At 34.5% G+C, this 72,089-nt stretch overlaps 3 protein-coding genes across 3 annotated transcripts; 2 read left to right on the forward strand and 1 right to left on the reverse strand.

Moving 5' to 3' along the window:
• Positions 1-7,249: 7,249 nt before the first annotated feature.
• LOC133819766 (chalcone synthase H3) lies at positions 7,250-8,995 on the forward strand. Its single transcript, XM_062253101.1, has 2 exons — positions 7,250-7,568; positions 7,762-8,995. Exons 1-2 carry the CDS (start codon positions 7,391-7,393, stop codon positions 8,751-8,753), a joined length of 1,170 nt encoding a protein of 389 aa, XP_062109085.1. The 5' UTR covers positions 7,250-7,390; the 3' UTR covers positions 8,754-8,995.
• A 22,328-nt stretch (positions 8,996-31,323) lies between these two features.
• LOC133819767 (uncharacterized) lies at positions 31,324-35,852 on the forward strand. The gene is made up of 2 exons (XM_062253102.1): positions 31,324-34,070; positions 35,191-35,852. Exons 1-2 carry the CDS (start codon positions 32,448-32,450, stop codon positions 35,530-35,532), a joined length of 1,965 nt encoding a protein of 654 aa, XP_062109086.1. The 5' UTR covers positions 31,324-32,447; the 3' UTR covers positions 35,533-35,852.
• Positions 35,853-37,120: 1,268 nt separating this feature from the next.
• LOC133819768 (uncharacterized) lies at positions 37,121-49,532 on the reverse strand. Its single transcript, XM_062253103.1, has 15 exons — positions 49,198-49,532; positions 48,759-48,908; positions 48,161-48,331; positions 47,425-47,568; positions 47,064-47,169; positions 46,820-46,968; positions 46,565-46,690; positions 45,615-45,758; positions 44,988-45,075; positions 44,152-44,525; positions 42,920-43,240; positions 42,166-42,393; positions 38,720-41,822; positions 38,255-38,328; positions 37,121-37,290 (listed from the first exon to the last, which is right to left on the reverse strand). The coding sequence occupies exons 1-13, from the start codon at positions 49,432-49,434 to the stop codon at positions 41,688-41,690; spliced, it is 2,373 nt and encodes a 790-aa protein (XP_062109087.1). The 5' UTR covers positions 49,435-49,532; the 3' UTR covers positions 37,121-37,290; positions 38,255-38,328; positions 38,720-41,687.
• Positions 49,533-72,089: the final 22,557 nt, after the last annotated feature.

The following is a 72,089-nucleotide window of genomic DNA, read 5'->3' on the forward strand; positions in this document are numbered from 1 at the left end:
GACGTACCGGTGGGCCTGGTACAGGAGCTTCCTGGCCGCGGCCCGGTCGTTTGGAACTTCCCCTATGGATAAGAATCGGATCAGCGGTCCCATCCAGGAAGCGGAGTGGTCGACAGTGTGGACGGCGGGTGCCCTGATGCTCGGGACGGGGAGATGGTTGACGGGAACCAATCCGGCCAGCTCGGCCTCTGCGTCAGTCGCCAGCTTCGCTAATGTATCCGCGAAGACATTTTGCTCTCGGGGGATCTGGCGGATGGAATGCGCTGTGAACGTTTGGAGCATTTCCCTCGCTTGAGTCACGTATGCCGCCATTCTCTCTCCCTTGGTCTGATACTCCCCTGAAATTTGTCTGACGACCAGCTGGGAATCGTTGTAAATTTCCAGGTTAGCTGCCCCTACCTCTCGGGCCAGGCGTAACCCGGCGAGGACAGCTTCGTGCTCCGCCTCGTTGTTCGACGCTTTGAACTGGAAACGGAGGGCATTTTGTAGCTGGTGCCCCTGTGGTGACACCAGGATGATCCCGGCCCCGGCCCCATTCTCGTTCGAGGCTCCGTCCACGAAGACTTTCCATACGGGCGTCGCGGGGTTCTCAGGGATACTTTCTTCCGGGGAAATCCCGGAACATTCGACGATGAAATCGGCCAGGGCCTGTCCCTTGATGGACACCCGGGGCACGTAAGATATATCGAACTGGCTCAGCTCCATTGCCCACTTCAGGAGTCTTCCCGACGATTCGGGTTTCTGCAACACCTGCCGCAAGGGATGGTTGGTTAAGACCTTTATGGCATGAGCCTGGAAGTAAGGTCGAAGCTTCTGGGACGCAATCAATAGGCAGAAAGTCAGCTTTTCGATCAATGGGTATCGAGACTCGGCGTCTAGTAGCCCTTTGCTCACATAGTATACCGGGAGTTGCGTCCTTTCTTCTTCTCGCACCAGCGCGGCGCTGATCGCGTGCTCGGTCACGGCCAGGTATAGATACAGTGGCTCTCCTTCTACTGGTTTCGCCAGGATTGGGGCTTTGGCCAGGTGTTCTTTCAGCTTCCGGAAGGCCTCTTCGCATTCGGGCGACCACTCGAAACGCTGGCCCCCCCGAAGGACGTTGAAAAAAGGGACGCACTTGTCCGTGGCTTTAGAAACGAAACGGCTCAGGGCGGCCACTCGCCCCGTCAGGCTTTGCACGTCCTTGTGCTTCCGGGGAGAGGCCATGTCGATCAGGGCCTTGATCTTATCTGGATTGGCTTCTATTCCCCGGAAGCTCACTATGAAACCCAGGAACTTCCCGGAGGCCACGCCGGAGGTGCACTTTTTAGGATTCAGCTTCATCCTGTACTTCCGGATAACTGCGAAAGCCTCCGCCAAATCGTCTGAATGGTTCCAGGACGTCTTGGACTTGACCAGCATATCATCGATGTACACCTCCATGTTTCGCCCTAGCTGGGCCCGAAACATTCGATTGACGAGCCTTTGGTACGTTGCTCCGGCATTCTTGAGTCCGAAAGGCATGACTATGTAGCAGTAGATGCCCTTGTCGGTTTGGAAACTGGTATGCTCCTGATCCGCCACGTGCATGGAGATCTGGTTGTAACCGTAGTAAGCATCCATGAAACTCAGGATCTCGTAGCCAGACATGGCATCCACCATTTGGTCGATTCGGGGGAGCGGGAAACAGTTCTTCGGCACGCTTTATTGAGGTCCGTGAAGTCAATGCATGTTCTCCAGGTCCCGTTAGGTTTCGGTACCAAGACGGGATTGGCCAGCCACACGGGATATACAGCCTCGCGTATGAAGTTCATGGAAGACAACTTCTCCACCTCCAGCTTGAGGGCCTCAGCCCTCTCCGTCCCCAAAGGTCTGCGCTTCTGGCGGACCGGGGTCGCGTTGGGGTCAATACTTAACGCGTGGCAGATGATATTGCGGTCGATCCCGGTCATATCAGAGTGGGACCAGGCCAGAAGGTCCTGGTTTTCCTGGACTTGGGCGATAATGGCGGCCCGAATGTCTGCCGATAGGCTCTTCCCTACTTGGATGATCCTGGCCGGGTCGGTTTCGCTGATGCACACCTCTTCTATTTCGTCCATTGGTTCCTCGAAGCGATCGTCCCCTATCCGCGGGTCCAGATCATCCTCTTCTCGGACCACTCGCTCAGCAGGAGGGAGGGGAGCTTGTTCGACGCGCTCCTCCCGGACCATGTATATGGGTCGGGCGGAGACATGGTAACACTTCCGGACGCTCTTTTGGTCTCCCCGGACAGTTCCTACCCCTCCGTTGTCGCATGGGAACTTCATGCAAAGGTGGCGGATGGAGGTGATGGCCCCGAACTCGACCAGCGCGGGCCGGCCAAAGATGACGTTGTAAGCGGTGGGGCAATCCACCACAACAAAGGTGCAGAATTTGAACGAGTGCTGCAATTCACTCCCCAGCGTAACCGGCAGCTGGATCTTTCCCATGGGGAGAAGCGCATCTCCATTGAAGCCGTAAATTTGGGTCGGGCAGGACGCCAGATCTGCTTCCGTCAAGCCAATGGCGGCGAAGGCAGCTTTGAACAACAGGTTGACGGAGCTTCCGCCATCCACCAGCACGCGGGACACCAACTTGTTGGCGATTTGTGCATCTATGACCAGCGGGTCATGGTGCGGGAAATGGACGTTGCGGGCGTCGTCCTCCGTGAAGGTGATGGGGAGGTTCATCAGTTTAGGGCGCTGAGCCGGAGCCTGGACAAGGGCGCAAACTTCCTGGTCGTGGTCCAACTCGCTCAGGTGGCGCTTTTGGTCATTTCTCGAAGGTCCTCCTAGGTGAGGTCCGCCTGAGATGGTCGCCACGTGTCCGTCCACTCGAGGGGGCGCTGACCCGGAGGGATAGGGCATTCCGGGGCCTGGAGCCGGCGACGCGAGGGCTCCCTGAGGGGCCTGCGTTGGGGGTCGCTGTTCATACCCTCCCTGGGGTGGGAATGTTCGAGTCGTTATCAGGGCCGTAGATTGTCTGGGGCTTGCTGACATGCCCGGGACTCCCACGGGCACTCTTACCCACTGGTGGAGGTGCCCCAGCTTGATGAGATTTTCAATCTCATCTTTGAGCTGCCGACACTCGTCGGTGGTGTGGCTCACGTCTTTGTGATAGGCACACCTTTTGCTGGTGTCTCTCGGATTCCTTCCCCCCTTAAACATGGGGCTAGGCTTCCGGTAGTGGACCGCCCTTTCTGTCGCCAAATATATGTTTTCCCGGGTGTCCACCAAGTTGGTGTATTCCGAATATTGGGGCTCGTAGCCCCTCTTCCCCTTTTTGGCCTGCTCGGTACGGTTCTGGCCTTTGCCCGATCGCTTCCCGGATAGATTTACGCGATGGACTGAACACTTGGAAAGAGCGGGCCCGCAAGGAAAAAATCCTCCCTCGAGACGGGGACCTCAGGAACGATATCAACGACAGGAGGAACGAAAGAATCCCTCTGGAGGATAGCACGGCCAAGCTGCTCATGGAACAGATGGCCGCATTAAAAAAGGTCACTGATCGCCTAGTCCGCAAGCAGGAAGGCGCGGACACTGACTCCGACAAAGAGGATAAAGAGCCTTGCGCGAGGCACATCCTGGACGCCGTACTGCCCAAGGGGTTCAAGATGCCAAGCCTCACCGCCTATACTGGAAATACCGATCCTAGGGATCATCTGTCCCGGTACAACCGACTCATGACAGTGGCTCACGTCAGCGACGACGGCAAATGCCTCTGCTTCTCCATCACTTTGGGCGGTCCCGCCGAAGAGTGGTGGAAAAGGCTTAAACCAGGGTCCATTCAATCCTGGTACGGGCTGCAGTTAGCGTTTCGGAAGCAGTTCGTGGCCGCCATGAGGATGGACAAGCAAATCAGCGCCCTCGACAACATTAAGCAACTACCCGCGGAGACATTGAGAGCCTATATACAACGCTTTACTGAGGAAGCCTCCAAGACAAAAGTCGATGACAGACAGCGCCTGGTGGCACTGCAGTCCTCTCAATGAAAGCACCAAACTGTTAACCGAGATTTTCGGCAACTTTATTAATGAATAATATTTACTGATAATAATAATGAAAATAGAGGATCGACACGGGGTTTTTACGTGGTTGGGGCGTTAACTAGCCTTAGTCCACGAGTCTATATTATTAGAGCTAGAAAAAGCTTTTACAATGGAGTTTTCTATCAATATCTGAACAGAGTTTATGTCTTTTGCGTGAGATCGAGAGAGCGTTTACAGTGCTCAGCAGCTTATATTTATAAGCTGGTGGGAATACCGGATCTAGGCCGGACCAAACCCAGGCCCATCGGGGAGACGGATACAAGCGACCTCTGTAATGGAGGCCCAATACAAAAAGATATAAAATACACGAAACTCAAACCAGCTAAGGCCCAATAGGTTGATCTTAGAACTACGCCTCGCCCGACAAAACGGCGCTTTGGCTCTTACCACTCCGAGTCACGAGGCTGATTCAGGAGACAAGACCAGTCAGAGTACTTGGCTGCGCAGTCCTGACACATCAGTGTGCAATCCCGAGGTGACCCTTTCTGCAGGCGAAAAGTGGGGACAACGCCCACACGAAATGAGGCGGCTTCAGGGTCCTGGACGCTTGGCCCCTTCAACCGGGGATTAGGTGATCCAGGTCCGTTTACCGTTGGCCCGCTCCATTTACCATAAGCCCGGACCATATCAGGGTCCGGGACCAGGACGCGTAGGCCGTGATGGTCCGAGCGCTCTGGGCATCGCCCGGACCATCCTCGTCGAGGACGAACTCGGAGGGGCATCCCGGACCCTCCAATGGGCCCAGTCTCGAGTCCCCGGTCCATACCTGTCCCCTTGGGCACTCTCCATACCGAGAGACCTTGGGCCGGGCCCACGTGTCGAGCTTGCCCTCTGACAGCGGGCCAAGACGAAGGCCCAGAGCCCATGCAGGAAATGGGAATAACAAGCGTCATAATGTTGATTTGTCGATTGCAAAGACATCCTTGATACCATAAGGATGACTACTCAAGTACTAATCCAGCATGCCCATGACAAATATCACAATAGGGAATGAGTATACATGAGAAAACTCGAGGCTGCCTTCAACAAACATGTATGGAACAATCTCAAAATTGATCTCTCATCATTATCAATACACGTGGATGATAAGCGTATAAAATATACGCTTATTAATAACATTTTCATATTGATTTGGTTGGTTTTCTCAAGAGAAAGTTTCTATTTAATCTGTTTGGTGAACTTGTGCAGTTTGTCGTTATAATTCTGATTTGTTCGAGAATTTGGATAAATGTTGGTTTTAGTAGCCGAATATTGGCCAATATGTGGAAATGTTGTACAGGCGATATATCGCCTGTCTTGGGCGATATATCGGCATAAGAAGGAATTCCAAATTTTGTTTTTGCAGAAACGACATCAGAAACTCGCGTTTTCATCGAGAGAATTCGCCAGGCGATATATCGCCTGTCTTGGGCGATATATCGACACGAGGGCATTTTTGGAAATTTTCATGGAAATTCGTAGGTTTTTGGATTTTTGTAAAAAGAATAAAAAGAAGATCTGAAAGGAAAAGAAAAAAGGAGGCATTATGACGGCAAAGGGAAAGAAACAGAGAAGAATCCACGTTTATTTCGTTTGTGTTTATTTTTATGCTTTTGAATTTTAGATTGGATGATGAAGTTTAATATTATGAACTAAATTCGTATTTAGAGTATTTTAATGTAGTCACTGGATATTCTATTCGTCTTTAATGCAATTTCTATGAATCTTTGAATTTATGGTTATCTATTGTTCTTATGTTTAATGCTTGTAATTGATTGGCCATATGTTGCATGATTATTGGTTTTAATTCAATATCTGAAAAGTGAGAATTGGAATAGCTTTAGACAATAGACATAGATTTCAATTTAGAACGAAAGTATCAAATTGGTTTGTGTAGCAATTAGGTTTTTGTTCTTAATGCGGTTTATGTGTAGAATTTATCACAGACATGTAGAAAATTCGCAGGTAAACTGAATATTTTATATCTTGAGAGAGAATAGAATTGTCATTAGTAAACTTGCTATAACCATAGATCAAAGAAACATATTAGTTGTATTATTGATTGAATAGAATTGAAGGTTGATGAAATTAGAATACTCTAATCTTTCGCTTATATTAAATTTCGTTAATTAAATTGTGCTTTCTTAGTTTATTGTTCATTGTTAATTGTCATTAAAATCTCGTTAGTCAAATAGAAATAAAAGTTTGATATTGGTAATTATTAGATCAATTCCCTGACGGAACGATAATATATTTCCACTATTATTACTTGTTTATTCGATTGCGTATACTTGCGCAGTAGTAAAAAAATTCGCAACAGTGGACTTTAGGCCTTTCACAATACATCACACTTTAGACTATTCCAAAGTTCTTAATGAAATTGAAACATTACTCACATAAAAAGTTAGTCAACATAAACTATGAGGCAATTCAACTTTCTATTGATCTCATCATGAAGAATCTAAATACTTAGACCATGTAAGGCTTCTCTAAAATTCTTCATTCGACAGAGACTATCAAATAACGGTTTTACTTGTCTCCAGATTAGATCAGTATCATAAAATATCAGCAATGTACTATATCATGTAATAATATAAACATGTCATTGTTCCCATTGATCTCTCACATAATATTACTAACGATAATATTTCAAATTGTGCATTCTGAGAATAACAATAGTCATTGTCTTGATGCCTTTCCAAAACGAATTTAATCCAATGAATTCCGGTGTCCTTGTTAGTTGTTTCCTTCTCAAGGCTTGAATGAGCCAAAAGAAATTCTAAAAATAAGAATTTAGTTCTCACATCCTTATATATTGATTTCCAAATAGCCACCACTTTACCATCCAATAATAATGCATTTTGAATAGTTCATTCCATTATAATGGTAACTAGCTATAGGCTTTAATCAATCTTAATTTATTCCTCAAATAGTCTGCTCTCAACAAGAACTGACATCAAAAAAAAATCTCTCAGTTATTATGTGATTAAGCCTAAACTTCCATGTTTTATCATATCTTATAAATCTTGATACTAACATATCAGCTTTCCGAATAAAGATTAAGAACTGCTATTGACTTAAGGTAGTTGAAACGAGAGGCTTTAGCTCTTCATAACAAAAAAAATTGGCCAAGCACGTGACTTCTCAGCTACCCTTTTTCTTTTTTCTTTTTTTATTTCTTTCCCATACTTTGGCATTATCACACTATAAATAAGAGTCTGTCACATATTAAATTTCGTACCACTACAACATTTCATATCTTCTTCTCTACTACTACTACTACTATACTACTAGTTGTTGTAGAGTCCTATTACTAAAACTAAACAAATCCCTCTTAGGCAATTCTCATCCGAAACTAAAGGAAAAATGGTTACCGTCGAGGAAGTTCGCAAGGCTCAAAGGGCTGAGGGCCCCGCTACCATCTTGGCCATCGGCACGGCCACTCCGGCCAACTGTATCCTCCAGAGTGAGTACCCGGATTACTACTTCCGCATCACCAACAGCGAGCACAAAACTGAGCTCAAGGAAAAGTTCAAGCGCATGTGTAAGTATTATTTTCAGCATCTTTTTCTTTTCTATGTTGGTATATATCAATTGTTGTGTTGTGTTAGATTCCAGCAAAACAATTGGACGGTTTCGTTTTGTGATTAAGTTCTTGTCTTTTTTATAGCTTGGTCGACCTTAATGAGACGTATAGTTTTGGTAAAAAAATAACGAGTTTTTAACGTTTTGTTCAGGTGATAAATCCATGATTAGAAAGCGTTACATGCACTTAACTGAGGAGATCCTTAAGGAGAATCCAAATCTTTGTGCCTACGAGGCACCATCGTTGGATGCCAGACAAGACATGGTGGTGGTCGAGGTGCCTAAGTTGGGCAAAGAGGCTGCTACCAAGGCCATCAAGGAATGGGGTCAGCCCAAGTCGAAGATCACCCACGTGGTCTTTTGCACCACCAGTGGTGTCGACATGCCTGGAGCTGACTACCAGCTCACCAAGCTATTGGGGCTTCGACCCTCGGTCAAGCGTTTGATGATGTACCAACAAGGATGTTTCGCCGGTGGCACGGTCCTCAGAGTCGCCAAGGACTTGGCCGAGAACAACAAGGGTGCTCGTGTTTTGGTCGTCTGTTCTGAGATCACTGCCGTCACTTTCCGTGGTCCTAACGACACCCACCTCGACAGTCTCGTGGGCCAGGCCCTTTTCGGTGATGGTTCGGCTGCTCTCATCATTGGTGCTGACCCAATTCCAGAGATCGAAAAGCCCATTTTCGAGTTGGTCTCGGCGGCCCAAACAATCCTTCCTGATAGTGATGGTGCCATCGATGGGCATCTACGTGAAGTTGGGCTCACATTTCATCTCCTCAAGGATGTTCCTGGGCTTATTTCGAAGAACATTGAGAAGAGCTTAGTCGAGGCCTTTAAGCCTTTGGGTATCTCTGATTGGAACTCACTTTTCTGGATCGCACACCCTGGTGGCCCAGCTATTTTGGACCAAGTAGAGTCCAAATTGGCCCTCAAGCCCGAGAAACTACGAGCCACTAGACACGTGCTCGGTGAGTATGGTAACATGTCAAGTGCTTGTGTGTTGTTCATTTTGGATGAGATGAGAAGGAAGTGTGCTGAGGATGGGCTCAAGACCACTGGAGAAGGACTCGAATGGGGTGTGTTGTTTGGGTTTGGGCCTGGGCTTACTGTTGAGACCGTTGTGCTTCACAGTGTGGGTATTTAGATATCTAATGGGCTCGATGGGCCCATTGCTGTGCTTTCTTCTTTTCCACTTATTGTTTGTATGCCTGTATTGGTTCTTTTTGTGATTGTTGATTTTGATTCTGTGAGGGAAACCCCACAGTAGTCTTGTCTTCTTAATGGTCTTGTTGCTCACTGTACTTTCACAGCCTAAGGGATTTGTAGCAACTTATTATATAGTGAAGAATAATATGCTCCATTTTTTGGAGTAAAGTGTCAATTTCATTAATCTTGTTATTTAAATTAAAGTATTACATAACTACATTCCTCATATTTACTTTATACATTGATGCAATTTCTCCCTCATTTTATTGCATAAGTTTAATTATAAATATTAACATATTTTTAAATGGAATACCATTAGCTTTTTTATGTATATTTAAAAAAAAAAAAATTGTGCATGTGTTGTTATTATTTATGTTGTCTTTTCCAAAGTAGCCTTTTTCTTCAAGCAAAAAGTAGACTATTAAATAACACGCCCAACACAAATTCGTTTTCAATATAAGTTTTATCGCAAATTGATTTTTCAAAAAAAAAAAAATATTTATGTCAACTTTAATAAAATATAAGTAAAATATCTGGTACATTACCTGGGCATATCGATGCACTAATTTCGGTGGTAAAATTTTGTTACTGGATATTATAATTATTTAGAGTACTTGTAAATTTTTATAAAATTTTGAATAATTTATATTACTGAAAAATAATATTTAAATAGTATGTTGCACATATGATTGTTTTTTTAATGCGCATGAAAAATAATTTATTTAAACATTATTTTTAGCACTGTAAATTATTTAAAATTTCTTAAAAATTTACATAATACTCTGAATAACTACAATATACTCATTCATATAAAAAATTTGTGCAAAATACTTCCCGAGTCTACAACTACATGAGAAAAGTCCACCGATGTGTCTCTTTTTAAGAGGTGCACCAGCTACCTAGTACCTACCCATAAATAAATAAATGTATTCAATGACAACATAATGGCAGGAATGAGAAATAAATAAAAATCTAGCCGACGCATTAATTTTGTATTTTTTTTTTGTAGGCTTTAGGAGAAAAGATATCAAATTTAATTTACCTTGGTGCTATAACAGGTTGTGGACGATTTGTAACTAGAATTCAGAAGGTTAAATTAATGGGAAATTCACAAAAATATATTAATATTTTAAAAAAAATATGAAAAATATGATAGATTACAAAAATATTAAATTTTTATGAAAAACACGGAGGGGTAAATGTGTAAATACAAAGTAACAGTGGAATACAATTTTTTTTTTTGTTAACAGTTATTACAAATTCGTAAGCATGTGTTACAGATGCGTAAACCAATTACATAAAAATATTTTTGTAAACAACATTTACAAATATATATAACTAAGTTTTATAGATTTGTAAACAAGTTTTACATTTTTATAGACAATATTTACAAAATAATTCGTTGCTAAATTTTTTTATTTTTATAACAATGATTTACATAATTAATTTTATAACTAAAAAAATTTATATTTGTGACTAATATTTTTAAAAGTAAATTGTGAATTTAGTTAACATATTTGTAACAAAAATATATAAAACTAAGTTTGTAACTAAAAGATATAATTTTATTTTATAACTAGTATATACAAAAATGTTAAATTGCATTAAACAAGTAACATATATATATTTTTAAATTGTAACTACTAATATTTGATGTAAACATAAATATTTATAAGTAAAATAAATTTATTTGTAATTATTATTATTATTAGCATACCAAAAATATGTATGAACTAATTACTAAAGAAAAAAATACTAAAAAATAACTAAAGTGTAGAGAATAGAAAAAAAAAAAAAAAAAGTAAGATATTATTGTATATATATATATAAATATTTAATTTTCAGTTTAAAAATAACATGCCCAAAAGATTTAGAATTGTATAAATATATATTTACATATATATATAATATTAGTTTGAGGAACCGGTGAAGGAACTAGAGTTTATATCGTAAATTTGTAATTATTTTATATAATCGTATATTTATATTTTTTCTCTCAAACACAGTGTAGTTTGTAGTTTATAATTAACCCTAAATTAAAGTGTATAACCTTTCTTTTTCTTTAATTAGGTCCATGAAGGTTAGTGTCATGAAACTCTTATCCTTGTTTTGAGACCTTCCATAAGTTTTTATGTTTACCTTGCTATTCCTACTTTTTTTGTTTTTGGAGTTATTTTTATTTTTCCCGCAAAAGCCTAGCTCTTTTAATTGGTTTAAATTGGGCTTATACTTATTCAAACAGTTTGTTCAGACCCATTCTTCTTAGTGTTGGTTGTTAATAGCAAGATTTGTTATGTTAATAAGTTGAACGTTCTATTTACAGATAATTTAGCTTTTATTGTCTAAATTTTCAAAGGTAGTTTTGTCTTTTGGTCGCACTTTTAACAATGCAGCTTATGGTTTAGTTAAGCATGCCCTTAGGCTAGACAATGAATGTACTTAGTTAGACGAGGTTTCTTCACCGATTGCTGAAATCTTCGTAATGCATTTTGTTTGAAATGCTATCACTTGTCCAAAAATAAAAAACCACGAAAACTATGTTATTATTATCATTTTGATGGGCTAGATTTTATTTATGTGAATCTTTTAATTTCATATTTTTAAATAGTGCATATGTTATATAAATATATAAGAATTTTTTAAAATTGTCAACTAGTTTAGATAATTATAATATTTTTTAATGACTTTGAAGTTAGATTTTATTTTGGAAGAAAATAAATAATACTAAATTCCAAGCTTGTAGACTTTACTGTAAAATGCTAGTGTTAGGAAAATTGAAAATGACTATCAAATGCAAATTATTTGAAATATCATTATTTTAAAAAATTAAGGACCTAACTACAAAATGCATATTAGGTTGATTTTTTTTTTACAATTAAGCATTTTTTATTATATTAAATTTATACGAAAGCTACTGAATATAATTATGTATTCTTATAAAAATATATTTTCTATAATTATCATTTTATCCAAATAGTTTTCTCACCCCTTTTACAATGATGCAATTTGAGGTGTCACACTCACTTCTGATGGCCATTACAAAATAAGGTAATCAACTTTAATTATTTTATTATTGTCATTATTATTATAATTTCAAATCAACTCTTTATGTCTCTCTTTAGGAGTTTTAAGCTAATCAAATAATTAACATCCACACATTTGTACATAACCATCTAGTGTCAATGTCAGAATTGATATAACAAGCAATTAAAAAAAAATTAAAGGCTAAATTGTAACTGTAAATCCAACCTATGAGCTTGACAGGTTGGTACCTCTTTTATCTAGTTTTTTTTTTTTTTTCTTGTCAAGAGATTATTATTTATAGATGGCATATCATTTCAATACTTTATTGAAAAACAAAAAGGCATCAAATTAGCACATCTTGTGAAAGTTAATTGGATAAAACGACACTTTAGAAATTACTGAAAAAAGACACTTTATGCTAGTTGGGGAGGTTGGCTACCAAAGGATGACATATTCTTATTTGAGATATTTGCGGCGAAATTATTGAAGATATACAAAATATTACACTTAGGTATTCAAGTTATTTTTTTGACAATAAAAGTATCCAAGTTCAACTTTTAGTACACCGTTAGTACCCGCCGTTACCATCTAACGAAGGGTACTAACGGTGCAAGTAAAAGTTAAATTTTGGTACTTTTGCCATAAGGAAAAAATAAACGTGCGTACTTTCATCTCAAATATTATTTTTTTCAATAACTCTTATTATAAATTTATAAATTCATAATCTCAAAAAGAATAACAAACCATTAAAATCAAAATAAATATATCAATTTTTTTTATTTTATATCTAAAAGATATGATAAAAATTATTTTTATTTTATTTTGATTGTATTGAATTGATATTTTAAGATAAAAAAAATTGGTAAAATGAATCAATATGTCAAAATTTTAACTTTGTTTAAAAAAAATTGGTAAAAGTGAATCAATTTTTTAGGATAAATAAAATTAAAATTAAAATCTAACTTTGTTTTAAATCAAATTAAAAAAATTGGATATATTTTTTTATCTTTTTTTTTTTTAATGGTTTGTTATTCTTTTTTATATTATGAATTTATAAGTTTATAATAAAAATTAACGAAAAAATATTATTTGTGGTGAAAGTACTCAAGTTATCTGAATTTGTGACGAAAGTATCCATTTTTTTTTTACGACAAAAATACAAAAGTTTAACTTTTACTTGCACAATTAGTACTTGTCGTTAACTTTATCGTTAGATGGTAGCAGCAGGTACTAACAGTACAAGTAAAAGTTGAATTTTTGTATTTTTGCTATCAAAAAATTAATTTTGGTACTTAAGTATAATATTTTGTATAACTTAAGTACTTTCGTTATAAATATTCCTTCATATTTTGACATATTTTTTTTATACATAATTAATTATTATGTTTTGAGCATCGGATACCGAATTTGTCATATTGTACATTTAAGCTTATCTAATAATGAATGTGATAAAATATATGTCAAACTTATCACATACTAACTCTATGTTTGGTTTTGGAGAAAAGTGAAGAGAGGAAGAAAAATTGTTGGCTTAATTGGAAAGAAAAGAGTGGATGAGAAAAATAAGTGGAAAAAAAGTTAGTGAACCCTACCAATATCCCTAATGGTTCTAGGATGTTTAGAATGCTCAAATGATGATCTATTGATACATAGCACTCAAAACTAGTGGTTATTGATTGTTGAAAGACCATTTTTATTTTTTTATTTCCACAAAAGTAATACTATTTATTATGAAATCATTTTAAGACTTTTTAAAAACTTATTTTAGTTTAAAAATAATTTTTAACATATTTAATCATTTACACAAAAATATAATTTTGGTTATCTGAGTTACAAAAAATCGTGTTACCAAAATAGCTTTCATCATAAATAAATATATATATAGGGAACTTCTTAGTTAGAGTCATTACTTTTCCCTGCATTTTTTATTTTTAATACTTATATAAATTATAACCAATTTTTTATATGACAACATATATGATAATTATAGTAGACATCCCATCAATTTTCAAGAAATTCTTAATAATTTACCGTATCAAAATCAGAGTTCAAATAATATGTTTTCTACGAGTATAAAAAAAATAATTCACGCGTGCAACTGATTGTTTGAACTCTGATTTCGGCACAGTAAATTATTCAAAATTTCTCAAAAATGGGGTTATAATTTCTTCAAGTGCTGAAAAATGACTACGCCCATACACTAGGGGAAAAAGTGATGCTCCTACCTAAGAAAATTCAAATATATATTATGAAAACTTAAGTCATACTTGTAACGCCCTACTACTCAAGAAGCATTACACTGTGTATTTTAAATAGTGTTAAACTCGCTTAACGAGTCATTTAGCCATAATCGTGTAAAGACACAACCGTTTTACTAAAACATTTACTTCCATACCATGGGATCCCAAAATACATTTAAAAATGTTAATTACAGTAGAAAAGTTACAACCAACCGACCTAAGCGTCAAAATAGGGTCTGACCCTAGTTCTTTTGTCAAACCTCGGTCGTGGTGGTCAAGCAGCCACATATATACACATCGTCGCCTAAGCTCTCCAACTTAATGATAGTCCAGCTTTCTTTTCTCCTTACTTGCACCACAAAGCACCCATGGGCCAAGGCTCAGCAAGAAAACTTAAACATGCTCATAAGCAATTAATAACATGTTACCAAATCATAATAAGCATGTCTAGCAGTAATAACCATACTCATGCATGCATATCATCCATATAAATGACTACAACGCCATATGGGTCAATAGCCCAAGATAAATGATTAATGAATCATACTAGGGCCCAATGCCCAAAATACATAATTAATAAATCATATTGGGGTTTCGCGTCCTAGGATATGGGTAATAAGTCACCCCTGAGCCCTTTGCCCTATCCTCTGTATAGCCAGCCTTGGAGCTGTACCAGCGTACCTGGAACTTTAGTTTTCCACAACCATTGGATCGGACAAGCGTTTAATGCGCTCATGATTAGGTCTTACCATATCGACCAACACTCAGAGCACTATTTTCTGCCCTTGACTCATAAGTCAATGTTTTTCGACTAGCATTATTGTCGTCCTTGATTGATAAGTCAATGTTTTTCGACTAACGCTGATCGCTATTGCCGTCCTTGACTAATAAGTCAATATTTTTTTACCAGCGCTATTGCCGTCCTTGACTCATAAGTCAAGTCTTTCTCAATTTTATAATGCTAATTAGCATTCATCATATAGCAAATATCCAAAAACAGAGCACTCAACATGCTTAATCAATAATCACATGCACAATCATAATCATGCGCATTCTCAGGCATCCTTGCCCTATTCACATTCTTGTTTAACAATTTGGCTCAAGCCATAATCACATGTATCACATACCGAGTGCATTTTTCTTACCTTTGGTCCAAGTACAGGTTACGAATGAATGACCCTCGAGCATGATTCTGATCCCGAGCACCTAGCAATAGCCTAGTCACAACCAAGTATAGAATCCCGTCAAAAACGAGTAAATAAAGGCTTCCAGACCGAGTCCTAGCCTCCAAGACATCGAATCCTACTAAAGCGAGTAGTAGGATTGACCCTGAGCCTTTAGGTTTGAGTTCTCGTACTCAAAACCTCCCCAAGGCCCAAAATCCCTTAAGCGTCGTGGCCCGCTCAAGTCAGAAGCCCGAGCCTCTTCCATGCCTGCACTAGTGCCGCAGCACGCCCTAGCAGGCACCGCGACTCAAAAGCCCCACACCCACCTGCTTCTCCTTTGTTCAAGAGAGTCGTAGTGCCCCAAGAACAGGGTCGCAGCTCGACCTGCAATCTCTGTTTTTCACAATCCAAATCCCTCCATAAACCTATCCAAACATAGTCAAATCTCATAAACAAAGTTCCCAAACAACTCAGCAGACCACAACCATCAAAACATAAGTTACAATACAATCAAAAAATCATCAAACACACAAAAATCCAATCAAACTTAAGAAACTCAAAACTCAGGATTTAAAGCTTGGATTACTTCTGATTGAGTCGTTTTCCAATTAAATCATTCAGCTCTCAAGCTTCTAATCTTCCTTAGGATCGTTACGACTCTAACCTTGCTTGAATCCGAGCTCTAAAACTCAAGTTTCCTTCAAAAATGCAACGAGCAGTAAAAAGGAGAACGAGAGAGAGAGAGAGAGTTTAAACATATTTCTCTTTCTGTCGGTTACTTCGAGCTTAAGTAACCTTAAGTAAAACCCAAGGCTCGGGGTCCCAAAAACACTCCCGATGATAAAATAGTCAAAATTCTCATAATTCTCTCCTGATCTCACTAAGTTCAAATATATCCTTAAATATTTGTTCCTATTACTTAATATCCCGGTAATGAACTAAATACCCAATATACTCCTTGACTCCATTCGAGTCAAGTATTGGTCCCGTTGTGACTTTCCCACTCGCTTACTCCCTAGTATCGTCTCATGTCGAGTAACCAAAATATATTCACATAATGATGTGGTCCCACACATATATGCCAAATAAACTCATAACGAGCCAAATTACGAAAATTGTCATTTTAATTAGATTCGGGCCCACATGCATATTTAATACACCTAAGCATGCATATCAAGTAATATTATAATATAACTCACATAATTATACAATGATACACATATATATCACATAATCACATAATTTTCATAAACTATCATCCTAGCTTTACGAGGCCCTATGCCTTATTAGGTAATTTGTGATATTACAATACTTAGATCAAAAGTCATGCCATGCATCAAATCCAATTATGAGACTAATATAAATACATTTATTTGAATTTTAGTCTTGATTATTTGATGTACCCTTTAAGCACTAATCTTCGAGACCTTCATTTCTTTTTTTATGCAAACTTAAATCCAACTTTATCTCATTTTGCTTAAGAGCTTTATAATACACTTTCTACACAATTAAGTAAACTTGTTAAAATCATAAATCATTTGTTTGTTATCTTCAAAATAAAAGAAACTAATATTGAGAGTCAAATAGTCAACAAATTCTTAAACATCAATCTTGCATTACACAAGCAAGAACCACATTCGTTATAACTCAATCTCCTAATACTGGCAGAGCCAAGACTAAAATATAGAGGGAGCCAAACAAAATTAACAAAGATTATACTAATATATATCTACAAAATATATAAATATATAATTTTTTTTTTAAATTTAGAGGAGATCAATATGCATTTTACATATATTTATAATAAATTGTTTAAAAAATATATATAAAAAATTAGGAAGAGCCACCTTTTACAAACTATGTCTTGTGGATTATCATAGATAGTATCAAACATACTACTAATACACAAAAGGTGGAGACTTTAAGCTTTAGAGTTATGGTGAGGATGTTGAATAAGATTAAAAAAAGATGAGTGCGAAGGAAAATCTCGTTTGCACTCTTAGATTATTTCTTAGATTTTTGAAGGGAGTTAGTGACTACCCTAGAGAAGTTGTGGTTCTACTACTGTATAATCTCATATTAATTTTTTTAATTACAAAATTAAGACGAAATAATTTTTTTTACATTACATCATATATCAGTTTCTTTATTTCTTTTTTTTACATCATTTAAATATTATATCTTTAAACACTTTTATTAATTATAACAATAGAAAAGAATAAATTTGGAGAGAGAAATAAAGAAAATTGAATAATTCAATTTTCGTTCTTTCTCTCTCCAAATTTATTAGTTTTTATTTTTTTATTTATTATTTTCTATTATTTTAATTAATAAAAAATAATTAAAGATATAATATGCAAATGATGTAGTTAAAAAAAATAGAAAAACTGATATATTGTAAAATAAAATGATTTTATCTTAATTTTGTAATTAAAAAAATATTAATGTAGGATTATAGTGGTAGAACCACAACTTGTCTAGTATAGTCAATAGCCCCTTAAAAAATCTAAAAAATAATTTTTTAAATATGTTAATTATAGATATTTGATATTTTTTAACTATAGGGAAATTGGCGGCTAAAGTCCCGTTCTTTAAAAAATGAAGCATTTAAGTCTTTGATCTTTTTTTTTTGCAGCAATAGTCCCTAATATTTATGTTTAGTCCCTATGTTAATGGACATATAACGATTTGAGGAAGATGTGCATCAATTGTGTAAAGTCAGGGACTTTTGCCAGAAAAAAAAAAGATAAGAGACTTAAATGCTGCACTCTTGTAAAAAACCAAGCACTTTAGCCGCTAATTATCATTTGTATTGTCTATGCTTTGAGTTGTATTTTCTATATATCTATTATCTTCTCTTTCTATTTATTTGTACTATTTTGTATTGAGTTGTATCTATTGTTACACCCAGATTTCGAGCCTTGAGGATTGTGATCTCGAAAGCTGGATTCGTCAAGTGTGAGCTCGCAATATCTAGATACATGTTCGCAACCTAGGCGCCGAATCTTCATAGTTGGCGGCAACCTCGAAGATGGGTAACCTCGAAGTCCTTATAAGCTCGAAAGACAGACATCGGAAGGCGTCCATTTTCGGGTGACCTTGGATCAAGAGGTCCGAGCTTGACATGAGTGTGAGCTCGAAACAAGGTGTTCTCGATGATGTTTACCGACTCTGAGCTGGTCTTGGAGAAAATAATATAACTCGTAAGTTACTCAGGGACCTAGGCTGGCATGATGCTGATGATGCTAATTGCTGATCTCGAACAGCTTAATAAGTCACTTGAAGAGACGCAGTCTACATTTATTGTTGTAACTTCCCTACAATAAAGAGATATTTATTAGTCGGTTATACGCCCCCTGGTCTTCAAGGGACGTTTCCTGGTATATAGAAGTTACAGGCTTTAAAGTCATTAAATTTATTAATATACAGAATAACTTCCCGAAACGTGTGGGATATTATTCTGAGATTTCCTCTATAAATAGAGAGGTCATGTACCATTGTAAGAGATCGAAATTTAGTGATCTTGAGAAAATCTTTGGAAATTACGTGCTTTACATTTTAAGTTGACGAAAAGCGGCATCAACATCTATCTTTCCTCTTCTGCATCTTTCTATTTATTTGTACCTTTAGTAATTAAGTTGTAAGATATATTTAATAAATTATATTTCTTACATAGAGTTGTATTTGGTTTTTTACAATTTCCATTAAAGCAAAATATATCTCTCTAATAGAATAGTTATAATCTTTGAATTTAACAATATTTCAAGTATCAAAGGCCATATTAGTAAATTTTATTTCTTAATATTCTTTTATGTAATTATTTAATTTATATTAACACTATTATTATTAGGTTAACAATACCTTAACCGAATGGTATCCTCTTCAGTTAGAATAAGTAACCACTTAAATTATTATGTGAATACATACATATGTAACTTATTAAATCTCCTTTGATTTTCAGGTGGTTTATTGGTCTTTCAACCAATATTTTTTTCTTTATAAGAGGGACTTATCTAGGCACAAGTTCTTGTTCTTCTAGTTATTTCTTTAGAATAATTATATTTGCACTCAAATATTACATACAGTGACGTGACACTATTTTTTTAAAACAGTAAGTTCCAATTTAAATATATGTGATGTACAATGTTTAGGTGCGCATATCATTACTCATTTCTTTATTAATTGTAAAAAAAAATCGTTTAATTTTTCGATATCAGTTGATCTTCGATAAAACAACTACTAGATTAGTTTTTACGTCATTTGACTAAACAATAAACTATTTAGATGAAATTGATCCCTCCATTTTTCTGATTTCTCAATTTATTCTATAGTGTTTCAATTATCTTTTTTTTTAAAAAAACAATAATAAGAATCTCTTTTTCTACTCCTTTCCTCTTATAAAAAAATAAAAATAAATAATTAATGCCCTACCAGGCCCATCTATGGTTAAGTTGTCTTAGAAGAGTTGGCAGTGGGCCTCCATTACTTAGCAGATTTCATTTCGCATGGTATCTTAGCAGCCCCACATAAACATAATTGGTTCAAATTTGTTGTCAACACTTTTAATTAATATCAATATTTTAATAAACTATTTAAGATAATATATTATCATATCAATAAGTTTATCTGAAAATTAGAGATAATATATCTCAAACATTATCTTCACATATATTTTGTATGATCTATAATTTTAAAACTATTAAGTTAATTTTAAGATTGAAAAGTAAAAAAAAATTAATATTTCCTTGATTTGCGGTTGTAATTTGCTTAAACAAGCTCAAATACATTACACATTTAAGGGCTACATGACAAGTGGAATAAATAGATCTTGAAAGAGTAATACATAAAATCTCTATATTATTATAAAAAAATTTGATACCAATTGGGTTATTTATAAATAAAAATAACATCTAAAATATAATTAATTATACATTTTTTAAGTCATGCATTAAAAAAAAATATACTTTTATATAGTAATAATTATATATACAATTATGTTTAATTTATTATTCTAATAAGTGAGTTTAAATTTAATTAAATTTATAAAACGTATGATTTATTATTTTTAAATAATTATTATTGTAAAATATCTAAAAAATATCATATTTTAATTTGTTTAATTATTTATTATTTTTAAATAATAAGAGATTATATATTATATGTAAATTTTAAATTTAAGTTTCTTTTAAAAAACAATTTGTTGTTAATTGATAATAGATTATATTATATGTTTAATATGATATTATTCTAATAAGTGAGTTTAAGTTTAATTAAATTTTATTTAAGTTATAAAACGTATGATTTTATTATTTTTAAATAATTATCATTGTAAAATATCTAAAAAAATACCATATTTTAATTTGTTTAATTATTTATTATTTTTAAATAATAAGATATTATATATTATATGTTTAATGTAATATTATATATTATTTATGAATTTTAAATTTAGGTTTCTTGTTAGTTTTTTTTAAAAATAATTTATTGCTAATTGATAGTAGATTATATTATATGTTTAATATAATATTATTCTAATAAGTGAGTTTAAGTGTAATTAAATTTTATTTAAGTTATAAAACGTATGATGTTATTATTTTTAAATAATTATCATTGTAAAATATCTAAAAAAATACCATATTTTAATTTGTTTAATTATTTATTATTTTTAAATAATTATCATTGGAAAATATCTCAAAAATATCCTATCTTCATTTTTTAAATTATTTATTTTAGTTTATTTAAGTTTAAGTGATATTTACAAACTACCATTAAATATAAGAATCTTCCATTAAAGTTAACATTAAAAAAATAAAAAACCTTTAAAATTAAGAATTTCTGTTATCTACTGAATTATTATATAGAAGTGTAACGACCCAACGATCTATGAAACTTAGGTCATTAAACCCACTAGACATAAGCAGAACTTTGAAAAGAACATACACAAGAAAATTCATAACTTTATTGAAAACTTTAAAGAAACAATATTTGTAATACATAAATGAGTTCATTGTTTTAAAATAAGACATAACTTTAAATAAAATTGTTTACAAAGCTACATGCGGAAAAATACATAAAAACATAATTTTAAAGAGACTAAAAAAAACGTTGTCCTCGAATCGACACGCAGTCCATCCATTCCATTCACCTCCATACACACACCAAGCTTCCAAGAATCATTCCGCCTCTGCATCTATTTTCCTGCATCATACTAAAAGAAAATGAGTGAGTTTAATGCCCAACAAGGAAAAACTACTAACAACATAAACATACACATAAATCATATCATAACATATGCTATAAACATATCATAACATATACTAAAAACATATCATAACATATACTATATAAGACTATACTAATAATGACCATTATGACATGTGATAAACCATCTACGTCTCCTGTCTAATATTTGAGGTAGGTTAGATTACATGTAGTGTATGATAACCCATCTACGTCCCCTGTCTAATATTTGAGGTAGGGTAAATCATAACATAACATATAAAAACATAAACTTATCATAACATATTAAACATAACATAACATAAAAACATAACATATCATACAAATATACAAGATCTAGCCTATTTTCCTTACCAAAATACGGGGATGATGAGAACAAGTTCAGGATTTTGGAACACTCCTAAAAACCATTAATAGAGATGTGAGTTTTCTAAAAAAAAGAGATGAAGAGAAATGAACTAAACCATCGAGAAGATACTTACCAACAAGAAATCTCAAGTTTGAAGAACTTAGATGCCTAACCAAGAATAGAGAAGATTGTGTTAGGATTTGAGTAGAGAAAAACTATAAGAACTAGTGAAACAATATAGAAAAGGAACTAAGAATAGGAATACCTTTGAAATTGCTATGACCGAACTACACCTCAAAACCAAAATACACTCTATAAACCTTACTTCCCAAGTGTCTAATAAGCTTATAACCCCAATCCAAGTGTTTATCACTCTATAGTCTCACTAGCACCTAGAAGACTTTGATCAATGCTTGAAGAATGAATGAAAATGCTTGGTGCTAGGTCCTATTTATAAAGTTATAAGAATAAAAATATTATTTTTGGCTTTGAATAAAAATAATGAATTTAATTGAAAATATTTGAATATTCTTCAGCCAAAGGCTTAGGACTTGGTCAAATTGTTCAGTGAGAGGTTTAAGAAGTTCTTGATTTTTAAAAACAAAAATAATCAAAACAAATAGAATCATAACTTCTAACTCCCTAAATCTCGTAACTTTAAACTAACCTACAGTAAAATCAATATATATGGAGCTGTAGAACTCCTATTTAGAATATCTTTATACCGTTAGAAAGCTAATTAAATTATTTACAATTTTTTAGAAATACTATTTTTCGAAATTCATAACATAACTGGGTCAAAAATAAGTCGGAAGTTACAGTACCCTAAAGTTACGAAAAAAAATCTATTTAATTATCTAAATAACAACCTAATCCACAAATAAATAAAATTGTGATAAATATCATGCTCCTAACAGATTCTGGTGAAGACTAAGTCTTATATTTCCCTTATTTTATCATTTAAATAATAATTCCTTGATAATAATGTATATGACAAGTGTCATAATCCTATTGGCTCTATTTAAACCTTATGTTATAATAATAATCATATTAATAACCAGCAATATTAATCAAACCTTATGTTATAATTAATATTCTTAAACTATAGGTTAAACTTATAAAATCCATAACTATTGCTATGAGTTTCCAACTAAATCCCGGCTTGAACCAAAATCCACAGTATTAAACATACTATAACTACTACTAGCTATTACTATTAGTATTACTATCTAACTAGCTAAGTAAAGTTCTTGGACTCTACAAAAAGAAATAATACATCATACGGATAAAATTAAGGATTTATTACACATTTAAATTACTTAAATTATTTTTAAATATGTAATAGTCATTAAGGAATTTTATTGTTATACTTTTTTGGTGTTTTGAAATATTTTTACATCAATACTTCTATTCAATTATAAGCTCATAGTTAGAATGTAGTTTGTTTGGACCAAAAGTATTCTTATATAAATGTTTTACTGAGTTTATTTGTAATCATATACAATTATATTACTAGTTTCTCATAGTTTAATATTTATTTAGATTTATATATTCTGATTGGGTATTAATGTTTTTTTTTTGAAAAAAACAATGTCAGGCACATAATTTTTAAATCTTAAATCATCTATTAGCTATGAATCAAAAAGCTTTCAAGTTAACACAAACAATTCTCTAGAAAAAATAAAATGGCTACAATTTGGCCGTTTAAACGTAATTCCACATTTGTTTTTAAATTCTAAAAAAAAACTAAATTAAATTTAGTCTTGAGTCTATTTTTTGTCAAATCAATTAAATATTTTTAATTTTAATATCTTAAATTCAAGGACCGAAATAGTATATTCCTAAAAATAATTATAGAAAAAAAAAAGAATTATGAGAAAGAACCTAAAATTATTAAATATTGAAATTTAAGCACAACTGTATGCCATAATTAGCAAAATTGGTCAAACATGCCCTTCTCCAATTAAGAATTATAAATTTACCCGAAGTTTTCAATTGCATTAAAATAAGAATCCAGGCCAGGGTCCATGTATTAGAATTGCAAGTTAACTTAGTTTCTTGAAAATAGTTACAGTTTTATTAGTTATATATAAATATATTAGAATAAGCTATATCTAAATATTACCATTGTGGGACCAAATATTTTGATTTCTAATTAAAATACATTCACCCTGGCTTGGATTCTTAATTAAAGGATATGTTTGACCAATTTTGCCAATTATGGCATACAGTTGTGCTTGATTTAATCATTGTAATTAAGAAAAATAAAATATACATTATCTGAGTTATAATTTTAAATTTCTTAAGGTATTAGTTTATTGAAAGATTGCCAATGTATTATCCAAGACTATTTTATTTGTTCTTCAATGAATTTATTTACTTATTTGTCGGTTGAATTCACATTTTTGAGGGAAATGAGTGTCTTTCGTGTTGATTGGTTTATCATTCAAATACAATTTTATATTTTTTAATTCTTAAAATAGAAATGACTCACATAATTATTGATTTGTAGGTTATTTTAAAAGTAAATTCAAAACAAATTTTGGAAAATAAACAAACTTTTACACATAAAAATTGAAAACGATATTTTATCGTTTCCTACAATTTCTTTAGCTTTTAGAGGGACCCATGTTATTTTAAATGTAAAATTACTAACCAATCAAAAATATAGAAAATGAAAATATTATTTTCAAATTAATTAACAATCCAAATATATTATTTTTGAATATCGAACCAATCAAGCCCTTTGTTTCGATATTCCTCGGCAACCAAATTGTTAGTAAGATGTCATTCCTTGCCCAATTAAGATGATTTTGATTTGGTTATGTTTTTTGTGTTTGTCTTTGTGATCTCTCCTTAAGTGGTTCATTGTCTTTGTTCAAACAATGTTCATTGTGCCATGTTGATTAGAGTGAAGGAAACGCGATTGAGATTGGATGGGAATTGCCTTCCCTATCTCTGTCCATGCTCCCTGTCTAGCTTAATTCCTATTTAAGTTTCGTGTCTCTAATTATTGTCTAGCTTAATCCTTGTTGAAGGGAGTGACAATGAATCTTTGTTGAGGTTAGATTCATTTGTGAAAAATAAAGTTTGTGTTTGGTAAATTTTTTATTTTTGAATTTTTTAAACATAAAAATAAAAAATTTATTTTTGTTTTGTATTTTTAAAAAATAAAAATATGTCTGGTAACTATTTTTATTTTTTATTTTTAAAAACAAAAAATAATAAATACGTTTGCTAACTTTTTTATTTTTATTTTTTGTTTAACAATATAAAATGAGGTGTTGATTTGAAGAAGAGAAGAAAAAAAAACCGAAAAGTAAAAAACGGTTTAATTTTTTTTTGAAAGTAAACAAATTTTATTTTCAAAATTTAATGAATTTTAATTAAATTTTTTTTAAATAATAAATAAAAATAGAGTTACCAAACATTTTGTGTTTAATTTTCAAATTCTTAATTAATTAAATAAAAAATTATTTTTTTAAGTTTTACCAAACAACTCCAAAATTATTTTAACAAAATCTAAAATAATACAATATATATACATATTAATAATAGAATCACAAATTTAAAATATCTCTTCTATATAAAAAAAAGTGTAGACAACATAAGTTTTTTATTTTAACAGTTTTTTTATAACTTTAACGAAATATTTTAAATATTTAACGAAATATGCTTTTAAAATAAATTAAAATATATATTTATTAATTATATTAATATAAATTTAAATTCTTATAAAATATCATTATTATAATAATATTTAATGCAAGTATAAATATTTAATAATTATATTAATATAAATTCACATGTTATAAGATGTTATTATGATAATAGTGTATAATATATAATTTTATTTTTTACTAATTATATTAATATGAATTCAAATATTATTATTATTATAATAATAATATTTAGTACAAGACTAGATATTTAATAATTATATTAAAATAAATTAAAATATCATTATAATAATAATATATAATACATAATCTTAATTTTTATGAAAAAATTATCATTTATATTTAAAAAGAAAACATATTAATTTTTGTAAGTATGATATTTTCTAGTATTTTTAACATAAATATGAAGACAAAAATTAGGCTACCCAAACCTAAAGCCTCCTTTTCGTGGATGCAATTATTTCGACACACATTAATATGATTGACTTTAGAGTAGTTGTTTTATTAGCATATAAGAATATTATAGCATCCTTGAAAAAATTGCTACAAAGTAGAAAATACCTTAATACACAACCAAAGGGCCACACTTTAGGTTCCTTCGGTTAGAAACTTTCAAAATAAATAATTTCTTACAAGAATGATCGATTGATTTTTTTTTTTTATATACGGTGGTTTATGATAAATGTCTCTTATCGATGTTTCAGGTAGAAGCACTAGTTCTATTGGTGAGACTAACATGAGTTCGAGGAATTGACCTACCTATTAAAGCTTTATTTACTAACTCTTTGTCTTTTGTCAAAGTTTTGGATAATACTATTGTGTATCACAATGAGATGAGAGTCATTTTTTCGGATATAAAAATTTTATTGTCTAACTTTCTGGAGGCATATCTTTCTCATTTTAGTCGTAATTTTAATATTATGGCTCATTGATTGGCTAAGTATGCCCTTAGGCTAGACAATAAGCTTTTTTGGATGTTTGAGATCCATCCTCCTATTTGTACTTGTGAACATCAACATTTATCGAATTCAGTATTTCTTGAAGAAAAAAAAGCCTCTAAATAAAAAATAATATAAATTGAGAAATAAAATAATTAAAATTATGATTTCATAAATTTATTCAATTGTGAACTTCTTAAATATAATTTTACTAAAACCCAATAAATACTAGAACCGGCGCTGCCTACACCTTATGATAAATTCAACTTTAGTAAAATCCATAGGTGATTAAAAAAAAACCTTTATTTAATAAGATATACAATATATTTAATAATTGCATGTTATTAAACTTATATTTGATAAAAGAAAAAAGAAAAAGAGCAACGAAAGTACAATTTTTGCATCTTATATAGAAGCACAAAACCAAGAAAAAGCATTTGAGTGTTTGATAGGGAACACGATAAGATATTAAAAGACTCTAAATTAATATTTAAAAAAAAAACTAAAAAAGTGAATGAAATAGGTAGGAAAGTTGCTATTAATATATTTATTTATTTATTAATTTTTAAAAAAGAAAAGTGATAGATATGGTCATGGTTGACTCATATTAGGGTGTAAAATTCAGGTAGACGCTATTCATTGTGCCTAAAATGACGGTTGAATGTTCATTATTTAAGAAAAGTCATAGAAATAGAAAGCTATGTTTTCCATACATATAATATTATAAAATTGTGTATATTTATTTATTATATTAATTTCTATAAATAAACTTTGTTTGAAAGGACAAGACGATGTCTTTGGTTTTGGACAAAGAAGGGGGCAAAAGAACTATGCTAGTGAGACTGAGAATTATGTGACTATTTACAAAAGAACAATATTTTTCGATATGTGCTTCAAAGCTAAAACAAATTAGGAGGGAATCTTCCCTTGTTGGGAGTGTCTTTGTTATTGGATTTTCACACTATTATTATCCTACTTAATATGATTGAGTTGTTTTCTTTGTGAGGTCTGTGTGGTTCTTTAAGCATCGTTTGAGGGTATGTTATTTTATTGTAAGTGTCTTTATTTTTTAATCTTCACACTATCGTCATCTTAATTAATATGATTGAGTCGTTTTTTTTGTAAGATCTATGCAGTTCTTTAATCATCGTTTGATGGTATGTTACCTTATTGCAAGTGTCTTTGTTCTTGGGTTTTCATACTATAATCATCGTAATTGATATGATTGAGTCGTTTTTTTTGTGAGATCTGTACGATTTTTTAAGTAATGTTTGAGGGTATGTTACCTTATTGTAAATGTCTTTGTTTTTGAGTTTTCACACTATTATCATCGTAATTGATATGATTGAGTCGTTTTCTTTGTGAGATTTGAGCGGTTCTTTAAGCATCGATTGTCCTGTAAAACCTTGTTCACTATTAAAAGATTGTTTATTTCCTTAAAAACAAACTTTAAATTATAAAAAAATTCATATTTTTTTACACTCTAATATTTGAAAGATAAGAGAAGCTAAACATATACTTTTTTATTCTTAATTTTTTTTACTTTCTTGTCTCATTGCATAACATATGCATTTTATTAATAATTAATATTTTATTAAATTATATAATTTTGAGTAATACTAATATCTGCTTATCAAGTATAAAAAGAGAATAATGTAATTCACACAAATAAATATATTTTTATAAACTCATTTTCTTTTACAAAATAGATTATAATATCATTTAAGGAAATTCAATCAAATTTTATTTTGTATTGACCAAAATTAATTCAAAAAAAAAAAAGAAAAGAAACTTAGTTATGAGTTCAGGTCAAGTAACTATCATCTTGAAGAATGATGTTAACTTATTTAGACGAGTCAAAGTGAAATGAGACGAACATGAAGAGGAATCACACGAGTTGTATTATATCCAATGTTACTTATAACCGAAAATAGTTTCACATTATAAGGAATTACTTTGATATTTACATTATAATATTTAAATATAATGTTTGAATTCAAATAGCCTATAAAGTAGTTTGTTGACCCTGAAAAATGGATATTTATTATAAATAGAGTTGTCAACATATAACAAAACATTTGATTTCATATCCAACCTAGAAAAAAATTTAGAAATTATTTTCCACAAATTTGATAAGATATTTTTTAATATTTTCTTTTTTTATATATTTATAATTGTTGTAAATTTTAAAAAATTATACTGCATTTAAGTTTTAATTTTTCTAGGAAAAAATTCGTAATTTATTGATTCAATCCAAATATGAGAAAATAAATTTTTTTGAATTTTATTTTTTTCCATCTTAAAATCCAAGATCTAAACAAAACCTAAATTTATTCTATTTGCTCAAATACAATATATGATAAACACATTGTTATACCCAAAAATTGGAGATCAATAACGTGACAATAAATGTGACGTATGGCAGTGCACTCCTCAGAGTTGTGATAAAGGACCCGGTAGACTGACGAAGAATTTGGACTGCTTGAAAGATGTCATAAGCAAGTCAAGTGCACCTTGGTCCTAGGAGGCTAAGGAGAATGCATCCTAGGAGAGCTAAGAAGAGTGCATCCGAGGAGAAACATGACATGTTAGAGGGGAGTGCCATGTTGGAGGAGTTCCATGCAAGCCAAGAATTGAGACTTAGATTTTGACAAGGAGAGCATACACAATGTCCGATCGGACATAGTTGAGAGATGCTAGAGGAGAGTGCCTCGGACCTATCCGAGGTGGGAAGCTTCAAGGAGATTGCCTAGGACCTATCCGAGGTGAGAAGCATCAAGGAGAGTGCCTCAGACCTATCCGAGGTGAGAAGCTTCAAGGAGGTTGCCTGGACCTATCCGAGGTGAGAAGCTTCAAGGAGGTTGCCTCGGACCTATCCGGGGTGAGATGCCAAGGAGATTGGTTCAAGGAGAAATATGGCATGCTAGAGGAGAGTGCCATGTTAGAGGAGAGAAGTGCATGTCCTACCACCATGCATGTCCTACCACCATGCACGTCCAACCAACACTTGCATGAGTGGTCAGTAGGAGGTAGATCAACTAGCTAGAGGAGACTAAGTCAAGATTCCCAGAAACAACTTCAACAAGATATGCGGTAATCTCTCATTCTTCCCACAAATGGGGGTTTGTTACATTTTGAATGTTTATTTGTAATTTAAATGTAATAAATATAATAAAATATCCCGGTTCTAAGGGATACCCTATGTATGACCCTAAGCCTATAAATAGGGGGCTTATGGGATGAAAGAGGGGCTTCTTCTGCTTCTTCTTTTTAGAGAGAGAAATTTGAGTCTGAGTATTCTAGAGAGAGAAAGTGCTGAAATAAGAGAGAATTCTTGTATTTTTGCAATATGTACTGAAGAAATTCAGTTGGCTTAGTCCATCTGATCTTGAGTACGGATCTATAAATCACAACTCTAAGTGGATTAGGCTATTACCGACAATCGAGGCTGAACCACTATAAAAATCTTGTGTGTTCTTTATTTTCTTTATTATACTATCTGTGTCGTATAAAATCTCTTGAAGACTTGTCGTATTTGACGTTCTCACGTCGTTGGCTAAAAACACAGTCAACACACATGATGTCATTTTACTTCAATAAAATAATTTAGCATTACATATAAATATATTATTTATATGTCCTTTTAAATAACTTTATTTTATTAGAGTAAAATGACATTATTTGCATTAGAGGTATTCCCCCAACCTTAATAGTTAGGTTTGGAGTGCCAAGATTGGACTCAACCTCCCTTCCGATTGTGTGTCGCCTCCCTCCATCTCTTTCTTCTCACTTATGTTGTGCTGCCGCCTCCCTCCTTCTTCTCTATCTCAGTCCGACGCTGAAGCAACCTAGAGTCACAACACGTCCTTTCTTCAGCCACGACCCATGGAGTCACGACATGGACCACCTCTCTCTCCTGACCGACCCTCATGCCCTCACGGTCATAGTAGCCACTCACTATAGATTTGATTTTATGTGTTGTGTTTTGTATTTGAATCTAGAATTGATTGTTTTGAATTTGTATGATAAATGATAAAAAGTATACTATTTGAGTTTTTTTATTTTTAGATTTGAATATGAGTTTTTTGTTGTTGCAGATGTATTCTTGATGTTTCATGACTTTGGATTTAATCCGAATAAGTTAACACTCACTCTAAAAGACCTGAACTCGAATCCAATCAAATTCAAATATGATTTGGAAATCGAACAAACCCAAACCTAATGCTCCCGAACTAGAGTAACTCAATCTTTGTGACTGCGTAGCTTATTACATGTTACATTTTTACTTGTATTAAATACCAACATTATTTCAGATGGCTTTTTTTTAATAGTTTTATTTTTTATTTTTTGAGTAAATAGCAACATTTAATCATGATATTTTCTCTGGCAAAAGAAAATAAAAATTATGATGGTATGAAAATAAAAATTATGATGGTATTTATTGAGGTGAAAGAAAACCTAATAAGTTAAAAAAAATAATTACAATCATAACTGGCAGTTCTGATTTCTGAACCTGATCTTGCCCCAACAGTATTTTTTTTTTCATAAATAATATTTTTAATCGAATAAATAACATAATATAATATATTTAAAAAATGTAAGAAAAAATTGGCATGAGATGAGACTGACTGGCATCACAGCACAGCACAGTACAGCAAGCTGTGGTCTATAGTTTATCTCTTAGGTAATGGCAATTACCGTTTGGAATGCTAATCAATTAAATAATAAGAAACTTAAATATTATACTAATTATACTATCAAATCAAATAAATATACAGTTATTAGCTTAAATCAAAATTAATAAATAATTAATAAGATTGAAGGGGAAAGGGGAAAGCAGGTTCCCTCTTTTCTGGCTCACATGCTAACCCTTCCCATTTTTGGACCCTCTGCCTATCTCTGACTTTTCATGTCCAATCTTTGCGTTCTTATCTTTGTGTTCAACAAGTTAAAAAAAAAATAATAATAATAATTTGAGATTGAAAATACTTCTTCTCTTCTTGGTCTCTCTCATAACACTTTGTTTCAGTCCTATAAAAACAACCTGTGTTTTCTTTGAATTGGGTCATCTTTTTGTTTAACACTAAATATAAAAAAAAAGTATCTTTTTTTTTTAATTTTGATTCCCACTTTTTGGATTCTTTTTTCTCAATATTGGATTTGGGATTTGCTTGAATGGTGGGGTTTTGTTTCTTTCCTTCTCTATTCGTTTCCTGATTCTATTGAAGTAAATTCTCTTTCTTCTTTCAAATACCATTTCTTTTATTCCGGGGTTTCTTTTCTCTTTTTGTTTCTCCTACATTTGAATAAAGTTTTCTTTTTAATATTAAGATTTTGGTTTCGAACACCCACATGCATGTTCTTGTGGTTTGTCTGATCTGGATTGGATCACAAGGGTCGGGTCCTTAGTGTTCCCTATCAACTTCCGGGGAAATGGAAAGAAAAATAGAGAGAGAAAGATAGCTTTTTTTTTTTGGGTGGTGGGGTTGAGTGCCTGAGTTCTCAATCTTGGTCTCAAAGAAGAGTAAGAAGAAGAAGAAGGGGGAAGAGAAGAGAAGAGAATAAGAAGGTGAGATTTTTTTTTTCTTGTTCCTCGACTCTTGGATGCTTGCCTTGGGCCCACCTAAGATACTTTTCTTGTGCTTCCAATCTGGTGTCAACTGTTTCTGTTCTCCTTTTTGTTTGTTTTGCTTGTGGTGTCGTGCCTTTTGGGTGGTAATCTGAATTGAGTTTGTTTCTTTTCCGGGTAACGTTTAAAGGAATATCTCAAATTTGTGAACTGGGTTTGTCTCCAACTCTTGATTTGATGCTCAGAACTTCGATACAATTTCTGGGTTTTCGATTTTAGTTCACGGTGTTTGAGAATTCAATATTGGGTTAGTGATTATCCATCAGTTTTGGATGATTCAACTGGGTCTTTGTTCTTCTGCACATTAAATCGCCCTCTGTAGCATATTGATACGTATATATATATATACATAGATTCTCCTGAGGCATGGCTGGTATTGATGTTTCGAAGTATGCTCATAGCCCTGTTCATAAGGCCATAGCCATGAGGGACTATGCCGGTCTCAGGAGGATACTGGCTAGTTTACCACGTCTTTGTAACCCATCTGAGGTTCGTACAGAGGCCATTTCTTTAGCTGAGGAAGAGAAGGCTGAGGCTATTTCTGCTGCTATTGATCGCCGGGATGTTCCTAACCGTGACACACCTCTTCACTTGGCTGTAAAGCTTGGTGACCTGACTTCTACCGAAATGCTCATGGTTGCCGGCGCAGATTGGAGCTTGCAGAATGAAAGTGGTTGGAGTGCACTACAGGAAGCTATCTGCAATAGGGAAGAAGCTATTGCCATGTGTATAGTTAGGCATTACCAGCCTCTGGCTTGGGCAAAATGGTGTAGAAGGTTGCCCCGATTGGTGGGGGCTATGAGAAGGATGAGGGACTTTTATATGGAAATTACATTTCATTTTGAGAGTTCTGTAATCCCTTTCATTTCTAGGATTGCCCCTTCTGACACTTACAAGATTTGGAAAAGGGGTGCAAATTTGAGAGCAGATATGACTTTGGCAGGTTTTGATGGATTTAGGATTCAACGTTCCGATCAGAGTATTGTTTTCCTTGGTGATGGTTCTGAAGATGGCAAAGTCCCTCCTGGATCACTCTGTATGATCTCACACAAGGATAAGGAGGTGATGAATGCTTTGGATGGTGCTGGTTCACCAGCAACTGAAGAAGAGGTTCGCCAAGAAGTGGTAGCAATGTCCCAAACTAACATCTTCAGGCCCGGGATTGATGTAACTCAGGCAGTTCTTTTGCCTCAGTTGACTTGGAGGCGACAAGAGAAAACAGAGATGGTTGGAGCATGGAGGGCAAAAGTGTATGATATGCATAATGTAGTTGTGAGCATAAAATCTAGGAGGGTTCCGGGGGCTATGACCGATGATGAGTTTTTCTCATCTTGCAATGACAATGGACCAGATAGTGAGGAGATTGATGATATTTTGACTGAGGAGGAGAAGAGACAACTTGAGGTTGCACTTAAGTTGGATTCCTCAGAATTGCCTGTTGAGAATGGTGATGGGATTATTGGGCATCGCCATAGCTGTTATGAGCAGAGGGATATCAATATAGAAGAAGTCAATGGTTGTAGAACTGTAGAGATTAAACAAGAAAAGAAAGGATGGTTTGGTGGATGGAGGAAAAAGGATACTAAAATTGAAGGGCCAAAAAAAATTGCCCCTCCAAGAAATTCTCTTTGTGTAGAGGAGAAGGTGAGTGATCTGCTTGGGGATTCTCCATCTAGAAATCAGATTAAGCCAGGTAGACATTCTGTGGAGATTCATATGAGGGGGGATGAGCACCGAAGAGTGAGGGATACCAAAGCTTCGTCTTCCACAACCACAAGTTCTGAGAACAGAAATCGCCACAAGGATGCAGGTCGGGAGAATGAGTATAAAAAGGGATTGAGGCCTATCCTCTGGCTTTCTCCAAACTTTCCACTTCAGACAGAGGAGCTATTGCCATTGCTTGATATCCTAGCGAACAAGGTTAAGGCAATCCGTCGATTGAGGGAACTTCTAACAACAAAACTTCCTTTGGGAACCTTCCCTGTCAAGGTATATTATTATCACTTATGTTGCTTCATTGCTCTTGTTATTTTCATAGACTGTTGCATTGGATATAAGTTTTAAAATGCTATCTATTGTCCATGTAGTTATACTCTTACTGCATTTACTATTTTAGTTATGAAGACTTCCTAATTTGAAGTTCTATCAATGGTATTTTCAATTCAGGGATTTCAACTGTAGTTAAAATAGTTTGAGTGGATGGTGAATCAATTAAGGTTTTTGTCGGTGCATTAAGAGAGTTGGATGCTTCTGAGCCTTTTTTGTTTCTTTCTTCTGATCCACAGATCGCCAGTAATGGTGACTTGTAGTTTGTTATGATGAGAGGGAATCTTTGGGACTTTTTGCTTTATCAATGACTTTAATTTACTTGGTTATGATATGATTGGTCATGCCCTACCATTGTAGTTTGCAGGAGTTACTGTTCTTACATATTTCAGCTAACAGCAGTATTAGAATTAACACATGACCCACATTGAGAAGTTTAAAACTTGTGAATTTTCTTAAATTTTAGTTCTAGAAGTAAATTTGATGAATTAAGCTTGCACCATATATTTTTCTCGCTCAATAGTTACTGTCATATTTCCTTGTCAGTAAGATACTTACGCAGGCTAACCAATTAATGCAGTTGTTGAAGATAGACATAGGCATAGGCATAGATTTATAGTGTTAGAAACGTCAATCTAGTCACACAACTGATTTCTTATGATTCAGTTTGGATGTTTGAGTATTATCCCTTTTCAACCAGTTTGAGATAACATAATTGTAAGAATCCAACTAGAAAATTTCACAGTAAGCAAATGTTGATCTCGAGACCAACACCGTACAAGGGTGAGTTGATTTTGCTGTGTCCCTCACTTATTTATACAATCAACTAACTAACTAACTAAAACAACTATCTCAAAGTGGCCTAACTTCCTTCTATAAGCAAGTTACTTATCACACCACCATCACTTTTCTATGGTCTGTTTACTTTGTGACATTGTTTATTTTCTATCTTTGGAGGGTTTCGGTAATGTAAGCCATTTCCCGTCCTGCCTGAGCATTTTTTGTTATAGCCTGTGTTGATGCTAACGATCTTACATAACGGTTTTTTGGTTTCCACGTTCAGGTTGCCATTCCCGTTGTTCCTACCATCAGAGTAATGGTGACTTTCACAAAGTTTGAAGAGTTGGCACCGGTGGATGAATTCTCAACGCCCCCGTCAAGCCCTTCTGCTGTTGGCAGAGAGAGCCCAGCTGCATCGCAGCCTTCCAGTTCATCCTGGTTTCAGTGGATAAAAGCTCCTTTACACCGCTCTACCTCATCCAACGCCATGTCCAGCAGTAGGATAGAAACTATCCAAGATCCGTTTGCAATTCCCTCAGAGTACACTTGGGTTACAGCTGAAGCCAAAAAGAAGAAGATGCAAGAGAGGAGCAAGTCAAAGAAAGCAAAGAGTCAAAACCAATGATAATACCACCGTTGGAGATTGAAGGCCTAAATGTGTAATAGAGGATCTGGTTCACTTAATGAACGCCTCAGATACCAAGTAGGGAATAGTGTCTCATAAATTCATGAATTTGTGATAGAAGTAAATGATTCCTTCTTTTCAAGAAAAAAAAAGGTAGTAAATCATTGTGGGGTTGGCTGAAAAAGGGAAAAAGAAAAAAAAAGTTGATATGATGATTCTTGCAACAAATGCTTTTTGCATTTGCTAAATGTGTACACAATTTGGAATGCTTAGAAATGCTCCGGTTTCATACAGAGTTTATTTATTTAATTCTTATTATATGTGCTTTGTGTTTTGTCTGAATTGTACACATAAAGAAAATAGTCAATATGCCTTGTTCACTTTTCTGGTACAAATATATTATTAACTAAAGTTCAGCTTATGTGAAAGAAAGAGGTAAATGAATCACCCTAGATATTTTTTTTTATTTTCTTTTTAAAAGAAGAGTTCAATGGTAATTCTTGCAGCTGTTGCCAGTTTTTTTTAGTTTTAAACAGTGGGCCTAATTTTTTCATGTGACTTTGAAAGAAGAGAGTTTCATGGATTATTTTTAACTAGTCCAACCTAAGTGGGATTTTTTTAATATTAAAATTTTGGTTATAAAACCTACTCATTTGTCTAGTACTTATCTGGTTGGTTATCCCCATAATCATTTCATTTTTATACAAATTTATTGGACTTGGCAAGTGGTTCAATTCAAGGCTCAGCTCACAGGGTAAGTACAAAACAAGCTAATTAACTTCATTAGGTTTCTTTTTTGTGTTTTGAAAAATACTTCTTTAGGTTCTTTTGAAACCAATTTATGATATAACTATCAGCCGCCAAAACATACCCCATTATATTAAACTTTTTAATGCAACTATTAAGTTCTGTAGTAACAACAAAAGATAATAGAGAGAAAATGTACAATAGGTGGGTGGGTAGAATCTTTAATTTTTTTTTTATGATTATATATATAAAATGTATTGAAATTTGAAACTATCCATCCACAGGGTCTATAATCTATTGGCTATTGTAATAAGAGCCAGGAAATATATTCACATTCTTCAAAACTCCATAAGAATTAAGATAACACTTGGGTTGTTTCCCTGAAGACTGTAAAGCATGGACCACTGTCAAGTTTTGTTTGTTTTTTTCTTTCAAAGTTTGTGGATTAGAGACAACAACTACAAGTAAATTATTTATAATTTAATTGCTTATTTGTTTTTTGCTTGTGAACCGTACAATAATCCATCATATGATTCTAATCTTGGTCAAAATGAGTAGGGTTGGTTGGCAACATAGGCATAGTGCTCTGTGCTCCTTCAATATGAATGAACAAAACATCTCGAACTTGTCAAACTTATATTTCTTCATTATTCTCACCTTATTGGATTAGCTTGTATATTTATTATATATTAATTCGACATATAGTTTTCTTCCTTCATTTTACCTAATTAGACAAATCGGTTATGGTCATATATACATAACGTACACACACATGGATACATCTATATATTTATATATATATAATACGAGAGAGAGAGAGAGAGAGAGAGGGAGAGAGAAATAGAAGCCAATTTTACCTTTATTTTCCATAACAAATTAGCCATTTCATTGAAATAAAAAAAGGGTGCACTAGCTAGAACCTATATGAGCCTCAGTCAACCAAGCAAAAGACATAAAATTTAGTTCTGTCAAATGTTTCAGAAGAGATGCACTGGAAGGAAGGAGATCCATCTGCAACACAACACCAAGAAAATATAAGATTTCATTGTGATGTAATGTTATTATTGACAAAAGGAAATGGAAAAGGATATTAATAATACCATAAAAGAAAATCATAATTAAAAATGGTTTTGAACTGTTATATGTAATTTGTTTTCATTCTTCACAATGTGATATTGTTTAATAATATTTGGTCACTGTAATAAACAGAAGGTTAACTAAGCTCCATTCAAAAGGTTCAGCATCTTAGGCTTAAGTTTGGGACGTTGTGCCATAGAATCACTATTCACCAGTGCATAGTAATAGTTAAGTAGACATTTTTTCATAAGAGGCGTTTCCATTCTTTCAATATTATAGAAAACAACAGGAAGTGTTCATTGTAGTGTATTTACTTGAAGATAGTATCAGTACATGTAAACTTTTGAAGATAATTTACTTGATTAGTTTGACATTGTTCACAGATGGGACACTCATGCATGCTTGTGGGGTGGAGTTTGTGTTAATTCATGTGAAAGCTTTAGACGAGATAATGATCATGTTTTGTGGAGTTGATGGATGACAAATATGGTTGTCTCCTCTTAACACCCCAAAATGAAAATATCAGTATGGACTGTGTTGATATGTTGGCAACATGAAAATTTGGCTTGTCTCCTCCTAACAACTCAAAAATAATGATATAGAAATATTGAAGGAGTTGATTTGAAATGAGAACATAAAAAATATTTGTGTTCCAATACTGAGCTTCAACCCTCAACCACCAGGATATTCAATTATCATAACAAATAGTCCTTTGATATACTATTCACAACTTTTTATGATTTATTTCTATCAATGCTTTTGACTCATTCTATCAGAAGGTTACCAAGAATCTCACAAAGTTTAGATAGGCCAATCTACAGAGAATATGTTTTTGAGCAATCATCTACATTAAGATTAGACACTTATCAGGGTAACATTTGAAAAGAAAAAACCTTACCTTTTGGCAATCCTCACTGAATGACACAAACACAAGAATTCCTTACTCCCTCAAGTTCACCATCTTCTGATACACTATCAATTACAGATTCATAAGCAGTGTTAAGACATGGTTAGAAGTAGAGATCTGCAGCAACATTTAAACTACCAAACATTTTAAGAAAGGCAAGGTTATCATTTTTCCTCCTCATGTCCCACATCCATTCCAGGTGAAAAAACTTCAACCAGTAATTTACCTGCTGTAACCTCACATGGCCCGCTCCATTAAATTTGGTCATTAACTACTTTAACCCCACAATGTCATATTTGAAACTAACTATAATAAGTTACCATAAACTAAGTTAAAAAGTTTGGACGCATGCCTCTACTTCTACAACTTTTTCTCTCTTTTTTAATATATTTTTTGGGATTATACTCCAAATATAAGATAAGCAAGTATGTGGTGGGGGGCTAATAAATTAATTACCTTGGCTCGAACTCCTGAACATGAGCAATATCTTTTCCATGAGCATCAGGCCAAGTAACTTTCCTCTTTTCTGTCTTTGCTGCTACTGATTGATAATCCTTCACCACCACTGTTTTCTTCAAATTGCTCTTGAGATTAAAGGGTTGTTCACTAATCTTCTGAGGCACATTAGACCCACTTCTTGTACTGTCGTTGTTGTTTTTGCTTCTTCCAGTGTTGCCAATATCAAAAGCTTGTTTTCCCACTTTTCTGTCATAACTATCAACTTCTTCCAAAAGCCCATCTTTCTTTTCTGCCGGAGAAAGCTTCTTGGTATTGATATTGGTATTAATGGTAGTATTGTTGATGCTTTCTTCTCCTTTGTTGTTAAACCCTTTTGAGGGTACATAGCAAGAACACACTAAAGAGGTGCACCTGTTCTGAGCCGTGGCCGCCAGGAGTACAGCGTACGGACAAATTACAAAATACACAAAAGCTTTATAATACGTTTTCCTCTTGGCTACACTCAAACTCTTGTGTTAATCCTAAAACCACCATGACAAGGCTTTGAGATATGTGGGGCTTTGGATTATAATGGCATATATCTGATGATCAAAACAAAAAAAAAAAGAATAAATTTTTGGAGAAAAAAGTGGTGAAGTTTTTCTTTTTTTTGCCTATTGATTTAGTTTATCTCCAAATGATTATTATGGTTTGCTTTGGATACATATAAAAAGAGTGCAATTTTGGTTTTGGAGGGGAAGGGTTATAATTTATGCTAAAGCTTTTTTCTTTGTTTGGTTTGGAAAGGTTGAGAATAGGTAGAGGTACAATCATATTAATGCCTCCTCTACCTCCACTAAAGGTGGCTTCACTTTTGCTTTCTTTATATTTTTTTAATTTTCTACATTCTTTAGCACTCATTGTTAGTTTTGTTAGTGTGGTTAAATGGGTGTACCAAAAAAAGGAGTGCTCTTTATCTTTTGACTGTTTATGGAAGAAATACTCATTGTTTTGCTATAGTGAAGAGAGCCTTTCAAATGGGCATCTAGTATTTTTTTTGTTTGTTTATCCTATTATTTATAAGAATATAATTTGGCATACTAATTTGCTTTTTATGGCATGAGCTTGTGACAAGTGGGAATGGGGAGTTGGCAAATTGTGGGTGCTAATTGTAATAGCTAAGTTATGGGAGGAAGGGAATATTTTTATGCCTTTGTGGATTGTTCGAAATATGAAATGTTTAAGTTTAAGAGATATAATTCTTATGTATTACATTATGCAGCATCATATTATATGTACTTTATGCCTTTGGTTTGGTCAGGATGTTGGTGTGCTTTGAAAAATCAAGTACTTTATGAATGGAATATTGCCAATAATGACTCAAATGCTTTCCTCTAACCAAGCGCTAGGGGGTAATCATTTACGCAACTCAAACTATCAAATTTGACAAAGAATATTGTATCAAAATAAGGGTTGGACAGCTAAGTTCTTGCAGGACTCAGAATAAGTAAATTATGTACTTACTTGGTTGTTCTTGATATGGGAAAGAGAGAGGGTGCGTTTAGTAATATGGAGAAATTAATGGTCAGTTTATTATTGATTCTTAAGTTATTAAAATCACTTCTACATCAATTTAAGTATTAAAATATAGCTCTACAATCAAAGATGAGGATTTTACATGGATTGGTAAATCACCACTGACCTAGAATACACGTACATACTCTTTAGCCATGTTATTTTAATTTGCTTTGATTGGTTGGACAATTTCCGGTAGTGTTTCACCATCAATTCAAAATGGTTGATTCACAATCCTACAATATTTATCCCTTAAAATAATATGAGACAAAAACATGTGGTGGTGGTGATGGTTAGTTAAGAAAATTTTCAACATATTTTCTTCGACTTTTCCTCAATGCTCGTTTCCTATGGTGTATAGGGGTCAGATAGGGGTGGCAGAACACAAAAACACAAATGATATTGTGCAAAGAATAGTTTTGCACTGAAATATAATTAAAAAGCTCACTCAAGACTCCTTGAACTTTAAAGTGACCATTTTTCTTTTATCTTCAACTACTGTCGGATTTTTTTTTTTTTTTTGGGGGGGTGGGTTTTTAATCTTATTTTTATTTTTCTCTCTAAGCTGAATGACTTATAAAGTGTTATTTATCTGATATTGAGCTGAGCTGAGGAGGAGAGGGACCTTTTTCTTGTGGTGGAATCTCACATTTTCCTCCCATATTGCCAAGGCACGCACGCGCCACTCCTGGTAGACCACAAGTCTGCTATTTAATGACAACGAAAGTTGATCAATGGGCTGATTGGTTAGATATTAATCGGGACAAGAAATGATTCCAGCTGTCTGGAAGATAGGGAAGTAAAATTATTGCAGTATGACAACTTTGCAAATGGTGAAAAAAAAAAAAGACAAATATTTGTGTCCCTTCTCTGCTTGTTCTCCACCTAAGAGGGACAAGCTTTTGCGTGGGTCCAACTCCCTGAATTTGCTACCTCAGTAGACAGACCAAAGCACTGTGATCATCATCATTACAAGGTTAATGAACAGAATGTAAAAACAAATTTAGCATTCGAAATTGGTAGATCTCAATCAAAGGAATGAAAGAAAGTAATAGTTGAAGAAAGCTTAAGCTTTAACCTTCTTCTCCTCATCCTTGTGGAACCAAAATTGATAGCTGTGTGGTTGTTATGAAGAAAGAAGAAACATACACAGTGAAATCTAATAAAGCTCTTTCTTTCAATGGAAAGAAAAATCACCTTTTTGGCTTCTGTATATATATATCCAAACTATACAGATGAAGTGATTTAAGTTGAACTTGTTATATACAATGAGGTTTTCAGTTCCTTGGTAGTTTCTGAGCATTACAAAAGGAAGTAAGGTGTGTTGCTTGGACATTGCACTAACATATATGATGCTGTTCACAATATATATATCAACAATTGAGGCCCTTAAGAAAGTTAAGAATGTGTTCTACAAAAATGTGTCTCGAATGACGCGAGCTAATACTCTAGAAGTTAATCGATTGAGAACTTCTGGAAGTATTGTCGTGGAGATGCCGGGCAACACTGGGAGAAGCTCTTGAACAACCCGAGTAATATTCAAACTCTGTTGACACCCCCCCACAAACCGGACAGCAAAAGAAAAATGTGAATTAGTATCGCGTAAGGAACCTCATAAACCAAATGCTGTATAAATATGAAATAAATGTGAAATAAATAGTAGCCTATCCATATATATATTTCTCTATTTCTGTTTTCCCGACATCACTGACATGAAGAGAAGCATTCCAACAAAAAAAAGGAAAAAAAAAAAAGAGATTTCTAAGATGACACCATTCTGATATGGAACTAGTAATTACGTATCTGATCTAGGTAATAATTTATAGGTTGTTAAATCACAAAGAGTTTTATAATAGAAGACTTTAACTATAAGCTAGCAAGTGAAGTACCTCATTTGAAGTTTTTGGTATTGAACCAGCAGTCAAAAACTCAACAACTTTTTGGACATTGTTCAATATAACTTTGTCTTCTTCGGTTATTGTTGGTAGAAGCCCTGCTGGTTTGAATGGTCCGAAAGTAGGAGCCATACTGAAGATAGGGGTAGCATTTCCAAGTCCAAGGAGTGCCATTGTACGAACCAACTGTTCCCTCGTGACTGCATCAATGCCCTTTACAATCTATTTGAATATCAAAGGTAATGGTCAAACTTCGGAGAAAATTCACAATCTATTTGCATATCAAAGGTAAAGGTCAAACTTTGGAGAAAATATGCATTATTTCAGTGCTGAATAAATACTGATGCAAACTAAGCACTGATGCAAACTAAGCGCAGGGCTGATATGAAAAGACCATGAGATCAAAGCTCAAATCCATCTTGTGACATCCAACCATATGCATGCAAAACAAGTGAAATGGAGTTCTACAGACTCATGAAATCCTAATCCACAAGGCAGAAAAGTAATTTCCGACAGTGCTCCTCAACCTTCGTTACATATTCAAATTTGTCAAGCATTAATGATTCATTAACTTCACGTGCAAAATTTAATCTGGGTGTATAAATAAACTGTTTCATTCCTGTTTGGTATATATATTTTTTTAATCTATCCCACTATTTGAGTATTAAATGACAAGACAATCTCTTATGCAGAAAAAGTGAAATGGAGTTCTACAGACTCATAATGAAATTGTCACTATGAGAAGTACCTCATCCAGAAGAAATTCTCGGAAGAAGTTTCCCTTATCAGACAGAAGGAATCCCAAAGCTGCTCTTGTTTGGACCGGCTCCTGTTGAGACAGATTTGGTAGCATTATTGGGAACGCATTTTCTGTTGTACGTTGCATAAGGCCGAGTTCGGCCATATCACCATTCAAATCCTCTCCACCTCCACTTTTAGCAGCCGTTATAAAATTCTCAAAGGCTTGCATAACATCAATGAATCTTTCTGCATCAAAAACTCCAGATTTCCCATATATTGTATAGCGTAAAGCATTCCTTAGACGTGGAGATTCATCAGTTAAGAGCCTCTGACAGTGAAAGGAAGAGTTAAGAAAACAAAACATAATAAGTTTCAGTTAAAGCCTTTATGAAGCATACATAAAAAAGAATACAGAGCAGCACAAAGTCATAGCAAAAACCAGAATGTGGGTATTTTTTTAAATAGGGAATAACTGATTCAAACTGTTGTCAACGCACATTAATAGCTTTATTGCAAATCTTGTCTTAACTAATGATATATATGAAGAAAAGGATTAGGTATCCGAAGTTCTTCAATAAGACTATACATTTATCCCATCTTAGGCAGATAAAATTGGTGATCGGATTAATCTTTGCAATATGTTTTCCAATCTATTCCCATCTCCACCTTTTTAAAAAAAAAAAAAAAAAACTGAGCTCCTCATCTAATCCTACAATTTGAAGAATAACAAACTATAGCAATTGCTATGTAAGTACTCAGGACTAAGGGATAATTGAAATAATAACTTCATTTCAGATAACAGCTACCAACAAGCACTATCTCGGAAGGATGGATATGGAGGTGGGGGTGGACTATTTTGATGTGTACATGATTAAAGATTTTGCATAAGAATTCCTATATAGGGAAGAATTTGTAGGGCCAACTGTAAGTGATGACTTTTTAAATAGTGTTATTCTAATTAAAGTTGACATCGAGGAGATTTTGGTTATAACTCTATCACGAGATTCTACTTGTGGAATTTATATAATCAACTTTTCAACTTTGAGATTTTGTACATTATGTATTACAATTTTCAATAATACAACTTATTTTCACAATTTAAATAGTTAATAAACATTTGACAAAGTACCCATCAAAATAGTATTTGCACAATAACATGCCCATCATGTGTCTACTTTCAATGTGACAAAGTAAAAAGATTGGCTATTTATATTTGTTTACCGACAAAAAATCAATTACCTGTGCAATGTATGGATAGGCCTCATCTACAATCGCAAAGTCGGGATTTCCAACTAAAGCTATGCCTTCCAGCACCCCAATTGCCCTGATTATGAGGGCAAAATAAGGGGGTATCCGAAATGGATAATCAAATGTTATTTGTGCCAAGTCTGCTGCCAGCTCCTGGAAATTGATATTTTTAGCTCCTCCACCTTCAAGTGCCTGATCAAAAACCTTGGCCAGGACAGGCAAAATGGGTTCCAAATTAACACCTTCTGGAATGAAACCAAGTTTAACAAAGTCCTTGACTATGGCTCCATAATCACGATGTATAAGATGGGCAATTGCTTCAATCATTCCATACCTCTGATCATCCGTTAATTTTGTGACAAGTCCTATTATAGGCAAATCAAATGTATCATAAACAAGTCTTCTGAATAGAATAAAGCATTAAACAGCTCGATAAAACATTCTTTGATGATCAAAAGAAGAATACATCAAGCACTCAACAAGAGTTATCAGAGACACATTTTTAAGTCTTGTATATTTGCAATTGAGTTAAATTTTTTAATATTAAAGACATTAAACCATTGCTGCATTCTAAAGCACAAAGTCAATGGGTTATGAGTGTCTACAATGCATGTCTTTTGCTAGTTTTCAAACATTTATAATCATTATAGAGAAGTGGGTGCCTAATGTCTTGTTTTCATAGACTCAACCTGTTTAAAGTTTTCAGATGCGCTCAGATAAATGAGGAACCCCCCTCCCCCTCTTCAAATAAGTAATTCTAACAAAAGTATGTACATGATATGAATACAGAAGCAACACTGAATACTAGTAAAGATGTAAATTGTTACCAAAATCAAGAATAGCTAGCTTCCCATCTGGAGTCCGAATCAAATTTCCAGGATGAGGATCAGCATGAAAAAAACCAGTGTCAAGCAGCTGCAATTTAAAGTGACACACAAGTTGGCTTAAATATGTGATGTAGTTGTTAATTATTGCTACTGAGAATTTAGTATAAGTTTAAAGTGTAATAAAAATCATTAAACAAGCATAGAGACAGAAATTTACTGTTGTCAATATGCTTTGACCTATAGATTTCTATCACCAATGCACATCAGCAAATACACCCTACTTTGAAAGCACATAAAAAGTGTGCTCATGAAATGTCTATTAAACAAGTTATGTTTCCCTACCTTGAATAGAAAAGTAGTTAAAGTTTCATGTTCGAGCTGTTGCAAGTTCAATTCTTCAAACATAGAGCAAAAAGTTCTATTTAGAACCACTAAAACAATTAATTCTTTGGCTCCCCACAAACATTCGTCAAAATAGCAAGACAACAAGATGTACGTGTCTACTGTGAGAATGATGCTTTAAATTGAGAAAATGTTACCAAACAGAGGATCTCTTTTACTATGATAGAGATCTTAAGTCAATGCCTCCAGGAGTAAAATTCCTAAGCTATTGGCAGAAGATCTTACCTGCTTCAGATAGCAGATGACTCCAACATTAACAAGCTCTCCAACATCACTTTCTGTACTTTGTGAAAGCTTTTCTCCTTCAACCCATCGGGTAGTAAGAACCTTTCTTGAAGTATACTTCTCGTAGGTTTCGGGAACAACCACCTGGAAAAACATAAAATAAGTAGTATAAGAAAGTAATTTCATGAAGCAACAATAAATTATAAACTCAAAATTTCCAAGTAACAGGAATAGTTGTATGGTGAACTTATACCACCTGGGCTTGTACTCAGGGAGCCAAATAATTGTATGACTATGAAATGAAAGAACTCTTTGTCTAATGTTCATCTACCTTTTAGATAACTATTCTACAAGATACCAACTGCACTTTAAGATCAATGCATTTGTGTGTATATGTTGTTTTCTTGCATTCAAAAGATTTATTCAGTTTACTGAAGCCAAAAAAACATGAAACTAATGTGCCTTGCGTTTGTTATGGTAAGAAGTTAAAAAAAAATCTTCCAGATTATCTTATGCACTCTTAAAAAAGTTTGTTTGATTTATTCAATACAGTAGCAATTTATTGAATTCCCTTTAATGGAATTAAATAAAAACTAAGAGGAGCTTACAGAATAGTATGGAGGAAAAGGAAAGAAAGAATTGTTTTTACAACAATTCTCTGTTATCATTGACTTTTAAATAGATAAATATAAACTACGGATACATTCTACATTTCTTGTAAGAATAAATAAAATAAAAGGCTATCATTAGTAAACAAGTCTTATTCATCAAATTATTAGCAGCGTCCATTTTCCAGAAAATTAAACTTTCACATAACTAAACATTTGTTTAGCACACTAGAAGTTAGCTCCTGGTGAAATGTAGTTTGATAATCATAGTATCAAACAAAACGTACAGCTTCAGAATAAACAAGAATTCAGGTACAAAAAATGAAAGGTTATCAAAGTCACCTGTGGAAGGTCCTTTTTCATCATTTCAGCAAAACGCGTTCCATTTTCACCCTCATTAACATAATCTAGCTCCTCAAAGAAACGGGCTGCCCATTCATCAACCAGTCCAACAACATCTACAGAGATCTGAAATGAATTAACAGAAAGAATGGAGATTGGGAAGAAAAAATCTTTTATTAAAACTACGTTCACCCCTTTGAAAGCAAGTATTTGAAGGAGCAGATTAATCCTAAATCCATTACATGAGAAAACTACCTGGGGAAACTTGCGAAGAAACAGCCCCAACTTTCGTATGACGAACAAATCAACTGTTACAGTCTCAAGAACAAAGGGCCTTTGCACTTTAACAGCCACCAAATCACCATTTTCTTTCAACCGGCCCTTGTACACTTGTCCAAGAGATGCTGCCATAGATTACACACTATGAGCTTAAAATGTCCAAGCTTTGTTGATAACAAGTACAGCATCTATTTATACCATGAAATCTTAGAGATATTACCAGCAGCAATGGGGGAAGGTGAGAGTTCAGAATATATCTCCTGCCACGGCCGACCAAGCTCCTCTTTGATGAGAGCCATAGCTACATCATCTGGGAATGAAGGCACCTTCAAAATTCATCAAACAGAAAAATCAGCTATAGAAATCAAATGGAGAAAATCATAAACATGAAGTACTTTTATCAGGCATTTGGTATGACTCAATAAATTAAAATAGTGGGTGCCACAGAACCAATAAAAACCCCTCAATAGAATCTGATTATTCGCTTAGGAAATTATGCAAGAGCAAAAAGTAGAAGTTTTAAAATTAAATTGGTAGTGTTAGTTCAAAACAGAAAGACAAAAAAATCCAAATAACTCTACCTTATCACAGAGTTTTTGAAGCTCAGTCATTGCACTTGGTGAAAGTATATCAGGTCTAATGCTCAATGCTTGCCCAAGTTTGATATAAGCTGGACCCAAAGAGGTCACAATCTCCCTTAGTTCAATGGCTCTAGCAACTTCATTCTGGTGCACAGAAAAGTATGAAGGATATAAAACATAGAACAAAAAAGTGCATTTTAAAAATTACAAATTCATAGGGAAAAGTAGAATTCAAATTACCCATATTTTCTCCACAAGTCAGTCTTAAAAGTAATATAAAGTAACACTATTAAAGTCCAGAGAAAGAAAAGCTCAAAAGGAGAAGAACGAATGATACATAGATTTTAAGAAAAATCATATCTGAAACTTAAAAGTATTCCTATCTTCCATAACCATAATACAAGGGTGAAACCTAAATTATGTTGGACAAAGTAATGAATTTTTCCAATAATTAAAAAATCTGTTATTGATACTGAAGGAGTAGACAAATGATTATGTTCCTGTTGCTTGACTATGAGTTCTTATGTTAAGTCCATAGTGATGAAAATCGAATTTCCGTCGAACAAAATCAAAGTTCAAATTATTTTAAGTGTTAGTAAGAGGGGCCATGCATCATGTGTGAATGTTGGTGTTATGTATACTTGATGACCAATGAAATGATTTAATTGTCTGACTTGTCTCAGACAATTATCAAATACCACCAGCTCAGAAACAAAATAATGGGCACACATATTACCTCTTTGACCTTTTTGTTTATGACATCTAATGCAAGACGTGAAAGAAACCCCCCTGCAACAGACATTAATTGGACAATACGTGTAGCAACAGCACGTGGACGTTTTCCCCAATAAGCAGAGATGGTAGCAGGGTCATATACCAAAGGCAGAAATTCACTGCTTTCGTCTACCTACATAAGCAGAAATAACACAAATATCATCAACCGATATAAAATATACACTTCCTTTCATAATAAGTCATGTTTATTTATTTGACTACTTATTACAGAGAAGGTAGCTTCCAACTTATAGCTTAGTATCTTCCCAGTTCTTTATAACAATTTTCCACATGTAGCTTACTAGTGCTTTATATTTGAAAACTAAATGATTATAGCACAGAAGCATAATTACTGAACTGCAACTTGGATTGGATACTCAGTAACTAGTCTCACCCTCTTCGCACAAAAACTTTAATTTCAATCATGAATTCTATTCTAGTATTCTCAACACAATGCCGTGCTTTAATAATGCAATAGGCAGTCCACCATACAAAACTTAACGAAGAAACAATTCAAATACCATTCAACACGAATAATAAGTAAAAGTAATTATATATACCTCAACAAGGCGAAGCTCAACATTATCCTCAGCAAACTGTGAATCCTTTAAATTTTGTCCACGAAGACCTCTCATCAGTATCGCCAGCTCTTCGTTTTCTTCCATCTGTGCCCTCACTCTTTTGATTTCCTTCGACACATCCCCAATTCTCTGCCATTTTCAAAACCAATAAAGTATAAACACTAAATAGAACTGCATAAGCACAAAATCAGCTTCTCAAATCATCAATTGAATTTTAAGATAAGAACTTCTATCCTGACCATTCCTCTCCACTCAAACTCTCAGTTCATCATCTCTAAGCTACTATTTTGACTCCATACACTTCCAAAGATGAGTTGACCGCCAATCAAAGTCAAAGAAAAATACCTCATAATTGAATCAATTTCTGGAAAATAATACAATCACTAATATTTAATTTTCATTTTCTTACTCAACTCACCGAGGAAACTCCATTAACAGATTTGGCCGGCGGAGACTTTGAGGAGCCATTAACGGAGTTTGTTGACGGAGGTTTCGATGATCCTGTCCGAGGTGGTTTAGGCTCGGTGGCGACCGCGAGAACTCGACCGGTCCGTTTGGGGATCCGAATTCTGCCGTACGAAGAGGATGTACGGGTGGGGAAGGTTGGGCGAAGGGGCTCGATACCGTAGCAAACTAGCTGAGAAGCTGCGTCCATGGCGGACGCCGGGACTGTAGGAAGTGACAACCACTATTTAAGAGAGAGAAAGAGAAGGAGAAGGAGAGTAGAGAGTTGAAATGAGACTTGAAGTGAATGGACTCAATTCAGAGTCAGAAGAAAATGTATAGTGGGCAAGAACTGGCGGGTGATGGAACACGTGGCACGATGTGAAACAATGCTGGGTTGGTAAGTACTATAATTTAAATGTTTATTAAATATTTTAATTTTAATTTGGTGGGAAAATTAGGCATGGTTCATTCATCTATCATATTTTGGACGTTTAGTACGAGAGTTTAGTTTCGTATCAATGAGAATGTTAATTTTAATCTTAATCCAAGTATATGAGTTTTATATTTCTTTAATCTAAATTTATTTAACTCTAGTTCCACAAATTTAAACTTTATACCAAACATATCTAAAGGACGTTTCATTTCATCGTTTCTAACGGGGAGGCCATGAATCTTATTTTTGTTTATTTACTTTTATCAACCTTTACTATTAGGTATCATTCTCAAACCACTCATTAGTATTACTAATTCACAAAACATAGAGAGAATAATTGGATTACAATTCAATGTTTGCTTTGTGAATTACAATTCCATTATTTTTCCTAATCATTATCATTAGAAAGAGTTATTGGTCTTATTGTGTTTCTTAAATTTATTGCTTATTAAAAATTCTTGCAAACTATTAAAATGAAGGATTTTCGTCAAGTTCCATTTTTTTTATTAAGAAACGTTGTCGTAATTATTTGAGTGTTGATTATCAGTCGTGATGTGGCATATTTAGTCGAGCGAACAAGATTATACAAAGTCAATAATTAGGAGCAACATACTATTTGTACAAAATATTATTAAAGTTCAATTTCAAAAATAAAAAATCTAATTAAAACAAAAATCACAATATATCTACCAAAAATAAAATGAATGATAAATTGCCTCTTTAAGTGAACTAAATGAGAATTAAATAGAAATGAGATTTGTTGTAGTCCCTTGTGGAGAAAGAAATAAAACCTTCTCAAATTCTCAACATAGTAAGTAACAAGCAAGAATTAGAATTTCTTTTGTGTGCATATAGAGTACAAATTATGAATTTTTTGTTCGTTTCATTTCATTTTGAAGAAGTTCGACATTTCTTTCTTCTAAAGTTGTATAAAATATGTGCTGCTAGCATTATAAGATTAAAGTAAAAATTCGTTGTGCAGTCACTAACAATATTTTCTCTCGTAGACTATGTTAGGTTGAAGATTTATATTGTAAATAAGTTTGAGGATCTTTGATATGTTGTGAATGATATAATGAATTTTGTAAAAATTTATTCCCATGTTTTGATATTGTTGTTTTCCATGTAGAAATCTTTATATTAATAATTAACTTTTATTATATTTGGTATCTCGAACTCCAAAGGCCTTTGCATTCATTTACCTATAAAGTAATAGATTAGCATTATAGTTATAATAAACTTAAGAAAAATGTAAAATAAAAAGTAACAAAAAGACAAACAGAAGGAAATTATAAAGAAGACACTGACATGTTATTTATCTTTGTATATATAATATTGATTAATAAATTTAACATTTTTCAGCACAAAAAAAAAAAACATATTTACTTATAAACTAAATCTATATGTATATACTAGTAGTATGGCACATACAAGTATGTGCTACTATCAAATAAAAATAATTATTTACTTATAGCCAAAGTAAACATTATTAATCAAAGCATGTGCATGACACAACTTTTAAGGTTAAAAAATATTTACAACAATAATATATATTTTTAAAAGTTGATATTAGTTTTAGACCAATTTATTTCTAAAGTACTGTTTAACGCCCAAATCGTGACAACCACTAAACGGTGGTTGAAGTATAATCGGGCGGTCGATCCACAAGGAGGTAACCTAAAATCAAAAGATTAGTAGAAAATAACACAAAAAGTTAGTAACAAGAAATAAATAAAAAAATGAAATGAAAAGAGATTTGAGATTTCGGTGTTGTCTTTTTGATGAAATGATAAAATGAGATAAGTGAAATAAATGTAAGATGTAATCAAGAGTTTGAGAAATTGAAATGTTTCAAGAATCATCCATATGCTTGTTTAGTTATTTGGTTACTTGATTTACAGAAATATACAAGTACATAGTTCACATCCCAACATTTACTTGGAAAATATAACATTAAAGTTCATATTCTTTTCTAACAAAAGTCAATTTGAGTTATAAAGTTCTTTACTTTAAAAACACAATGTTAATCTTATGAAAAATCTAAAAATGACAAAATACTCAAGGGCAATAATGCAATAGAAGATTAGACATAAAATTATGTATCAATATTACTTTTACTAATTAGAAGCACATAGAAAGAGCTTAACTAATCCTATATACTATTAGTACAAGTAAATAAAGATAACAAAATAGAGATGAGGATGAAAGAACATAAATAACTCAAATACATTATATTAAGAACATAGTAAATCAAAGTAGCAAAATAACATCACTAACATATGGAATCATCCCTAACATTCCTAGGAAGATTAGACCATTATGCTCATGATTATCACAAAATTCTAAGAAGAAAATATGAGAAGAAAGTGAATAGAAATTTTGCTATAGTTTCTTTACTCTAAAAATTACATGGTAAATATGAAATGAGAGTTAGATGGAGAAAAAGACTAAAAAAAAATTAAACAACAAAATGAGGTTTACAAAATAAATCTGAAATATTAATAATAAAATATAATTTTTGAAAATCAAATATTATTATTAATATTAACTTAGCTATTTTGGTGTATGGTCATTTTTCCATTTTCTAAAATACCAAAAAAATTATGAGTTTTAAAACTCAAAGAGAAAAGGTGCAAGGCCCGAAGTGCACAAAAAATTGGACTGATGGGTGGTTGTAGCAGAGGAGACTTTGACCAAGTCTAACCAATGAAGAAGTGACACGTGGGCGTTGGATTTGGCTGGTCACGTTGGAGGAAAAGGGCTGGTTGTGTTGGGCCTCTGGGATGATTGGTTGCTGGGCTTTAGTTATGATGAAGGGGCTGGCTTTGGAAAGGTTGGTCCGTTGGAGGCTGGGAAGGGAGCTGCTGGACACACGGCTGACAGGTGGCGCAAGGAAGCTTCAGCATCAGGCGGCTTGGCTCGGAAGGCGGCTGGCTTCGGCTCGGTGGTTGGGCTTGGGCCAACGGGCTTCTCCTTCAGTTGGGCCGCTGGGAGTGCTGAAACAAAACAAGACATTATTTTTAAAAATGTCATTTTTTAATTTAATTATTTTCTCTTTTCCCTTTTTCTTTTCTTTTGCTTTTATTAATGTCAAAATGCAACATACTTTATATAAATTAAATTAAAATTAATATTTTTCGTTAAAGAAATATATCAAAATAATTTTATGAAAATATTAATTAAAACTTAATTTAATTTAAACTTTAAACTTAGTAAAGTGTCATTTTTAAGTACTAATCAAGTACTAAAAGAAATTTCTATCAATATATTAATATATAAGAATCTAGTATTATTATTATTGGAAGTGGGCACACAATAAAAATATATTACACAATGTCTACTTAGTTTTTTTATAATAATTAATAATAAAATAATTTTGTCACTTAATATGATAAATTCTAACAACACGAAAAACATTATCAACCCAATATTTAATAGTTTTGTCTAAAGGCAATTAGGTTACTTATCGTCTCCTCATAATATATGAATACACTCATAATATATTAATTATTATTATTATTTGTTATTCCACTTGATTTTGCACAAAACTAAAACTAAGATATTATATTGTAAATTAATAAATTTAGCATAACATACAAAATCACTTTTGCCAATTTACAGTTATGTTGCAATAAAACTATCATATGTAGTACATAAGTGAGGAAAATAATTCAGAGTAAAAGAAATCATCCAAAATACATATCACACTTTTGTCATTAATTTGGAGACAAATTTTGATATCATAAAACTTAATATAACAAATTCATTGCTTTAACCAATATAAAAAATAAGTATTTGGTAAGTAAATATATAACAACAATCTCTAATAACTTCCCGATATTCACAATAAAATGAAATCATTGTTGGATAAAGTTATTGTTAGGGAATTCACCTTTCTCACACCAGCTTCATCTACAATCACAAAATCAACAAACCAATAGACACAACATGTACAAATTCAATAGAAAAATCAGCAAGAAAAACAATAAAATAAACACCAAGAATTATAGAGATTCAGCCCAAATAACTTGAGCCTACATCCTCTTTGAACTCCCATTGAGATGTTCTTCTCTGCACTATGAAACAACAATGGAGATTACAACTTGTCACCACTAGAGAACTTCTACACTTGATGGATTACAATGCCTTGAACCCAAGCAAAACCCCAAGTACCCTTGACCATGTACAAATAAATCTCTCACCTAAGACCCAAGTGTTTCTCTATCAATTTCTCTCTCTGAAAATAGCTCCTATCTGAGATAATAAGACTTATTTATAGGAGGTTTTTACAACTGTTATCTAACTTAAAAAATACCAGAAATAAACGTAGACCCATCTGGCGAAAAATAGTAGACAAGACTAGAAGAAAAAACGTAACTTTGCTGATGTGTTTTGATGTTTAATGCAGACCAAATATTCTAACAAATTTCCACCCTGGTCTTCATTAAACATGGATTGCAGAGATAAACATAACTTCCCAAGGACCCCAGTTCAGCCATCAACTATCATCCATGATCAATTCCGAGCAAGCTTAGGCAGTAGTTAAACTTGCTCAATGGCAATATCTTAGTTCCAGCATCAGCGGGGTTCTCTTCTGTGGGGACTTTTTCGACATTAATCACACCTTCAGTGACCTTGTCACAAATAAAGTGATACTTGATCTCCACATGCTTAGTCCGGTCATGAAATACTGGATTCTTACACAAATATAAGGCACTTTGACTATCTGAAAAAATTGTAGCTTTTCCTTTGAACACTTGTAGCTCTTTTAGAAGACCTTGAATCCAAATACCTTATTTGATTGCTTCAGTAGCAGCCATGTACTCAGCTTCAATAGTTGAAAGTGCAACTACAGATTGTAGTTGAGACTTCCAACTCACACAATTCCCACTTACTAGAAAGTAATAGGCTGTAGTACATTTTCTAGTATCTCGGTCTCCAACATAATCCTAGTCTACAAACCCACTGATTTTCACCTGATTATGATGCCACTTGTACACCAACCCATGTCTAGTAGTATTAATCAAATAACGCACCAACCACTTTATAGCATCCCAATGAATTCTTCCGAGATTTGCCATGTATCTACTTAGAGCACTAATATAGTGTGATAAATCAGGCCTAGTGCAAATCATTATATACACTATAGCTCCAACAACATTAGAATAAGGTACCTTGGACATATCTTCCCTTTCAAACTCAGTTTTAGGACAATCAGCATTTGTAAGCTGATATTGACTTGTCAATGGCTGTTTGACAGCTTTAGCATCCTTCATAGAAAACCTTTTTAGTTACTTTTCAACATAAGACTTTTGACTGATGAAGATGGTATGTTGATCCTTATTTCTCTTGATCTCCATACCTAAATATTTGTAGCCATGCCCAAATCCTTCATTTCAAATTTTGTTTTGAGAAGAGCCTTCAATTTATTTAGCTTGTCCCTTTTGTCATTAATCAGCAACATATCATCCACATACAACAATAGATACTCAACATCTTTGAATTATTGTCCTTTGAAGTAGAGGCAAGGATCATAGTAGCTTCTTTGAAAACCATGCTTTATTATGAACCCATCAAAACGTTTATACCACTGCCGAGGTGATTGCTTAAGGCCATACAATGATCTCTTGAGCAAACAAACTTTATCTTGGCCCTTGAACATTTCAAACTTAATTGGTTGTTCCATGTAAATAGTCTCTTCTAAGTCACCATGTAAAAATGCAGTTTTTACATCCATCTGGTCAAGTTCCAGATTGAATTGGGCAACCAAAGATAACATGATTCTTATGGTTTTATATTTAATGACTGGTGAGAAAATCTCTATAAAATCCACTCCTTCCTTTTGAGTGAGGCCCTTAGCAACCAACCTTGCTTTGTATCTCACTGGTTCTTGATCATTCATACCTTCTTTTACTTTGAACAACCATCTACATGCTACTACATTCTTGTCTTTGGGTCTATTAACCAGCGTCCAAGTATTATTCTTGTACAAAGACCTCATTTCCTCCATCATAGCATCAATCCAATGCTTTGAATCTGAACCTTTTACTGCCTCTTCATATGAGTTGGGTTCTGAATTAGTTAACTCAAGTGCAGACATCAGTGCATAAGCTATCATGTCATCCTAAGCTATAAGTGTAAGCTTTTGGACTGGTTTTGGTTCTCTCCTGACTCTGTCTCTTGCAAGCTGATATGACGCAGTCGGATCTGCATGTATTTCAGATGCATCTACACTTTGTTTTGGTTGCATTTCAGCTGGAGTTTGAGTTGGGGTCTGAATCTTATTTTCTTCCACCTGATTTGTGTTGGGTGCTCTTGTTTCCATCTGAATTAAAGTGTCTACTGTACCTGCATTGTTAGTACTATTTTGTTCTTGACCTACAGGAATGTTAGTTTGAGATAAATAAGGAAAACAATCTTCTTTAAATATAACATCACGACTGATTATAAGTTTGTAACCTTTGTTTTCTTTAACCCATAATTTGTAACCTTTAGTTCCCTGTGGGTAACCCAAAAATACACACTTAACTGCTCTAGGATCTAATTTACCATCTCTTTGATGTGCATAAGCAGCACACCCAAATACTTTTAAGTGAGACAAGTTTGGTGGTTTATTGGACCATTTTTCTTCAGGTGTCTTAAACTCTATAATTGTATTAGGACATCTATTTACTAGATATGCAGCTGTCATTATAGCTTCCCCCCAAAATCCCTTGGGTATACCTGAACTAATCATCATACATCTAGTTTTATCAAGTAGTGTTCAGTTCATTCTTTCAGCCACCCCATTTTGTTGAGGTGTTAATCTCATAGTCCTATGTCTTTGAATACCATTCTCTCTACAATATGAATAAAAAATCTCATTGCAAAATTCTAATCCATTATCGGTCCTCAATATTTTAATCTTCCTATTTGTTTGATTTTCCAAATTTTAAAAGACTCAAATGCATAATTTTTATGTTTCAATAAATGCACTTATAATTTTCTAGAAAAATCATCTACAATAGAAAGAAAGTAATTGTTACCTCCAATTGTTGGAGTCTTTTCTGGACCCCATAAATCTGCATGTAGGTATTCAAGTATGCCCTTTGAATTGTGTTGCCCAACTTTGAAAGCCAATCTGTGATGTTTTCCCAAGACACAATTCTCACAAAAATCTACCTTGCTCACCTTATCCTTTCCAAGTAAGCTTTGTTACTTTAACACTTGCAAGCCTTTATCACTTATGTGACCAAGTCTCCTATGCCATAGAATTGCCTTGTGATTTTCTGGTGCCTCAGCTAAAGTGTTGCTGCCAGTTATTGTTTCACCAATTAGGTAGTGTAGAGAGTCCTTCTTAATTCCCTTAAGAACTACCATTGAACCTCTACAAATCTTCATGGTTCCACGCTCTATTTTTACTGTATAATCTGCATCATCAAGCACACTTAGTGAAACCAAATTTCTAGATAGATTAGGAACATACCTGACATTCTTCAATGTTCGAATGACACCATCAAACATTTTGATGTTGATTGAGCCTATTCCAGTTACTTGGCAAGATTGATTATTCCCCATAATAACCTTACCACCATTCAACTCTCTGAAATCTTGAAGCCATTCCTTATTGAAAGTCATATGGTATGAACACCCAGAGTCCAAGATCCAATCTTTTTCGTTTTCTCCTGTTGCTGCAATTAAAGCTTCAACATCATTGCAAGCTTCTCCAATATTTGCTGAATCCGTATGTTCAGATTTTCCCTCGTAGATAGATCTAGCGTTTTCATAGACGGAACTCCTGCCCTTTTGTTTTTTGAGCCAGAGATAACAATCCCTCTTCATATGACCAAGCTTGCCACAATGAAAACACGCCCTTGAATTGTTTGGACATCTGGAACCAGATTTACCTCTGCTCTTACTGTGCCTTTTACCATGATATCCATTTGAGTTTTTGTGTGGTGATCGACCCCTTGCGTAGTAGCTTTCTCCAAGGTTTGATAAAGAAGATTTCTCTGATTTTAGTTCTAAATCCTTTGATTTCAATGCTGAAATTACTTCTTCTAAAGTAATTGATGTACGACCATACTTGATAGCACTTTTGACCTCCTTAAATGATTCAGGCAAAGAATTTAAAATGATAATTGCTTGGTTTTCATCACTTAAAGCTTATCCTTCTCCTGAGTTAGCCAACTCAACGTCCATCCTTAGGAACTCATCCAAATTCTGCTCCAAACTCTTGCTATTGCTCATCTTAAATCCAAAGATTCTTTCCTTAAGAAAGATTTTATTGGTGAGAGTCTTTTGCTGAAATAACTCATCTAGTTTCTTTCAAATCTTAGATGGAGTGTCTTCTTTATCAACCATTCGAATGATGGTGTCCGACAAATGAAAAATCATAATCCCAATGGCTGATTCAAGCATTTCTTCTTTTTGATCTTTTGTAGTACCTTCAGGCCATGAAATGGGATCTTCAAGAACACACAATAACTTTTGAGAAGCCAACATTCCTTTAATCTTCCTTCTCCAAATTCTAAAAGCCCCATTACCATCAAACCTCTCTATTTCAAGCTTCATATTACTCATATTGTTGCAATAACTCCAATCCAAGAGACTTTGAACAGATTCTTGAACCTTCGAACTTGATTCTTGGACTTCTTTCTTGACTGAAATTTTTTCTGTGTCACTTTCTGATGAAGAATTTGATTCAGTCAGTTCTTCCCTTCTTTGTCACCTTTGATCTTGAAGCTGAACTTTGCCAATGAACCTGGCTCTGATACCACTTTTAGGGAATTCACCTTCCTCACACCAGCTTTATCTACAATCACAAAATCAACAAACCAATAGACACAACATGTACAAATTCAATAGAAAAATCAGCAAGAAAAACAATAAAATGAACACCAAGAATTATAGAGGTTCAATCCAAATAACTTGAGCCTACATCCTCTTTGAACTCCCCTTGAGATGTTCTTCTCTACACTATGAAACAACAATGGAGATTACAACTTGTCACCACTAGAGAACTTCTACACTTGATGGATTACAATGCCTTGAACCCAAGCAAAACCCCAAGTACACTTGACCATGTACAAAGAAATCTCTCACCCAAGACCCAAGTGTTTCTCTCTCTTTCTCTCTTTGAAAATAACTCCTATTATTACAAATGAAATATGTTATTTTCTCACTCTCAAACAACTGAGATAATAAAACTTATTTATAGGGGGTTTTCACAATTGGCATCTAACTTAAAAGATACCAGAAATAAACGCAGATCCATCTGACGAAAATGCTAGACAAGACTAGAAGAAAAAACGTAACTTTACTGATTTGTTCTGATGTTTAATGCAGACCAAATATTCTAACAGTTATGCAACTAATATAAAAAAAAAAAAAGGAAAAAGAGGATACACTTGGAAATTAAATGGTTAGGCCAATTTCCAAAGAAGGATATACCTCCTCTTAGTATATAAGAGGATATATAAACGAAGAAAATAACAAAATTAATAAGATAAGCAAATAAAAAAAAAAAGGACATTAAGAACCAGGTTATTCATCTTCGTATACATATAGTATAAGTAAATATATAAAATTAAGGAATTAATAGTAAAAAAATTATCAGTGTCCTTGAAAATTTCAAAATATTATTAAATAAAAGAATAAGTAAAGTAGTTAAAATGTTGTTCTTTTTTTTTCAAAGTGAACTCATAAATTTCATTAAATGAAATATATAAACTAATAAGTCATATAAATTTTCTCTCATAAAATAAGAGGAAATTACATTTTATATGAGATTTTTAATAGAGTGTGAAAAAATATGGCTTTTAAAAAAAAAAGAAGTTAATCTATGATTATTTTTTAAGAATTTTCACTTTTATGGGTTTTGTACGCCCTGATTTTCCCACGGGCTGATTAGCAGACCAGAGCTCCTGTCTTGAGATCGTACCCCCCTTAGCTCGAGGAATCCTCAAGGACTCGCCAAGACTCCCCAAGACTGGAGCAAGGAATTGGAAGGCCGAAGGTCGAGTCAGATGCGAAGCTCGTGGTACGAGCTAGATATGGAGGCTATGACCCCTTGTAAAGCCAACACACGCAAGATAAACGTGCATATATCTGACATCACGTGTCTGATATCTCCCTGACTTCTCGGACACGCAGCAGGAACGTGCGTGTTCAGACACCCACGGCTGGGTTGGGCCGTGCGGCCCATTATCTCCTTACCTATCGATTTGACCATACTTATGTGTCAGGTTTAGGAATTAATCATGAATGTCACAGAGTTGATATGACAAATAAGAAGGTCACGGGATGACCTCCTTACCAACTTCCAGGTGCATTCTCCTATAAATATGGAGACCCTGGGAGTTGATAAGGGTTGGAAAAAATAGTCTCTGGAAAGATATATACTTTGTAACCAAATACCTAGAATACATGAATAATATTGACTAGTGGAGTAGAAGGATTTTAACCTTTGAACCACTTAAAAACGTGTCTTGAGTCACCTATTTCACTCTCTAAGATCTTATATCTGTTACGGTTCTACATTTGGCACTAATCCCTTTCTCTCCTTCTCTTAATTACCTGTTGGCGAAGAACCGCGTCAACAGGTTTATTTTCCCATATTTTTGTATAAAAGTTGGTTTATGTCATAGTTTAACTCTTAATCAAGTTTTATTAATTTGGAAGGGTATGTTTGTAATTTGATTATTATTTTTTTAGCTTATTTGTTTTTTTTATATTGTTTTTATATCATTAATTTTATATTAAATTTTTCTTTGGTTGTTTTACAATTTTTTTTTTGTAATATAACTTGTTTTTAAAATTATTTTTTATTTATTATTAACATGTTTTTTTTTTTATATTGTACGTTTTTTTCAAATCCTGGGTAAGGTAACCAATTACTTGATTGATCTTTGACAGTTATGTAAAAAAAATCCTAGAGCTAGGTTAAATAACATGCATCAGGAGGGGTAACCAGTTATCTTGAGACAAGTAACTTTTTGCCATAAGAGGGGTAACCAATTACCTAAGAGGGGTGACAAGTTACTCATATTAAATATGAAAAGAAATATCAAATTTGAAGGAAAAAGTGGAAGAACACTTCATTAAAAAAGGAAGAAGAAGTAACTATGATTTTAGTAACATAGGTAACAAGTGAAGGTAACCAGTTACCCCCATAAATATACACACAAAGAACGTGAAGGTAACCAGTTACCCATTCACGTTTTCATATTTTTATTAGTTTTCTTTCCAAATTTTGGTATTCCTATAAGTGTTACGATAAAAAGAAAAATACTGAAAAAAATTGATTTGAATTTTTTTTACATATAGTGGAAAAAACTATAAAAAAATTACAATAATAAAAGATAATAAATAAAAAAAATAGTAAAATAATTATGTAATGTTAAAATATATGCGTGAAAAAAATGAAAAAAAAATGAAAATGGAATGAAAAAAGAATAAGTACAAAAATGAAAAAAAAAACAAAAGAAATGATGAATGAAAAAAAATAGATGAATAAATAAAAATGAAAAGAAGAAGAAGAAAAATAATAGAAAAATGAAAAGAAAAAAAATATAAATGAAAAAATTGGTAGAAAAAAATGAAAAAAAAATAGAAGAAGAAAAAAAGAAAGAAAAAAAACTCATATGTGTGAAAAAAGAAAAAAAAAAGAGAAAGAGAAAATAATAAATACAAAAATGAAGAAAAAATAGAATGAAAAAAAAGGAAAGAAAACTGAAAAAAAAAATCAATACAAATGAAGTAAAAAATAGATAAATGAATAAAAATGAAAAGAAGAAGAATAATAATAATGGAAAAATGGAAAGAAAAAGAAGACTGCGGAAAAAAATTGGTACAAAAAAAAAAATGGAAGAAAAAATAAGTAAGGAAAAAAAGAAAGAAAAAATAACTGAAAAAATAATAAAAAAATGAAGGAAAAAATCAAAAATTAAAAAATAAAATAAAATAAAATAATTTTTAAAATAAAAGAAAACACAATTATGATAAAAAAAATGTATCATTTCCATATTTTAGTTAGCTACTAATTGTGTTTCTCATACTTTAATTTTTTTTTAATAAATTTTCACATACAAATTAAGAAAAGAATAATTCCTATATTTTTGTACATTAATAATATAAAAGTCATGTTTTTTAAAATTTCCCATAAAATAATATATACCACATATCAATACAGCAAAAAGACCAACAAGACCGATATAGTACGACATACACACACCAAAATTACATAAAAATTTATATATTAATAATTATTCACCAAAATATAAAAAAAAGCAAATATTTTTTATAATAATTATGTGCCACAAAAATAAATAATATATTAAAAGTGATTATAATTATTGTTTGAAGTAGGTAATTGTAATTTTTATGGTTGTTAATATCAGTTAATGTAGCAAAAAATTTAGGTCCCCTCACTATCACCAATAAAATAGTAGGTAGCTAATGAAAAATACCCAATGTTCTTTGTTTACCAAAACCCACATTGGGAAAAATTTATAAAAGGAAGAGAAAACTCCATAACAAAAACATGGGCCAGCCATTGAGCATTGGGGGCCCAAGAAAATTTTTGGTATTTTTTCAATGTTTATATATAAAATGGTATTTTTGTAAAATTATGAGACTTTTTTTGTATAGAAAAAAGTAACATTTTAAAAAAAAATTGGAATTTTTTATTTTGGAGACCTAGGCACAGGCCTAACCCCCCTATGCCTAGGGCCGTCCTTGAAAAAAAACAATAATAACAAAACTAAAACAATAGAAACAACACTGTACAAAACTTAGGCTATGTTTGGTAGGAATGATGAGGAGTATGATGGATAAGGAGTTTAGGAATGATGGAGATTATGATGGATGGACTTTGGGCTTTGTTGACAAAACTTGTGCTTTTAGTTTTGACTTAAAAAAATACTTTTACAAGAAGTCACATTTTGTAGCTTCCCTAGGAATAACTTATTAAAGCTAAAAGCCTATTTGGCTAAAACATCCAATCAAACTCTCAAAGGACCTTTTAAAGCTTAAGAGCAACTCCAATGCTGGCTACCCCATTAGTTGCTTAAAATGTCCAAATCATCCAAAAATATAATTTTTTATTTTCTCTCTCACCCACATGACTTTTGACAACTTTTTCCATAAAAATACTCTAATGCTAAGCCACCCTAAAAGTTGTCAAGTAGGGTCCCACACATTATTATTTAATATATTATTTTGTAATTATAAATATTGTCACTAAATTTTTTAAATCCATACATTAATATAAATAAATATTACATGAAATTTAAATTAGACAAAATTTAAAGAAGCTTATAAAATGACATAATCATAATTAATCAATCTAACCTAATTAAAAAAAATGCTAATTAAAATGATTTCCAAATTTTGACCATATTTGCTCTACCAAGTCCGCGTGAAGATTGCGATGAATGTTTCTATCACGAATTTTAGCATTTCTTTGAAGCATTGTCGGGAAGTCAGAAATAGGTCCATGCAATATTTCAACCATTGGGGTGTCGCCGAGGCCGTCATCATTATTAAAATCAAACAAACTCTCATATGCATCTCTTTCATCCTCGATAATAATGTTGTGCAATATGATGCATGCATACATAATATCTTTGAGAACATCTCTTTGCCAAAAACGTGTTGGTCCTCGTACAATAGCAAAACAAGATTGAAGTACTCCGAATGCTCGCTCAACATCTTTGCGTACCGCTTATTGGCATCGGACAAATAATTTTCTTTTCTCTCCTTGAGGCAGTGGGATAGTTTTAAATTCTGGATAGATACCATCTGCTAGATAATACCCCTTGTTGTATTGTGTGCCATTTATCGTAAACTCAATTCTCGGAGCTTGCCCTTGTAAGATATTAGTGAATAATGGGGATTGATTTAACACGTTGAGATTATTATTGGATCCTGGAACACCAAAAAATGCATGCCATATCCAAAGATCTAGTGACGCAACTGCTTCGAGCATGATTGTTGATCTGCCATGATCACCTTGCGTGAATTGACCTTTCCATGCAACTAGGCAAATTTTCCATTCCCAGTGCATACAATCAATGCTTCCCAACATGCCTGGAAAACCACACACCTCCCCCATTTGAAGTAAGCGACGAATGTCCCCACCACTGGGCTGTCTTAAATATTCGGTCCCAAAAATATCATTCACTCCCCGAACGAAATTGACTAGACATTCAATAGCAGTGGTTTCACCAATTCGAACATACTCATCAACAAAATTGGCATGCGTCCGTATGCCAACATTCGCATAGTAGTGGTGCACTTTTGTAATGGCGAAAGTCCCCTTCTACCAACTGCATCAAACCTCATATGGAAATACTCCGAATGATTTTCTAGAGCTTGCACTATGCGTAGGAATACGTGTCTACACATTCTAAATCTTCTTTGAAATTGATATTCTGTATATACCAGTCCATCAAAAAAGTAGTCATCGGACAAACGTTGGTGTCCTTCTACATGACCCCTATCAATGTGGGCTCTCTTTCTTCCTTGTCTTGTTGAGCTTCCCCCATCCATGAGTGCTTTTAAATATTGATCATCATGATCGTCAGTACACTCTGTAATTATGATATCCTCTAGACTCATATTGTTGTATGGATTCAGAGAATTTGGCGAATCCATTGTCGAACTTAGAGTATATGATATTTGGGAATGAAAGATGAATGAGAGAGTAAAATGAAGGATTGAATTGGAAGTTGAGTAAAAGGAAGATTGAAATTTGGTATTTATAGACATGGTGAGATATATAGCCATTAAAATGTAGCCGTTAAAATGTAGCCATTAAAATATAACCGTTAAAATAAATGATAATTGATTTAAATAGAATAAAATACATAATAATGCGGTTGATAAAAATACATAGCAATTACAACTTCAGGATATTATTCTTAATATAAGTACACAAGTTTTCATGATATGTCTTTTGTTCAGGAGTCATATGCGACGTGTCCACGATGAGATAATCCATGTATTTTGTCATCTTATTATCTTCTACCTCTTTCTCCTTTATCGCCACCAATTTCTCCAATGCAGATGCTTTACGTTCACTAATCTCTATAAATCTAGTATGTGTGTCTTTTTTTTCCTTCCCTTTTCTTTTTGCTGCCTTTTGGCCAGTAGGGCGCACTTCACGTACTTCATCATCACTGATATCTGCATTGGAAGAAGAAGTAAATGCCCCTGATTCTGACTCCTTTGTTCTCTTACCACCTTTTGGTTGGTACATTGTATTCCATTTTGGCTCATCCTTTAGCAATCTCCAACAATCCACAAGCAGAAAATTTGAGTTGCTATTTTCAGATTTGTACAATTGATGTGCTTTCTCAAGAATTTGCTCATCAGACCAACCATTGTGATGTGCTTGTTGTACTCGTTTATAACACCCATTGAAACGCGCCACCTTTTGATTCATCTTGTTCCAATGATCTTTGCATTGCCTTCCAGTTCTTGCTTGCTCGCCTTTTTGGTTGGTGTTGTAGTATTCTGCGTTCCGAGCCCACAAATGTGTAGAAGTTTGGTCATTCCCCACAATGGCATCCTTAGGTGTATTAAGCCATTCACTTATCAGAAGTATAGTGGCTTCCTTGCTCCATTTGACTTTACCTTTATGCATTGATTCATCTTCATTGTGTAGAACTACATTTTCTAACCCTTCAACACCATGTTCAGGTTAGGTTTCAGAGGCAGATGTCGATGATGTTTCACAATTCAAATCAATACTAGACTTTTTCATACTTGGCCTGTAATTTCTTAAAACCATTTCAGGTTGGTGTAGGGAAGGCATATGGAATGCATATGGTAGTGAATTTGTTAGCGTGAAGAATGGAGCTTGTTGGGGTGTCTTAAAAGAGCCAAAATTTTGGTAAGGGTAAGAGTTAATGGGATAATTTTAAGAATTTGGGAAACTTTGGTTAAATTGAGAATATTAAAAATTTGGATTTTGAGAATTAGTAGAGGGAGTGTTACACCTAGATTTCGAGACCCCCGAGATTGTGATCTCGAAAGCTGGACTCGTCAATTGTGAGCTCGAAATATCTGAAACGCATGTGCATGACTCGGATGTCGAACCCTCGAATCAAGATGGCAACCTCGAAGACATTTTTTAACCTCGAAGTTCTTTCTGAGCTCGAAAGAACTTAGCATCGGGATATATTCGATGTTGAGTGTCTACGGATCAAGTAGTTTGAGCTTGGAATAAGTATAAGCTCAGAGTGTGACATCCTCGGTGGTATTTACCCGCTCTGAGCTGGTCTTGGGGAAAGGTGCCTAGCTCATAACTTATCTATAGATCTGGACTGGCATGATGCTAATTGTCGACCTCGATCGACTTAGTGGGTCATCTGATGAGACACAGTCCATGCATTTAAAAGATATTTATTGTTGTAACATCCCAACATTAAAAGGATATTAACAAGTCTGTAATATGCCTCCTGGTCTTCAAGGGACGTTTCCTTGTATATAGGAGTTACAGAATTTAATATCATTATTTTCATTAATAAATAAGATTATTTTCCCGAAATATGTGGGAACGAACTCTGAGAATCCTCTATAAATAGATGGATCATGAACACTTATAGGGGGGAGATTTTTGATATCTTGAGAGAATTTCTGGAGAATTCATCCCTGAAGGATTTCCTGAAATTTCCAAAGTCTTAATAAAATTGACTCGTGGACTAGGCAGAGTTAACTGCTGAACCACGTAAAATTCTTGTTGTTTTATTGTATTATTTATTTGCGCCATAGTTCCTATTGTTTAATTGCTCTACGTTTTAAGTTGACAAAAAACGGCGTCAACAGTTTGGTGCTTTCATTGAGAGCCTTAAGCAATACAATCCCTGATTAGCTATGGCCGCGAATGATCAGAATATTCCTGAAGAAAACTATCCACGGCGCCCTGGGAAGCAGCCGATGACGAATCTTGAACTTGAAAAGAGAAGTGAGTCCTCCGATTCTCGAGGGCCTCCAACACCTCCGGCTCTCAGGGACGATGAGGACATGTACTATAATCCCGAATGGTACGTCCCCATTGTGGAACTTGAAAACCGACATTTAAGAAAATAGTTGGCTGAGGCCAAGAAGCGGAACGGGGAGTTGGCTAGGCTAGCTGCGGAGGCGTAGGCGGCTCAACCTCAACCTCCGCAGGAGAACCAAGCCCCACCTCCGTGGGACGTTCATGTTCCTCCCCGCAGACCTCGTGGGTGACCTCGAAAAAATGTTGCCACAAGAAGAACGGAGCAACCTCCACCACTGGCAGAACAACCTGCTCCCTTGAGGCCCTGAAGAAACACTCGGGCTAGGGCTCCGGTTAACTCAAATGCAGAGTTACCAGCAGAAACTGGGAATAATCGAGCCCCTGCGGAGGCTTGGACTCATATTCCTGGTAACACACAGAATGTTATCGAGTCAGCACGGGCGAACTCGGGACCATCCAGGCCCCAAAATGGTTGGCGGCCACCGTCACCCATACGGTTCCCTCCATCACCAATAAGATACCCCTCAACACCTCGGAGGAACGCACAACCAACTCAGGGTGATGAGGAAAGGTGGGCAGGACGGAAACAGGGGAATAGAGAGGATACTAGGGAACGAAGAGGCGCCCAGCCTACGAGAAGCCAAATGTCTCGATCTCGCATTGCAGAGACGAGGCAGCATGAAAGAAATCCATCTCAGAACAATCATGCGACAAGCCTCGCCAGTGACGACTCAGGGGACACCAGATCAGTTAGCACGTATGATCAAGGACATAGAAATACTGGAAACCAAAGGAACCACTCCGATCTGCGGGAGCACCTGAATCAGAATTGGGGTAGTGGTAATCCATCGAACCCAGACCTGAGAGATTGCCTAAATGGGCGCAAAGATCCCCTGTGAAGACGCGAGCCTGGAATTGTGATCAATGATAGCCAATTTCAGGCAAGACCCCTAGTAGACCCAGTTCAGGATAGAATTAATCAATTGGAAAGAGCATTTAAGCTCTTGCAGAATGAGTGAGGTCGAAGCCGGGACGAGGATTCTGATGGGGAGATTGAACCATTCACTCCCCATATTTCCAACACTCCATTTCCTCAAGGGTTTTGGATTCCTCATGTCCCGCCTTTTGAAGGGAAATCCGACCCGTTTAGTCATTTGAGTACATTCAGCACCATAATGAGAGCAAGTAATGTGGGTTACGAGCTCAGATGCATGTTATTTCCAGCATCGCTTACAGGACCAGCAAAAAACTGGTTTGAAAAATATAAGAGACATTCAATCACTTCTTGGGATCAGCTATCAAAGGATTTTAAGAAGCAGTTTAGAGCCATGATCGGGGTAAGACCCGAAGCATCGAACTCCCTGTAACCTTGGGAGACTACCCAGTCTCAACAACCAAGATGATGGAGTTTGTAGTAGTGGACCTGCCATCGGCCTACAACGTGCCGCTTGGGAGACCCGCCCTAGTAGGGCTGGGGGCAGTCTCGTCTGTAAGGCATTTGGCCATCAAGTTCCCCACTTCTAGTGGCATCGGGACGTTGAAGGGAGACCAGTTAGCTGGGAGGGAATGCTATAGCATTTCCATAAGAGGGAAGAGGCAGGCGAGCGCACAAGTGCTCGTTGTTATTCAGAATAAGGATGAGGCAGTCCTAAAGATCGATGAAGAAATTGACCCAAGAGTGGAGGAAAAAACTGATCTCGAACCATTGGAAGAGCTCGAAGAAGTCAGGCTCGAAGAATCAGACCCCCCGAAAATGGTAAAGGTCGGGAAAAACCTCCACGAAGAAACCAAATAACAATTAATTTTCTTTTTGAAGAGGAACCAGGATGTCTTCGCGTGGTCACATTCGGACATGATAGGAATAAGTCCAAATGTAGTGAGCCACGCGCTAAATATCGATAAAAGCTTCCCGTCGAAGCAACAAAAGCAACGACAACTGGATGCCGATAGGAAAAATGACCTTAAAGAGGAAGTCGACAGGTTAAAAGCAAACCGATTCATCATGGATGCTTTTTACATCAATTCATAGAAGCTAATTCGGAAAAGATCCAGGCCATGATCGATATGCCTTCACCTCGAAAACACAAAGATGTCCAGAGTTTGACTGGCAGGATGGCGACACTGAGTAGGTTTATATCAAAATCTCCAGACCGTTGTCTTCCGTTTTTTAACCTGTTGAGGGGAGGCAAGAAATTTGAATGGACAGAAGAATGTGAGTTAGCTTTTTAGGAACTCAAGAAACACCTCGCAGAACCTCCTATCTTGTCAAAACCCATTATGGGAGAAGTTCTGTACTTGTACCTTGCTACGACCGAGCACGCCATAAGCACGGTTTTCGTATGGGAGGAGGAAAAAGTGCAAAGGCCCGTGTATTACGTCAGTAAAAGGTTACTGGGGGCAGAATCAAGGTATCCCTTGATGGAGAAGCTAGCCCTCAGCCTAATTCACTCATCTCGAAAGCTTCGACCCTATTTTCAAGCGCACCCCATCCATGTACTAATTGATCAACCAGTAAGACAAGTCTTGTCCAAACCAGAAGCATCAGGTCAACTTTTTAAATGGGCTGTTGAACTCGGACAATTCGAGATCACCTATCATCCAAGGACGACCATTAGGGGGCAAGCCTTGGCAGACTTCATAGTGGAGTGTACTGGCATGGCCAACGATGAAGTTATAACCCCGACCCACGAGCTGTGGAAAATTTACGTTGACGGGTCATCTAATGAAAATGGATCGGGGGTAAGAGTAATTTTGATCACCCCTGCAGGAAGCCGATTTCACTTTGCCTTAAGATTTGACTTCAACACATCAAATAACGAGGCTGAGTACGAGGCTTTCCTGGCGGGACTTCGCATAGCCAATGAGCTCAAAGCTAAAGCAATACATTGCTACCGCGACTCCCAGCTAGTGGTTAACCAAATCTTGGGAGAGTACCAAGCTCGTGGTACGAGAATGGCGGCATACTTAGAAAAGGAAAAATCAACATTGGATCATTTCGAGTTCTATACGATAGAACAGGTTCCCCGAGAACAGAACTCGAATGCGACACCTTAGCCAGGCTCGCTACCTCTACCGAGAATGACGAACTGAATGTCGTACCAATTGAACATCTCTCGACACCTAGTATTGACGAGCCAGAGTAGGAGGACGTGCGTATGGTTAATTCTGAGCCTACCTGGATGACTCCGATAGTTCAATATCTCGAGACCCACATTCTCCCGGAAGAACGGACCAAGGCTCGAAAGTTGATGTATCAAATCCCTCGTTATACCATTGTAGATGGAAGGCTATATAGAAGAGGGTATTCCATGCCATTACTTCGGTGTGTGACTCCACCCGAAGCTAAGAAAATCTTGGAAGAAATTCATGAAGGGTTCTGTGGAGACCATCCTGGGGGGCATAGCCTGTCCAAGAAAATCATACGCTAGGGATACTTCTGGCCTACCATCAAATCAGACTCGTTCGACTATGTAAAAAGGTGTGATAAGTGCCAACGATTCACCACAATTCCTCGAGCTCCACCATCTGAACTAACCATGATGACCTCCCCATGGCCATTTGTAGTATGGGGAATCGACCTCATAGGCTCCATTCCGACTGGCAAGGGCAGAGTAAAATACGCAGTAGTCGCTGTAGATTACTTCACGAAGTGGACAGAAGCTGAACCTTTGGCGACAATAAACTCAAAAAAATTCCTTGACTTTGTGGTGAAAAACATCATATGTCGATATGGAATGCTAAGGAAGATTGTGTCTAATAATGGTACCCAGTTCGATAGCGATTTGTTTACCAACTTTTGCGAGAAAAAATGGGATAATAAAGAGCTTCTCGTCAGTGGCCCATCCCCAGGCGAATGCCCAGGTCAAACCTGTAAACAAAACCCTAAAGAGAACGCTGAAGAAAAAGTTGGAAGAAGCTAAGGGAAGATGGCCCGAAGAATTGCCCCAAGTCCTATGGGCATATAGGACCACGACCCGTACATCAACAAGACATACCCCATTCTCTCTGGCATATGGTTGCGAGGCTATGTTGCCAATCGAGGTCGAAATTCCCACAATTCGAGCCCTCACTTATGATCAAACCTCAAACCACTCTCAGCTCGAAGAAACTCTGGACCTGATCGAAGAAAGAAGGAATGAAGCTCAATTAAAAAATGCTGCATACCAACAGTGAGCTACCCGGTACTTCAACAAAAGAGTTCAAGATCGAAAATTCGCGCGTGGGAGATTTGGTGCTAAGGCGTGTATTCTTGGCGACACGGGATCCAACAGCTGGCGTGCTCGGGCCAAATTGGGAATGACCCTATCAGATAGAGTCAGTCATTCGACCCGACGTGTACAAGTTGGCAAGATTGGATGGAATTCTAGTACCACGAGCATGGAATGGTGAACACCTATGACCTTACTATCAATAGTGTAGGAAGAATGTTGCCTATAACCATGCTGGTTTATCTGTACTGTTTTTCTATTTTTGGATTTTTTCAAAGAAAGTTTGATTTCGTTTAATATGCTGTATTTTTTGCAATCTCTCTTAATTTAATAACCTATGGTCACACTCATAGGATATTAAGGGGGCATCAGTGGTACATATACCATCAGCTTGAAAAAATAAAATAGCATATACGAAATGCATACGAGTGTTTGGATATAACCAAATGCACGAAATGAGATAAGATTGGATATAACCAAACTGTCAATAACATACAAGTGTTTGTACGTAACTAAATACGCGAGCCAAGATAGTTTGAATATAAACAAATTATCAAAAGATAAAAATGTTTGGATGTAACCAAATATGCAAGCTAGATTAAAAATATAAGTGTATGGATTACAAACCTAACACGACCTTAATAGTGTATGGATTACAAACATAACATGGCATTAATAGGTTTGGAACAAACTAGCTAAAACTAATCGGCAGTAAGTTGGAACATAACCCACTTCATGCTAAGTCGAGATCGAGGCTGGAGTATCTTGCAAAACAAATAGTTTCGACCTCATAACCTCAGAGAGCTAACCGAGGAAAAGAAAGAGCAACTAAAAAAGTAAGACACAACTAAACCATCTGCATTACACGCCACATAAGTACTTTCGGGTGCATGGTAAAAGTAATATTCGACCTTGACAAATAACGAGATCGGAAGCGGATAATTCGAGCAAACTATGCATGAATGCATTGAAGCTCGAAGCCTAAATTCATATTATGTTTGTATGAATAAATAAGCATTTATGGCACTTTAATTTAAATTGCGCAAAATATTTCGGCTAAAGAAATGTAAAGTGTACGCCATGATTTTCCCACGGGCTGGTTAGCAGGACGAGCCTCGGACTAATCAGGTTTAGTCCGAGGTGCCCATCGGACGAAGATCCTATTTCCAGGGCAGATCTTCTCAGCTTGAGAGGGGCATCTGAAGGCCACGCCAGGAGAACAGTTCGGAATACGA

Source organism: Humulus lupulus, chromosome 2 (genome assembly GCF_963169125.1).
Source record: "Humulus lupulus chromosome 2, drHumLupu1.1, whole genome shotgun sequence".
Taxonomy (NCBI): domain Eukaryota; kingdom Viridiplantae; phylum Streptophyta; class Magnoliopsida; order Rosales; family Cannabaceae; genus Humulus; species Humulus lupulus.

Coding starts and splice junctions, on each gene's coding strand:
- LOC133819766 (XM_062253101.1), top strand. CDS start 7,391: ATGGTTACCGTCGAGGAAGTTCGCAAGGCTCAAAGGGCTGAGGGCCCC. Junction 7,569..7,761: donor GGAAAAGTTCAAGCGCATGT/GTAAGTATTATT, acceptor CGTTTTGTTCAG/GTGATAAATCCATGATTAGA.
- LOC133819767 (XM_062253102.1), top strand. CDS start 32,448: ATGGCTGGTATTGATGTTTCGAAGTATGCTCATAGCCCTGTTCATAAG. Junction 34,071..35,190: donor TGGGAACCTTCCCTGTCAAG/GTATATTATTAT, acceptor TTCCACGTTCAG/GTTGCCATTCCCGTTGTTCC.
- LOC133819768 (XM_062253103.1), bottom strand. CDS start 49,434: ATGGACGCAGCTTCTCAGCTAGTTTGCTACGGTATCGAGCCCCTTCGC. Junction 48,909..49,197: donor CTGTTAATGGAGTTTCCTCG/GTGAGTTGAGTA, acceptor TGAAAATGGCAG/AGAATTGGGGATGTGTCGAA. Junction 46,691..46,819: donor TTCTTCGCAAGTTTCCCCAG/GTAGTTTTCTCA, acceptor AATTCATTTCAG/ATCTCTGTAGATGTTGTTGG.